Source organism: Leptodactylus fuscus, chromosome 11 (assembly GCF_031893055.1).
Source record: "Leptodactylus fuscus isolate aLepFus1 chromosome 11, aLepFus1.hap2, whole genome shotgun sequence".
Taxonomy (NCBI): Eukaryota; Metazoa; Chordata; class Amphibia; order Anura; family Leptodactylidae; genus Leptodactylus; species Leptodactylus fuscus.
Genome location: NC_134275.1, coordinates 4,945,806 through 5,017,894, shown reverse-complemented (window position 1 = coordinate 5,017,894; position 72,089 = coordinate 4,945,806). Strand labels below are relative to the sequence as shown.

Sequence of the window (72,089 nt, the reverse complement as noted above, 5' to 3'; positions counted from 1 at the left end):
CGTGTATTTTGCGAAAATACACGCGCGTTTACTCCGTGTGAAGGCTCCCAAAAAAGAAAAAAAGTGCTTCATTTATTGTTTGGATTTCTTTGAGGACAGGGCTCCTTCATTGTCGTGATCTATGATACTAGGAGTCCCTGCCACCCCCTGGCTCTATCTAGATTATATACAGTCTAGGCAGAGATATCTATATCATGCATTCAGTCCTGGTCTCATGATAGGGTCCAGGCTGGAAAAACTGGTCAGTGTGCAGATCATGTGTCTGTTTGGGATGCTAAATAATCCTTATGGCAGTTTAGTTTCCAAAGTAGCCTTATTCTAACCCCGTGTAGGCCTGCAGTTTAGCCAAAGAAATGGGGTCCTGTGCTGCCGTTGCCTACACCATTCTTCACTGAAGCCGGGGTGGTACCTGTGCTAGACCTCACACCCATGCACAAGGCGCTGTCTGGGTACGTCCTTGGCTTCATTGAAGAGCTACTCTTACTCCGGAGACAAGGAAGGTGTATGGCTAAATAGGGGAGTGGGCTACACCTGCAATAGCTGTTGGCTGTATGTTCTGACTTTAGAGAGAGGCGAATGTTGCTGGACTTCTCTAGTGCAAAGTTCTCTGCTGGTTTTGAACCTGCAGCAGATCAGTTCCCTTGGTTTCGGATTGATTTTCAACCATTAGAGTTCAAAAGCTAAAAACTGCCGAGCCACGGGGGTAAAACCGGGAGTGAAAATGGCCAATTTTGGCTGCTTGTTGCTGCGGGCGGGTGCACTGCGGGGTTAAGATTGCAGTGAGTCTATTATGTGTGGCCTTTGTTCACTTGAAGAAGAAACTTGTATGGTTTTGAAACGCTTTGTGTGAAAGGCTATTAATAAACGAATATAACAAGAATACAGCTGGTAAGCGCGGATCTATTTGTCCATTGGTAACTTCTATAGAAGGTTTTTCCTTGGATTGGTCTTTATTTGCATATTATGTGTGGCCTTCGCTTATGGCGGTGTCTTATTATGGACAGTTTTTGGGTGAATGAGACAAATCTGAAAAACTTTAGAACAAAAGAGAGTACAGTAAGATAATAAAGTATATTATATAAAGTATAAGATGTTCAGCCAACCCCTTCCTACACAATAGGAAAATAAATCAGCTATTAAAGTTGAGTATTGTCTCCTGGTCTGGACTTCCATGGATGGGCTAAAAATCTGTCAGTGGTTAGCACTGCAGCCTTGCAGTGCTGGAGTCCTGGGTTCAAATCCCACCAGGAACATCATCTGCAAGGAGTTTGTATGTTCTTCCCATGTTTGTGTGGATTTCCTCCCATTCTACAAAGATATACTAATCCCTAAATCTGTCATTGCCCTGACCGCACAGCAGACCAACCTTTGATGGATATGTCTTCGGTCAAGTGAAAAGTGCCATTGGTTTCCAGAAAATGACCTAAGGCCAGGTTCACACCTGCGCCCAGTCTCCACTTTCAGTCTCCATCTTCTGTTGAGAGAAACTGGAAGACGGAAACCTGGCGGTCATTCACTTGAATGGGTTTGCAAAGTGTCCACCCATGAGCATCTTCTGCACCTCTGCGGTGTTTTGGGGTTTTTTTTGTTTTTTTTTTATATTATAACTGGGCACAAAGTCGGACATGCAGGACTTTGTGTCGGTTAAAAAAAAACAAAAAAAAAACTGGTTTTTCTGCGAAGAGTCTCAAGACTTTCACGGGTGGTCACTTTGCAAACCCATTCAAGTGAATTGTTTTGAAAACTGACCACCGGGTTTCCGTCTCCTGTCCAGTTTCTCGGGCAAAAGATGGAAACCCAATAGTGGAGACCGGGCGCAGGCGTGAACCCGCCCTAAATCTGCCTTTTCAGCAGTCCGTAACCTCTACTCTATGGCCAGATTTTCTATTCCCGCTGTTGACTAGCTAAGCTGTCTTTGCTGTTGTGCAGGGTGGGGTTAGGTGAACACTTTTCTAATATACTTTACTATATATTTTACTTCCTTTTAGTAGAAACTGTCTGTATACTTTGACATTTGCTTTGTCTTCTGTCTGGCAATACAAAGTGAATATAGGACAATGCTTATGAGCGCTGGTAGGGAGACTAAGACCCTGTTCTCTACTAAAAGTAAGTAAAATCCAGTATATACATAATAAAGTGTTCACCAAACCCCTCCCTATACAGTAGTGTAATATAAAGACAGGTCAGGAGAGATGAAGAGCCTTGTTTGTTATTCCCCATGTCATGACTATTCTTTTCTGTATGACTCTGCCATTCCTCTGTTGTTCTTCCTGGTAATTTCTGAATACATTTTGGCAGTGGAATGGTAACGCCCAGTTGTCAGAGTAGCTCCTTTATACTCAGTACTAAGCGAGTCATAGCAGAAGGTTTCCAAACTCTGCTCAGCTGATTTGTCATCTGACTTGTGGAAAAACAAACTACATTGAAGACAAATAGGAAATGAACTTGCCGTGCTGTAGATAAGGGCTGTATTCATCATAAGACGTCTCAGGAGAGATGAGGCCGGTCGTCGTTCAAGGGGTTTCCGACCCCCAAATGGCGTTTTCATACTGATGACCTATGTGGAACCCTCACCTGGATTACACATGAGCTGGTCTGGGCGCCGGTGGCTATGGAGCACGTTCAGGCCGTTCACGTAATAGGATCCCCCACTATGCAGTGGACTGAGTGGCCGACTAGGGCCGGGCAATTAATCAAAAAATTACCGGAACTGAACTTGAACCAGGAGGATTTTATTCATGTTGGTTATTTTGGTTTATTACAATATTTGCATTTATGATCGGACAGAACAACCCCGAACCAAAAGTATTATTATACAGTGTGGAGTCTTTACAGCCGGAGTATAATAAACTGAGGGGTCCGGGGAGGTGAACATTAAAAAACACAACTCGCACGACTCCTTGTTGGCTGCCATCATGTGGCGTCTCAGTCCTTGCATCTGTTTTTCACAATGCCACGTGGCACTGAGGCCCAATTATTGGTCCCTGATGTGAACCAGAAGTGCAGGAGAGGTGAGTATTGTGTCTTTTATATTTGCTGATCTGCACTGGCCCCATGTTTAGTATATTTTGGCGTCTCTTCAGACCATATTGTGTATTCTAGGTATGGTGGTCAAGAACCAAGCTCCTAAAATGTGTCAGCGGCCATCTTGGATAGAAAAAACCCATTTGATCGCATTGTGAAGGTTCCTTCCACTTAGAGTAGGGACTTTGCTACAACATTCGTCATCTTGTGTTGTGGTAGAACCGCTGGAATCCTGCAGCCTGTGTAATACTAGGACGATACGGCTACAATACTACTGCGGTTTTACTTGGACTGAAGCTTATGTCGCCGCGGTCTAAAGACGACATCCAGGATTTGTTCAGTGGCGCTCTGCAAAGTACGATGAGATGATTGATTTCATCAGTCGGGGGTCCCATCTCCTTGTCCGGCCGCCGCTGCTATCGATCTCGCAGTAATACTTTCCTCCGTCACGTCTACAGATAAATCTTTTGTTCCCATAGAAAGTATTGAGTGATTGGCAGAGGCGACGGTGGCCAGAATGGCTAATATGGAAGGTCTTAGGAGTGACCCCCACTTCATAACGGCCCGAAATATCTACAAGTGGGGGCTGCAAAACTTATAAAAAGTTAATGAGCATAAAGCTGAAAACTCCATGTAATCGGGTACCTGCCTGTGTGACGCTCGGGCACTGTGGCAGCAACCCCGGTCACCGAACTATTGTCGTATACGATGATTATACGCCATTATAGTAGGTGTTGGGAAGATTTTCTGTGCTACTTGTTTCTAGGCAACAGCCGGATTGTATTCAAGAACCGCCAAGCAGATCACGTCTAATATACTGCTAGATACATGGCCGTGTAATACACGCATCATTACATGTTCTGTACTGCAAAGTAAGGAACAAAATATACAGTCCTATGAAAAAGTTTGGGCACCCCTATTAATCTTAATCATTTTTAGTTCTAAATATTTTGGTGTTTGCAGCAGCCATTTCAGTTTGATATATCTAATAACTGATGGACACAGTAATATTTCAGGATTGAAATGAGGTTTATTGTACTAACAGAAAATGTGCAATATGCATTAAACCAAAATTTGACCGGTGCAAAAGTATGGGAACCCTTATCATTTTATTGATTTGAATTCCCCTAACTACTTTTTACTGACTTACTGAAGCACAAAATTGGTTTTGTAACCTCAGTGAGCTTTGAACTTCATAGCCAGATGTATCCAATCATAAGAAAAGGTATTTAAGGTGGCCAATTGCAAGTTGATCTCCTATTTGAATCTCCTCTGAAGAGCGGCATCATGGGCTACTCAAAACAACTCTCAAATGATCTGAAAACAAAGATTGTTCAACATAGTTGTTCAGGGGAAGGATACAAAAAGTTGTCTCAGAGATTTAACCTGTCAGTTTCCACTGTGAGGAACATAGTAAGGAAATGGAAGAGCACAGGGACAGTTCTTGTTAAGCCCAGAAGTGGCAGGCCAAGAAAAATATCAGAAAGGCAGAGAAGAAGAATGGTGAGAACAGTCAAGGACAATCCACAGACCACCTCCAAAGAGCTGCAGCATCATCTTGCTGCAGATGGTGTCACTGTGCATCGGTCAACTATACAGCGCACTTTGCACAAATAGAAGCTGTATGGGAGAGTGATGAGAAAGAAGCCGTTTCTGCACGTACGCCACAAATAGAGTTGCCTGAGGTATGAAAAAGCACATTTGGACAAGGCAGCTTCATTTTGGAAACAAAAATTGAGTTGTTTGGTTATAAAAAAAAAAAGGCGTTATGCATGGCGTCCAAAAAGAAACAGCATTCCAAGAAAAACACATGCTACCCACTGTAAAATTTGGTGGAGGTTCCATCATGCTTTGGGGCTGTGTGGCCAATGCCGGCATCGGGAATCTTGTTAAAGTTGAGAGTCGCATGGATTCCACTCAGTATCAGCAGATTCTTGAGAATAATGTTCAAGAATCAGTGACGAAGTTGAAGTTACGCCGGGGATGGATATTTCAGCAAGACAATGATCCAAAACACCGCTCCAAATCCTCAGGCATTCATGCAGAGGAACAATTACAATGTTCTGGAATGGCCACCCCAGTCCCCAGACCTGAATATCATTGAACATCTGTGGGATGATTGGAAGCGGGCTGTCCATGCTCGGCGACCATCAAACTTAACTGAACTTGAATTGTTTGTCCAAAATACCTTTATCCAGGAACTGATTAAAAGCTACAGGAAGCGACTAGAGGCTGTTATCTTTGCAAAAGGAGGATCTACTAAATATTAATGTCACTTTTCTGTTGAGGTGCCCATACTTTTGCACCGGTCAAATTTTGGTTTAATGCATATTGCACATTTTCTGTTAGTACAATAAACCTCATTTCAATCCTGAAATATTACTGTGTCCATCAGTTATTAGATATATCAAACTGAAATGTCTGCTGCAAACACCAAAATATTTAGAACTAAAAATGATTAAGATTAATAGGGGCGCCCAAACTTTTTCATAGGACTGTATAATATATTAGTGTATGTATGTATGTGTGTGTGTGTGTATGTGTGTGTGTATATATATATATATATATATATATTATATATAATTTTATTTTTTTTTCTTAGCAGTTATTGCAGCTTTTCTATGATGTGTATTGACCAAGTATCTGTGTACATAGTATTATAAGACTGAAACAATTGCTATGTCTTGCACAGTTATGGTATACGTCAGATCACAATAAATATATATATGGGGTGGGGGGTTGAATATTCACATGATCACCTGCCTCTGTACAATGGCTTAGACCTAACACAAGCAGGGCACCGGTTGCAATCTGTCTGTGCCACAAAGCCCTGGCCGTGTCCCAGTATTACACTGGCACCTCTAGATTTACAGCAGCTTGAGACGTGGCCAAGTCACTGACTGGCAGCAGAATGAATTGGATGATTCAATTTTGAACTACGTGACGGTATTTTTTTATTTGAATAACCAGCTGCTCATCCCGAGCTCCTCTGTACGTCCCTAATCCAATGGCTGGTGATGAATATTCATGAGGGGCTCTGCCCTCCTACATGTTATTTAGCAGTATGGCGTGCCTGCCTACATACTAATGTCAGGGGCTCCTCTTCAGGTAACCATATCCATACAATGACTTGTGACCGTCTTATCAGTCCTGACAGTCTGTCTGTTGTGCCTGCAGGTCTATAGTAACACGTGACATATCATACGGCGATGGTGAATGTCTACTAGTCATCACATCCCTCTCCTGTCTTAGTATTTCATTGTATATTATGCTACAGCAATGAAGGTTTCCTTCTTATATAATAATGCTATTTTCTTGTGCGGAGCATTTACCTACATCTCAAACAAATATAATGGTTTTAGTTATTGTGGAGAAAAAATCTCTTTATTAATGAACATACAAGATGGGGTAGAAGATCCTTGGATTTGCTGTTCACCTCCAAATTGTACTTGGAGTATATTCACACTCTCTTTTGCAGGCTGAAAAAAAAAAAAAAAAAAAAAATCTGCTTCAGGAATTGGGAAATTTTTTTATTTTTTACAAATGCAATTTTTTTTTTTTTTTACTCCAGCACATGGTTTCTGTCTTAAAATCGGCCTGTAAAAAGCTGTATGACCGTACCCTTAGAGGGTCCCATGTTACCCTTTCTAAAATCTTGCATTCAGTATAACACTTGTAGTTGTTTTTCTTTGTCACGATCTAATTTTTTTTTTTTCCTCTCCTACAGACCAGAAGGAACGCCATTTGAAGATGGTGAGTGACTCCAACCCCTGTCCATCTGATGTTTGTGCCATTGCATACCTATAGATTATATTCGGTCTTTTTTACTTTACCAAAATTCCCGTAGAATTACACGCAGGCCATAGTGTTTGCACAGTATGGATGAGGGCCGACTGTCCACTTTGCTGTCCTGCTCTTCTGAAGACGCTTCAGAGGTTTCCAGGGAGCTGTAAAACATACCGTGCGTATAGAGCAGGGGTAGGGAACCTTCGGCTCTCCAGCTGCTGTGAAACTACAACTCCCAGCATGCTCCATTCACTTCCATGGGAGTTCCAAGAACAGAAGAGCAAGTATGCATGCTGGGAGTTGTAGTTTTGCAACAGCTGGAGAGCCGCACGTTCCCTACCCCTGGTATAGAGTATTGATAGGAGATGGAGACTTGTTGGTCTCCGATAGAAAGAAAGGACTCAGAGTTGGTTTTATGGCTTCAGTGATCAGTAGCTTATGGAAAAGAGCAACTAGTTCTGTCTTTGGCATGGTGCAGACACTGCAGAATCGTGTGCACGGTCTGTGCTTAGCATCTGACTTTGCCTCCTCGCTGTGACCCCCGCTGGTCCCTGGCATTCAGTCATGCTAGTAATGCCCTGTGCAGCTTCTGCTCTTTCCAGAGCCATGCATGCATGGATGGACACGGAGTATAACTGATGTTCAATGTCACCAGCAGAGACAAGGTGCATAATGTCAGACCATGTCTTTGTGAGCCTTGCTTTGTGCACAGGGGCGCAGTCTTACTGGAACAGGAAAGGGCCTCCCCCCAAACTGCAGCCAGAGAGATGGAAGCCTGCAAGTGTCTAAAATATCTTCCCCCTTCACAATAATGGCACCTAGCTGACCAGACATTGGCATTAGAGGTTGTGCTCTCTGCAGTAAATAGCGGAATATTATGCGGATGTGAGCAAGAGCCTATATAAAACATGGCGGCCGCATCGTGTTGGTCATTTATAGGAAGCTGTAAGTGTAGACGTATGTACATGTCTGTCTATGGAGGTAATACTGTAACTGAAGGCACATCATATACGCCATTACCAGATACTGCTGGTGACTCTTCTACCCCGAGCCCGTTTATGATGACTCTGTGGATATTTATGGCCATAATAGACGCCATTATCATTATATCCGGACGTATTCTTAGACTAAGAATAGACTTGAGAGTATAATGTCTGCAGCCTGGGCTGTGATGTGCCCGACCACAGAGGCCGTAGACGATAGAGGAAATGTATTAGGACTGTCATGTCCTAACTGAGACTCAGGAAACCTATTACAAACGTTCTGCCTATTTGGCTGTCTGCGCACCACAGAATGAAACCTCTGTAAGCCGGCGCAGAATTGTAACCCTATATATCAGGGGTAGGGAACGTACGGCTCTCCAGCTGTTGCAAAACTACAACTCCCAGCATGCATACTGTCTCTGCTGTTCTGGGAACTCCCATGGAAGTGAATGGAGCATGCTGGGAGTTGTAGTTTCACAGCAGCTGGAGAGCCGAAGGTTCCCTACCCCTGCTATATATTATGTCAAGTAGTGACACAACAGAGTCTATCTGATGCCACAGGAGTCCCGGACTCCTCACTCTGAACATCACCCACTTTAGAAAGGGTCGTAACAAATAATAAAGAGCAAAGTCCTAAACTTTACTGGTTTCATCTCGAAAGCTGAGAATGGGGTAACATGAAAAGATAAAGGGGGGGGGGGGGGAATGATATCTATTAGTGTGTTTTATACTATACATATGTAGATTTACATGATTCTTCTTCTTTTGTAGGAACATTCAAACTGACGATAGAATTCACAGAAGAATATCCAAATAAACCCCCCACAGTGCGATTTGTATCAAAAATGTTTCATCCGAATGGTAAGATGTAACATTGTCCACATCGCGTTTTCTTCAATAGTATCCTTCTAGATTTAGGACAGGTCCACACCTGCGCCCGGTCACCACTTTCGGGTTTCTGTCTTCTGCCCAAGAAACTGGACGGGAGATGGAAACCGACTGTTCATTTGAATGGGTTTGCAAAGTGTCCGCCCTTGAGCGCCGTGAGCATTTTGTAGGCTCGGACGTGCAGGACTTTGTGTCCGGTTTAAAATAAAAATAAAAGTTTCGCTGCAGAGACCAGAAGACGCTCACGGGCGGTCACTGTTGGCCGGGTTTCTGTCTCCTGTCGGCAGAAGACCTGAAAGCGGAGACCAGGGCGCAGATGTGAACCCGCCCTTAGCAGTATTATCTACCTTTATAGTCATGGAAATTAAATTTGCTTTAAAAGAAAAAAATCATCACTGGCCATTTACACATAAATCTGCCACCCAAGGCTGAGCCTAGAGATGAAACACTGCATTGGGATCAAGTCTGTTATGAATCTGCCAAAAGTTTTGGCTTTCACCCTCCCGATGTGACTGTAGCTTGTGGCTTGTAAGTCTTTGCTGCAGCGAACTTGCATTATTTGTTTCTGCATGTTCCCAATTAGAAAACCATCCCATGTGGCCCCAGACAACATGCTTACAATACACGTGGTAGCCCTGACTGTACCCCACTTACTGATCTGCTTGTCTATGTCTCTCCCACAGTATATGCTGATGGCAGTATATGTCTGGACATTCTCCAGAACCGTTGGAGTCCAACATATGATGTATCTTCAATTTTAACCTCTATACAGGTAGGTGCACTCGCTACCAATGAAACGCTTTGCATGTTGCTGCTCGGACACTAAATGTAACTGCTTCTGTTGTTTCTTCTCCTTCCTTTATTAGTCATTGCTGGATGAACCAAATCCAAACAGCCCAGCAAACAGCCAGGCAGCGCAACTGTACCAAGAAAACAAGCGCGAATACGAAAAAAGGGTGTCCGCCATAGTGGAACAGAGTTGGCGTGACTGTTGACACTGGCCCCTGTCTATGAACACTCTGATCAAGAGGAAAAATATATATATATGAAGTGTTTTGAGTGATCTTCCTCTTGCTAGAATCTTTACATTTACATCAACTGCAAAATGGCTGTTGTGCTGTCACTGACTTCCTTAGCCCCAGCTGATGCTTTTCTCCCTCCCCCACCCCCTCCTCGGACACCTGAGAGCATTCGTGTTGAAAACAAATGTACCGTACGTGGGTTACTTGCGAAAGGTTTTTCCTCTCTGATCCAGTCACTGTTGTAGATTATACAGGAGCATCCTCCGCCGTCTGTGTGTCTGCTGAATACGGACTGACATGTCTGCTGACAGACCAGGACATTGGGCTAGTAACACTCTTCATGTGCACACTCAGTCGGTTTTTTTTTTTGTTTTACTTCCGGTTTTATCTTGCATTCTATTTTAAATGACCTCCTTGACGTCCTGGTTTTGCAGGTTGGGTAAAACTTTGTTCTTAATTTAATTCAGTGTCGTTCCTCTGTCTCGTCCCCTCTCCTTTGTAGATCAGGAAGAATAGGTGAAGTTTTTTTTGGTTTTTTTTTTTTCTCTCCCCCCGCCCGTGCACTTTATGTACTGCCTGCTAGCTTGTGTGTAGCTCTCTTGCACCAGGGCCTTAAAGTGCTATCATGGACTTGGTGTAGTTTGGGGTGATCCTAAATTGGTGGAGATCTATCAACCTAGTGCGACTAGAAGGGCGCAGGTGTTACCCGTTGTCTCGTATTGAGCCTGAAATTTGGGTAACCCCCTTCTCTTATCTTGGTGCAGATGAATCTCCGGGGTGTTTTTATAGATGATCTGTTTCCATGCCTTATCTTACAAAGTGTTTCCATGCGGAAGGCACTTTAGTGAGAAATATCTTAAAGGGATATTCTGGGACTTTAATACTTACGGGCCACCCTACCAATAGGCTGGCTGAAGGAGCACTGGTACTCGTGAGAGCCGGGCCAAGAAGACTTCTATAAAATGCCTGATCGGTAGGTATATCTGTATTAGAGTCCCGGAGACCCCCTTTAAGGTCTGACGTCCGTGTGTGAGAGCCCTACAACACTGCAGAGCCACATTGAGCAGATTCACAGATCGTCGTGGACTTTGATGGGAATGTACAGATTACATAGGAAGGGCTTTCAGTTCCTCCATTTTGTTTTTTTTTTGTTTTTTTTTCTATTTGTAATTAACAAGTTTTAGTTCTACGAAGAGCAAATTCTGATGAGTTTTCACTTTGCACAAGTAACCCATGTAAAACTGTACGTCCTAAACTTGTAAATAAAAAAAGAAAAAAGGTAACCTACCAAAGTTTCCTATGTAACATCATATATACTACTCCGGGAAAGGGGATCATCTTTCTGAGCAGTTACTGAGGATTTTGATACCTGTTCACACACCAACCTGTTATTGATATAGTTTGTATCTGACATATGGTGATCAGTGCAGGGGGGAGGACAGATCCGGCAATTACAACAGCAGAAATTTTTAGTACCAAAGAAGCATGAAGTCAGGATACAAGGCTTGTATGTGCATGTATGAGAGTTATGGTCAATGACTGCAGCTCGACCTGGTCTTGTGTTATAAGTGGCGTACCCCAGGGGGTCAGTGCTGGGTCTGCTGGCTTTAAGGGCTAGTTCGCACGGAGGAAGTTGGCAGCGGATTTTGACGTGGAATCTGCCTCAAAATCCACTGCCAAAAATGGCTCCCATTGACTTCAAAGGGAGCCACTTGCTTCTTTTTTCCACTAGCTACCGTGTTTCCCCGAAAATTAGTGTCTTATATTAAATTGTCCTAAATATAGGACCTGTCTTATGACAACCGGCAGTCCCACCAGCACTTCCTTAGTGGAGCACCGGCATGACTGCCGGTTGTAGGTAGGGGAGGGGGGAAGGTATCCTACTTACCGTCCCCATCTTTGGAGCAGTGCTGGTGCTGCTGTTTGTCCCGGCGGCAGTGGTGGGCGGGGCTTAGCGAGGCTTCCAGCGGTTGTACCCGAGAGCCTCACTTCACTTCCATTGCAGGCGGCTGGATACTGTGCTCTGTGTGCACAGGAAAGCCGGCTGCTGCCGCTGGGATGAGCTGGGAGGGTGAACTCCCCGCAGCATATGCACAGCGGCATCTCCCAGCTCATCCTACAGCTGCTCCATGTAAAATCCCTTCGAAAAACAGCCACCGAGGCTTCTTCACTGTAAGGACTGTAGCTCCTGGGTAGGCTATTCCTCAGACACTCACATCTGACTGCTTGGAGGAAAGAAAAAAAAAAACTTTGCCTTTTACAGCAAAATGCCATTGATGGAAATGTCTAGACTACTTATTTCCTTTATTTGTCCCTCTAGTCACGCTGTTCCCCATCCCTCGGTTGGACATAGGCCTAGTTTTCACTGGTAACTCATGGTTGTTGGCAGCCATGATATGGTAATTGTGGAAAATTCCCAGGAATAGCTGTCACTCCAAGTGAAGGTAAGACGCCCTAACTAGGGACAATGTCATGGAGATGTTTAACTTTACAATTCCCACTCTGTCATGGCCGGGTCTGTATTTTGTAAGGCCTGGACCACACACACATTTCCCAATGCAATAACTTCATAAAAGGGAACCCTAACTATTCATGAGCAACAGGACTGGTGATAACATCCCCATGTTCACGCTTATAAAGTATGGAGAACATGAACGTCTACTGCGCACCACATAGGGGCAGATTTATTACAATCCTGCACATTGGGATTACAACTTGTACTAACAATGACGGACTGGCCCAGTGGGGTAGAGGGCCCTGCCCGCGAGGGCTTACAGTCTATGGGGGAAGAGGGTAGAGACAGAAGGTGAGGGGAGACTGTACAGATGGCGGTGCGGTGATAGTGTTATTGGGGGGTGTAGGCCTTCCGGAATAGGGGAGTCTTCAGGGCCTTCTTGAAGCCTGTGATTGTGGGGGTCAGTCTTATGTGTCTTGGTAAGGAGTTCCAGAGTATGGGGGATGCACGGGAGAAATCTTGGAGACGGTTGTGTGAGGAGCGGATGAGAGCGGAGCAGGAGGTCATTGGAGGATCTGAGGTTACGTGTGGGCAGGTAGCGGGAGATGGGGTCAGAGACATATGGAGGGGACAGGTGAGGATGAGGTCAGATATATGGAGGGGACAGGTGAGGTCAGAGATATATGGAGGGGACAGGTGAGGATGAGGTCAGAGATATATGGAGGGGACAGGTGAGCATGAGGTCAGAGATATAAGGAGGGGACAGGTGAGGATGAGGTCAGAGATATATGGAGGGGACAGGTGAGGATGAGGTCAGAGATATATGGAGGGGACAGGTGTGGATGAGGTCAGAGATATATGGAGAGGACAGGGTGTGGATGAGGTCAGAGATATATGGAGGGGACAGGTGAGGATGAGGTCAGAGATATATGGAGGGGACAGGTGTGGATGAGGTCAGAGATATATGGAGAGGACAGGTGAGGTCAGAGATATATGGAGGGGACAGGTGAGGTCAGAGATATATGGAGGGGACAGGTGAGGATGAGGTCAGAGATATATGGAGGGGACAGGTGAGGATGAGGTCAGAGATATATGGAGGGGACAGGTGAGGATGAGGTCAGAGATATATGGAGGGGACAGGTGAGGATGAGGTCAGAGATATATGGAGGGGACAGGTGAGGATGAGGTCAGAGATATAAGGAGAGGACAGGTGAGGTCAGAGATATATGGAGGGGACAGGTGAGGATGAGGTCAGAGATATATGGAGGGGACAGGTGTGGATGAGGTCAGAGATATATGGAGAGGACAGGTGAGGATGAGGTCAGAGATATATGGAGGGGACAGGTGAGGATGAGGTCAGAGATATATGGAGGGGACAGGTGAGGATGAGGTCAGAGATATATGGAGGGGACAGGTGAGGATGAGGTCAGAGATATATGGAGGGGACAGGTGTGGATGAGGTCAGAGATATATGGAGAGGACAGGTGAGGTCAGAGATATATGGAGGGGACAGGTGAGGTCAGAGATATATGGAGGGGACAGGTGAGGATGAGGTCAGAGATATATGGAGGGGACAGGTGAGGATGAGGTCAGAGATATATGGAGGGGACAGGTGAGGATGAGGTCAGAGATATATGGAGGGGACAGGTGAGGATGAGGTCAGAGATATAAGGAGAGGACAGGTGAGGTCAGAGATATATGGAGGGGACAGGTGAGGTCAGAGATATATGGAGGGGACAGGTGTGGATGAGGTCAGAGATATATGGAGGGGACAGGTGAGGATGAGGTCAGAGATATATGGAGGGGACAGGTGAGGTCAGAGATATATGGAGGGGACAGGTGAGGTCAGAGATATATGGAGGGGACAGGTGAGGATGAGGTCAGAGATATAAGGAGAGGACAGGTGAGGTCAGAGATATATGGAGGGGACAGGTGAGGTCAGAGATATATGGAGGGGACAGGTGAGGGTGAGGTCAGAGATATATGGAGGGGACAGGTGTGGATGAGGTCAGAGATATATGGAGGGGACAGGTGAGGTCAGAGATATATGGAGGGGACAGGTGAGGATGAGGTCAGAGATATATGGAGGGGACAGGGTGTGGATGGCTTTGTATGTTAGTGTTAGTAGCTTGACCTCTATTCGCTGGGCTATTGGTAACCAGTGGAGGGACTGGCAGAGGGGAGCAGCCGATGAAGATCGGGGGGTGAGGTGGATTAAGCGAGCAGCGCAGTTTAAGGTGGACTGGAGGGGGGCGAGGGTGTTTGCTGGGAGTCCATGGAGAAGGGTGTTGCAGTAGTCTAAGCGGGAGATTGAGGGCCTGGACGAGCATCTTGGTAGTTTCCTGGGTGAGGAAGGAGCGGATTCAATGGATGTTCTTGAGTTGGAGGCGGCAGGAGGTGTTGAAGGTTTGAATATGTGGCTTGAAGGATAGGTCGGGGTCTAGTGTTACCCCAAGGCATCGGGCCTGTGGGACAGGGGTAATTGTGGTTCCGTTGACTTTGATAGATGGGTCAGGTGCAGGGGCCATACGGGGTGGGGTGAAGATGATAAACTCTGTTTTCTCCATGTTGAGTTTGAGAAAGCGGGAGGAGAGGAAGGAGGCTATGGCCGCTAAACAATCTGGAATTCTGGCCAGCAGGGAGGTCATGTCTGGTCCAGAGATGTAGATTTGGGTGTCATCGGCATAGCAGTGGTACTGAAAGCCGTGAGATTCTATGAGTTGGCCCAGGCCAAGGGTGTAGATGGAGAACAGGAGGGGTCCTAGGACGGAGCCTTGGGGGACACCTACAGAGAGAGGGCGAGGTGAGGAGGTGGTGTGTGAGTGGGAGACGCTGAATGTGCGGTCGGTGAGGTATGAGGAGATCCAGGAATGGGCCAGGTCTGAGATACCAAGGGATGAGAGAATTTCTAACAGGAGGGAGTGGTCAACTGTGTCAAAGGAGAGGAGAGGTCGAGGAGGAGGACAGAGTAATGGCGCTTGGCTTTGGCGGTTAGCAGGTCATTAGTGACTTTTGTTAGGGCAGTTTCAGTGGAGTGCCGGGGTCTGAAGCCTGACTGAAGTCTGTCAGAGGAGGTAGGAGGAGAGTTCGGAGCGGACATGCTGCTCAAGAAGTTTTGAGGCGTACGGGAGCAGTGAGATGGGACGATAGGTGGCAGGAGAGGACGGTTTGTTATATATAGGAGTGACAGTGGCGTGTTTGAAGGCTGAGGAGAAGGATCCATTGGTTAGGGATAGATTGAAGAGATGGATTAGGGCCTGAATAATGACTTCAGTGAGTTTGGGGATGAGATGTGACTGGATCAGGTCAAGCACGCAGGAGGTGAGGTGGGATTTGGAGATTAGGGAGGAGAAACAGGTTAAATATGAAGAGCACTGAGCAGTTGGGTAGAGGGGTAGTCGAGGGTGTAGGCTGAGACGGTCTCTGGTGCCAGTTTTACTTTTAAAATAAGAGGTAAAGTCGTGAGCTGAGATAAGTGTTGTCATAGGGGCAGAGGAGGAGGGAGCTGAAGGTAGTGAATAGCTGTTTGGGGTTGCGGGATAGGGTGGATATGAGTGTGGTGAGGTAGACCTGCTTTGCAGAGGTGAGGGCATTGCTGAATGTGAGAACTGGCTGATGCCAGACTGGAGAGGACGGGGAGGAGCAGGAGGGGGTTGTGAGATTCTGGGGCAGGTCTGTCAGTAACTGTGCAGACAAGGCCGGGGTAGGAAAGTTGGAGAGATAAAGAGTTTCTTACTGACATGGCTGGTTTGGGGGAAAAGTGGATTTTACAAGTATGGGAAGAACAACAGTGATTATAGTGAGAAGCATTTCAGTAAGACAGCAGATACATTAGTGTTACCTTCTGGTCCAATTCTCTCACCACGTTCTGTAACAGGGCAAGGTAAGGGTATTGCTCAGCTGGACAACCCCTGACTGCGTATTCATACACCAGAACACTGGCATAGACGATGTCTGAACTCTACCAATGATCAGCTGCCATCCATCTCCGTGTAGACTCATGGACATCACAGGTTGTGCCTGAATGATAACAAGAGATGAGCGAGTACTATTCAAAACACGCCCATAGGAATGAATGGACGCAGCCAGCACGCAGGGGGTTAAGCAACCAGCCACCGGCAAAGTCTGCATGCTGGCCGCTTCCATTCATTCCTATGGGTGCGTGCTATTCGAAACGGCTGTTTCGAATAGTACTCGCTCATCTCCACAAACAAGGCCTGCACCTCCACGTATCGGGCACAGGAGAGAAGTCTTCATCCTCATTTTTTTTTTTTTTTAACTTCTAAGCCTATAAAGCTTGTTTGATATAGAAAAACAAAACAGGGATTGACCAAAATAAGACCATCAGACCTGAAATGCGCCCCCAAGAAAAAAATAGAATAAAAATAAGTGTCTTGTTGCTGAGAGATCAGTCCGATTCCAGTTCCTATTGCTTTAACCCCTTCCCGCCGATGCCACTTTTTGACTTCCTGACCAAGCTCGATTTTTCAAAACCGCCATGTGTCACTTTATGTGGCAATAACTCTGGAACGCTTTAACTTATCAAAGTGATTTTGAGATTGTTTTTTCGTAACACATTGTACTTCATATTAGTGGTAAATTTTGGTTGATATGTTTTGTGTTTAATTATGAAAAAATAGGAAATTTGGTGGAAATTTTGAAAAATTGCATTTTATAAAGTTTGAAACGATGTGGATTGTATACAGATAGTCAGATCGCCAAAATTATATCCTAAATCTCATGTCTTGGATCTCGGCTTTATGTCGGCATCAAACTTTAATCACCCTTTTATTTTTTACGGACATTAGAAGATTTACAAGTAAAACAACAATATTCAAAATTTTCAAGAAATTTCCCAAACCCATTTTTTAAGGGCCTAATCCAGTTATGAAGGGGTTTTGAAAGACCCCTGTATTAAACCCCCCCATAAATCACCCCATTTTCAAAACTGCACCCCTTAAATAAGCCAAAACAACTTATACCTAGTATTTTAACCCTATAAGTGCTTAACAGGAATTAATACAAAATGGAGGTGAACTTTTCAAATTTGATTTTATTTTACTAATGTTTTCGTTTAGCCCTAGAATTTGCACATTCACAAGAGGTTAAAGGAGAAAACGCCCCCCACAATTTGTTATGCAAGTTCTCCCGACTACCATAGTACCCCACTTGTGGGTGTAAACTAATATATGGACGCACAGCGAGACGCAGGAGGGAAGGCGCGCCAAGGAGAGGGCAGATCTGGCTGTGATCAGTTTCGGGCACCCTGTCGCATTTACAAAGCCCTTGAGGTGTCAAAACAGTGGAAACCTCTAGAAAGTGACCCCCCCATTGTGAGAACCGCACCCCTCAAAGAATTTATCAAGTGATGTAGTAGCATTAGTAACCCAGAAGTGAATGTGTAAGCTGTGCGGAGTAAATTGGGTCACCAAATCCCATTCTATGTTCCCACTAGCTCCTATGACGCGGACAGGGAAGAGGGGCATTCTGGGGGATCAGCGCTGCTGTATTATCTCTCATAAGCTCTAAATATGGGGGGTCCCCTGAAAACACTTGCACAGATTACACATTTCCTTCTAGTCGCAGCCACTTATGTCCTAATGATTTGGCGACTTTTGGGGTTTTTGTCTTCACATTGTACAAGCTAGATTTTTATTTTCTGGCAATATGGCCCTATGAGGGCTCGGTGTTTGCGGTATTAGATGAGCTTCTCAATGCCGCCATTTTGGGGCCTGTAACTTATTGACTACATTTTATTAACTCTTTCTGGGTGGGATGTAAAAGGAAACATCAATTCTGACATTGCTTTTTAGCATTTATTTTTTTTTCCCATGTAGAGTACAGCATAAGTAACATGTTACCTTTATTCTGCGGGTTGGTACGGTTACGGCGTGTAGCGGTCAGTATAAGTAACATGTTACCTTTATTCTGCGGGTCAGTACGGTTACGGCGATACCTCATTTATATGATTTTTTAATGCGTTGCTTTTTGTGCAGAATAAAATTCAATTCAGGGGAAAAAATCAATTATTTTTGCATCGCCATCTTCTGAAAGGCATAACGTTTTTATTTTTCGCTAGACAGAGCTGGTTGAGGGCTTATTTTTTGCGGGATGACCTCTGCTTTTTATTGGTACCATTTTGGTTTTCATCTGACCATTTGATTACTTTTTATTGAACATTTTGTAAGGGAAAGGTGGTGAATAATCATTATTTTGTGCGGTTTTCTACGTTTTTTTTTTACAACGTTCGCCGTTCGGGTTAAATAAAGTTTTAATTTTATTGTTCAGGTTATTACGGACGCGGTGATACCACATATGGAATGTTTTTTTCTCTTTTTCTTTATTTTACATAATAAGACATTTTATATGGGGGAAAAAGGGATTTTTGGGGCTTTATTTATTTATAATTTATTTTAAACTTATTTAAACTTTTTTATTTTTAATTTTTTCTAAGTTTTTTTTTCTGTCCCCATGGGGGATTGAAGCAGTGATCGGCTGATCACTGCTTCAATAGGTATAGGCTGCAATACATGTGTTACACAGTATAGGAAGCGGTCAGCCTGTGTAGACGCACAGGCTGAAAGCTTCCTTTTTGGGCAGGATCAACCAGGTATGTGCAGGGGACGGCATGGGGCAGACCTGGGGTCACTGATCAGACCCTGGGCTGCCCCCTACGAACACCGGCACCCCCGAAACCGGCACCATTTTAAAGCGAAACCCTGGAGATGCCGGCGGTCATGTTGAGCGACGGCATCTCAGGGGTTAACCCCCACGATCGGACCCGACCGCGGGTGTCACGGGGCACTAGAGATGAGCGAATAGTCTTCGAAACTCTAGTTCCGAATACCTCGCTCCATAGGAATGAATGGAAGCGGCCGGGACTTAACCCCTTGGTGTTCGGCCGCTTCCATTCATTCCTATGGGAGCGAGGTATTCGAAACTAGAGTTTGGAAGACTATTCGCTCATCTCTAGTGCTAACCACTGAACCACTGTGTTGCCCCCCAAGTACGGTACAACTCTGACATGTAATATGGCCACGTGGCTGAGGGATCATTGTGAAATGTCTGCGTACAGAGAAAACATCTGGGCACATGATAACCACGACGTTTAACTAAGAAATCAGGTGAGATGAGAAGAGATAACACGTAACGTTTATAGTAGCCATCGTTCTGGAGAATACGGTCTTGGCTTTACCATTGAAAATAAGATTCCACCAACTATAAGAACACATTGGACAAGACATCTGTTCACAAGATATTGCACAACGGTGATAGGAAGTAAAACAAAAGCAAAGCAAAGTGTTCTCATAATTACTCTGTACAGCGGCGAGCATCTCCAGAGACAACAGGCGCATAATGGGTTAAACAAAAGTATTACTACCTCTCCAACCCTAAGACAGTCCTTTTTGGGCACGAGTCCGCTCTGGCATGTGATTGGCGGACCGAGGAGGTTGTAAGGAGACCGGGAGAAGGCGAGTACGTCTATTTTTTAACCTATAATGAACCAGTCACAATTTTTCACCAGTTTTGCATTTTCTATTGAAAACATAGTCTAGTTTATAACGGAGAACGAGGGTGAGAACGCCATTTATTCAGTTGTGCTGGAGACGGATGAGACTTCTCACGGGTCGGGCCGGACCAGAGTGTAGGAGCCGACCTGGCCGTCCTGCCGTAACTGCTGTATGAGGGCCCTCTGGTTCCACTTTCTGCTCACTACCACAAACCTTTCGGTGCCTTTGCCATAAGACTTGTTCTTAAGTTTATATTTCGTCGCTATTTGATGGATGAGCTTCCTTTCTGTTTTGGTCAGTTCTCTAGAAAACTTTAGGTCTTCCGGACTGTTGGACTCTACATAGTTCCTTATAACTTTTTCAATTCCTTTCTTGGTGATTTCCTCGCAACCTTCTGTTAAGCCAAGACCTGCACGATTAAACTTCTCCGTTACAGCCACTGGCTCCGCGATTCCGTCTCCTTCCTTGCCCAAACCTCCACCCGTCCATCCCATCTTCCTCAGGAGTCGGTTTCCAACATTATCCTCTTTGATCGGCTTGTACACCTTTTTCTCACACACCTCTTGCATCTGATCTCGAGAGATGACACCTTCTTCAGGGACCTCCTTCGCGTGGTTAACAACCACTGGATGGGTCTTCTTTAAAGCCTCCACCGCTGCCTTTGCAGCCTTCAGCTTTACTGTTTCCTTAAGGTCAGTGGCTTCCCCTACGAGCTCTTGCTCAATGAAGACTTGACACTTACAATTCTTGCCGGTCACTTTCTCAATGACATATTCTATAGATACTTTGTTAAACTGAGCTGTGATGTTCAGAGTGGAGATCGCGTTTCCTTCGTCCTCATAGATCAGAATGTCTTTGAATGGGGTGACGGCGCATTTCTGCTGATTAGGCTGCGCTTTCTTTAAGATTTGGACGGCCTGTTTGGCTGCAGCGGTTTTGCTGGTCTTCTTACTTCCACAGGCTTCAGCCACGCAATGGTCTTGCACTAATACGCGGCACCGCCATGTGTCATTTGGCAACTTGTCGTACTTATAATCCACCGTCATTCTGTTAATGGCGGCAGAATTGTTCAATATGCATATGGCATTATCGGCATTTTCAGTGATGGTAAACTCGGACCAGGATTTGGTGCTTTTTGGTGGCTGCGGACCTGCCAGGGGACGTTTATTTGCGTAGTAGTCGTCTTGTTTCAGAGCTGGCGAGGATATATTTTGTGGGGAATCGCTATCACACGCCACAAGGTCTTCGCGATAACCGTCGCTAAATTTTCTCTGCACGGATACGACATTGACCTTGGGCTGTGCTAAGAGTTTTACGGCAGACTCTGCTGCTTTGTTTCGAGCCCCGAGTTTCACCGATGAATAAGAGGTAGCCAAGTAAATATTTTGGCATCTGACTTCGCAAGCAAAGCCATTGTATTGACTTTTGGGAAGTTTTGGGAGATCGTTCGGAGGTATGTCCTTCACAGGAACGTAAATATATTCGGGATTTGCTTTACATGCCTGAACAGACTGGTTTAACAAGTTGGCGTAGTGAATGGGCCGGGTACCAAATCCTGCTTGAGATGTTTTTAATTTTGCTTTCACGAAAGCGGAAAGTTGGTTGATAAAGTTGCGTGCGTACAAGACGTGATTTGCGCTCCCCGCAGAACTCGATGCCATTTCCCTTCCGAACTCACCGGGTTTTTTCGGTGCTTTTACAAAGCCGATGCCTTTTCTTCCCTGCTTGTTTATGTCGTTCCATGAATCGAGTACATTGGAACGGAAATCTTTGGACATATTGGAATTATGAGACTCAAACTTTGCGGAGTAATCCTGCTCCATTCTGGTCATGAAGTTACTGCTGTCACTTTTACTTTCCTCATTGGCCATAGGTGGCTCTGGATTTGCTTCCGTCTCTGAGTGGTCATTGACAGTAGATGATGCGTTACAATCAGGATTCGGCTGGGTTTCGCCATGACTGCTTGTGTCACTCTCTGCTTTTTTGTTGACTTGAAACTGCTTGTCGTCCTCCACTGTGCTCACAACAAAATGTACAGGTTCGAAACGTGGCCGCGGACCGAACTTCTTCTTTTGCGGTTGCCCAGCTGCAAGGAAAAAAAAAGTCAATTCAAAGGGGGTGTCCCACAAACAAGATGATGATGATGATGATGGTCCCTCCACTGAACTAGTGGGAGTCCAATGGGGAGGGGGTGATCCACTTATCTTGAAGGGAGAACTTATATGGTTCACATTAGGGAGGGTTCACACCTACGCCACGGTCTCTGCTTTCAGGTTTCCGTCTTCTGCCCGAGAAACTGGACAGGAGACGGAAACCGGCTCACAACAAAAAGTGAGGGGTTTGCAAAGTGTCTGCCCGTCAGCGTCTTCTGCCTCTCCGCGGCGAAACTTTATTTTTATCCGGACACAAAGATGGACATGCAGGACTTTGTGGCCGGTTAAAAAAAAACAAAAAACAAAACGGTTTCGCCGCGGAGACCACAAAACGCTCACGGGCGGACACTGACTGCCAGGTTTCCGTCTCCTGTCAGCAGAAGACGGAAAGCCACAAAGTGGAGACCGGGCGCAGGTGTGAACCCGCCCTTAGCCTCGGCTTTCTGTTATTCTGGTCCATCAGTGGACAGGCGGACCACAAAAAAGCGGTTACATACGGAGCCCAATGACACTAGACTATGGTCCCATCAAGTATCCACCTGAAAGTGATGGAGGAAATAGTCTTGTGTGCAGGACTTTTTCATCTGATGATTTCAGGCAGACATTGTGATGGAGTCTTCTAAGGAGACTCTGATGCAAATGTGAACGTGGCCTAAAACCTTTTCACTTTGCACAGAGACTGAGCTGAATACGGAGCTAAAAGGTCGGTGACACTTGTTATTCTTATCTCACTAGGTCGCCTATTGGTAGAGGATATACAAATGTACTTAAAGAGGACCTTTCATGGTCCGGGGCACAGGCAGTTCTATATACTGCTGGAAAGCCGACAGTGCACTCTCCCAATCTGTGCCCTGGGTAAAGAGCTAGCGGTCCCGTAGCGCTTTACTGTCAGAAGGGCGTTCCTGACAGTCAGTCAGGTACGTCCTTCTCCACAGCAGCGCCTATAGCACTATACAGTGTGAGCGGGGAGGAACGCCCCCTCCCTCCGCTCACACAGCTCGTCCATAGACCAGTATTATCAGGAGGGGAGGGGGCGTTCCTCCCCGCTCACACTGTACATTGCTATAGGCGCTGCTGTGCAGAAGGGCATTCCTGACTGACAGGAACGTCCTTCTGACAGTAAAGAGCTACGGTACCGGGACCGCTAGCCCTTTACCCGGGGCACAGATCGGGAAAGCCGACACTGAATTCAGCCGTATATAGAACTGCCTGTGTCCCCGACCATGACAGGTCCTCTTTAAGCCTTTTCTTCACTGATCTGTTCCTGCCTTCAATGTCTGTATGGATAGGAGACAGATCTGAAAATATTCAGGTACAAATCTGGATCATTTCTGTGACCCACAATCAATAACCCTTTCCTCTGGCGCCTCATCCCAATATAATATAATGTCTGACCACTTCCACCCACTGCTGGATTACAACCTGTTATTTATGACAATAGCACATCCAGGGCTCCTACACAATGAACACGTTTGTTTTTATAGTTTATTGGATGAAACTTATTTATGTCACAATTTTTGCCTAATTTTGAGGTAAAGAGTAAATAACCTTATAGGAAACCCTTTGCATGCCATAATGACACGTCAGAAGTTTTGATCAGAGGAGCCAAAACCCCCCTCCCCCTTAATGATTCGAATTAAGGGACTGGCATGCTCAGCGGAGTACTGTGCCCTTTTGGCTTCCCTTGGAGAGCTGAATGTGCGGCCTATGGGTTCTGCTCTCCTAGGATAGCCAATACAAGCGGAGAGGATCAGGACTTACACCCATTTGTTTTGATGAGCGATGGGGTGTAGGGATGTCTTACCATCAGGACCTCCAAAAATCAAAACTTCGGACATAGCGATGGTTTTATATAAGTTTACTTAGCAACCACAACAGGTGCAGTAACAAGATTTGTCAGTGGAGACTTACCGGCATGCTCAGTGGCAGGTCTCTTTGTTGCCTTGGCCCCAGGCACAAGCTCATATGATGGCATCTCACCAATGTCGATCCCCTCACCCATCTGGTGAACCTTCTCTGTTACCTGCGGGCTGTACCTAAGAGCACAAACATTGGAACCGTAAGTGAGTTATAGGCTGGACTTAGTGCACACATATATACAGGTCCTGTTCTATACATTGCAATGGTGGCCATACACTAAGTAGCCGTCTAAGCCATTCCTCATGATGCTACCAAAAACTATTATTTCAGTAACGTAGAGAGGAACAAGGAGTCTGACAGCCGGTTATCTTCTGCATAATAAAGATCTGGGCAGTCTGAAGTCTAGTATACTAAATCATTCCTGACTTCTGCCGCCGGGGGGAGAGTCCGGAGAACCCCATAGGCCCCGTTCACACGAGGAGCGGCTTGGCGGATTTTGGTCCTCAGAGTGACGCGCCACAATAGGGCTAAGATGTGCCTGCCATGACAGTCGCGGCTTCCCCCTCCGGAGTAGGCTCAAATGAATGGGCCCAGTCTGGAGGGTGCTGCCGCGAGGCGGACGGCGGGGCCGAATCAGCTGCAGAGTCCACCTGAAGAAACAGCCGGTCCCCGTACGAAGAAACAGCCGGTCCCCGTACGAAGAAACAGCCGGTCCCCGTACGAAGAAACAGCCGGTCCCCGTACGAAGAAACAGCCGGTCCCCGTACGAAGAAACAGCCGGTCCCCGTACGAAGAAACAGCCGGTCCCCGTACGAAGAAACAGCCGGTCCCCGTACGAAGAAACAGCCGGTCCCCGTACGAAGAAACAGCCGGTCCCCGTACGAAGAAACAGCCGGTCCCCGTACGAAGAAACAGCCGGCCTCCGTAGACCTCCATTGTGAGGGGCGGGTTATGACGTGGATTCAGCACCATAATCCGCCCCCTCTTGCCCCGTGTGAACGGTTATGGACGACTCCATTTCTTCCTCTAATTTTATCGATTCCCTCTCTTAAAGGTTTGCTTCACCAAAGCTGATCACAGGTTAAGATCTGATTCACATCTGCACACTGGTTTACGTTCAGGGAGTCTGCTGGGGGACCCCCAAATGGAGACCTAATCCACATTAAAAAAAGCGGTTCTCTAAGGAAACCCACAGACCCCCATGGACTACAATGAGGTCAATGTGGTTTCTGCACGAAAAATAAGGAGAAAAAAATAAGAGCTGCTGCATTTTTCAGGGGAACAGAATGGCCCGAGTGCAGGTGTGAACCAGGCCTAAGAGTGGCATTGCATCTCACCCCTATTCACTACAATGGAGCTGCAGTACCAGAGACACCCTCAGGACAAGTGTGGCGCTGTTCCTGAGAGTAGCCATGTCTCCCTTCTAGCCTCGGTGCATCTATACATGAGGCAGGAGACATGGCGGCCCCTCCGCCCCAGCACAGCGCTCAGGCCGAGCTCGTCCTCACCGGTTCCCTATGAAGACCATGTTGCTCCACACCACAGACAGGGAGATGAGCTGGTCCATCTTGCGGCCGGGATACTCATGAAGGTGACGTGCCAGGAACTCTCGGCGGCTGGCCCAATGTCGGTCGTTCTCCTGGTACAGGCGGTAATCGTCTAGCGACACCGACGTCTCCTCTCCGGTCTCCATGGCCACTCGTTTTGTCCGCGGCATGGCAGAATATAAAGGTGCGGAACTGCAGCGCCCCCACTAGGACAGGCCCCGACCGCTCAATGCAATGCACGGGAGTCCGCACAGCGAGGTAATGAGGCCCCCTGATGGAGCCGGAACCATAGAGAGGCCTCGGTACAGAGCGCCGGCACCATAGACACGCCGTGTCACACTGTCTCGTGTGTGCTGTGACGCTGCAGCGACACCTAGTGTCCCTCCCTCCATGATGCTTCCTTACTCTGCCTGCAGGTGGCAGCACATGCACTGCGACTGTCACCAGGACTGAGGCAATGGAAGCACTTTAACCCCTTAACCACCTCAGTACCCGCCAATTTGGGCTCCAGGACCAGACACATTTTAGGATTATTTTGTATCTGCAGTTTAGAGGCTGTAACATTTATTTATTTTTTGTTATGTAGATTGTGAGCCCCACATAGGACTCACAATGTACATTTTTTCCCCTATCAGGATGTCTTTGGAGTATGGGGATGGAAATCCATGCAAACATGGGGAGAACATACAAACTGCAGATGTTCTTTTGCCCTTGGCGGGATTCAAACCCAGGACTCCAGCGCAGCACTTTTTTTCTTTTTGTATTGGATTTCTCCTATAACTGGGGCTGCTACATTTAGCCTCCTGCACGCTGTATACACCGTATACAGAGCTGATCTGGTTCCTGTAGGACCCAGCAGCTCTTGTAAGACACTGACACCAGTGGATCACGTGACTGCCGGGTCAGAGGGCGGCCCCATCATGGCGGCGCGCATAGTTTTGTATACAGCGCTCATTGAGTGCTGTATACACAGCAATCGAGAAGGCAGGGAAGGTAATAAACCTTCCCTGCCATCTCTCTGGGAGCTCTGACAGAAGTTACAGCCGGCTCCCGGTATCAGCAGCTGCACGATCTCCGTGCAGCTACTGTGTTCTGATTGGATGTACCGACACGTCCTGTCAGAACAAGGCAACCACTATCCGGACGTTTATAGTCTATGGGCCGTCTGGAAGTGGTTAAGGACCAGGACCATTTTCACTTTTGCATTTCTGTTTTTTCCTCTTCACATTCCAAGAGCCATCTTTTTTTTTTTTTCAATTCAGGGTCTCATGTTGGCTGCAAACTTCTAGGCCTGGGGCAAAGCCGACTGTGCATGCCCCCCCCCGGCCACAAGAAAATGGCTGCTTATACAGTAGTGTAAGCGGCCATTTTCTTGTGGCTGGCGGGCATGCCCAGTCAGCTGCCCGAGGCCTAGAAGTTTGAAGCCAGCGCTGGAAGAAGATCCGTTCCTGAAGAAGATGGAGAGTTCTCTCGTAGCATTGGAGACGCCCCCAGTGCTGCAAGAGAACTTATTTGCATACTGACAAAAAACAGATTATATACTGAACGGAGAAGACATCTTAGGAGAAGAATAGACTTTCTTAAGGCTATTCCTATGTGGTAGGCAGAATAAATTGCGGTTTAATCACAGGATCTCTTTACAAACACTGATCAAGTATAGTATATGAATAGAGACCGGGGCTGCATACCTGGAGTGTACCGCACTGCGCTTCTGCTCCTGTAGGAGACGTGTAGGCCGATCCTCCATGACGGGCGGCCTCACATCACACGTTGTGCTCTTCATAGATCTTCTAGTGCAGCCCTGAATGAAATCCTGATCAGCGCGCGGCCTGATGGACTCAGGAGGGAAAGAAAACATTTAACAAGGTTCTTCACACGTCCCATTTGTAATGTCTGTTTATGGGATTACATAAGAGTTGCTCAGCCTGAGACACCAAATATAGGCTCATATCTTTCATATGGTCATCTGCATAGGATATAGTCTCTCTTCACACAAAGCAGCACAGAGTATTACAGGGGTATGATCATCTCAACCACAAATGTCTGATGGCTTTGGGATCCACCTCTGGGACCTGCACCTATGTTAAGAACGGGGTTTTCGGTCTCATGACACAGGCTATGTGGGTGAAGGAGTCGTCACGTGTCGCTCGTTTCTGTGGCAGTTCTAGGGAACGTACGGCTCTCCAGCTGTTGCAAGACTACAACTCCCAGCATGCATACTTGCTCTGCTGTTCTTGGAACTCCCATGGAAGTGAATGGAGCATGCTGGGAGTTGTAGTTTCACAGCAGCTGGAGAGTGAAGGGTTCCCTACCCCTGTGAGATACACTGCTTTGCATCAACCTTAACCCCATTCACCTACATTACTTGCGATGCTGCAGGGCAATATATAGCATTAAGATACTCCATTAACCATGCAGTCATGGCTGCCCAGGTGTCAGTGGAAGTCTATAGAAGATCTCTCAAGCTGCAGATTTGGTTGAGTAACATTTGGGTAGTACGAGACCTCCAACAGGAACTCATATTGGCCACAAGTGGACGGGTCTTCAGTAGCGTAGACTTGCCAGGGAATAATGTTGCCCGACTTAGCAAGTATCTCCCAAGGTCATCATGTATTTGCAATCCTTCTGTTCTGTAGCGTTGTAGACACTTTGGTGCGTCCACATGGCGTACTTGATCGCCACCATTTGGGGTCCCATAGCATCCCTTTGTCAGTCTGTATCCTTGTATATACCCCAAAGCTTAGATGGATAAGTAAAAAAAAAAAAATAGGAAGACACAAATCTCATTGATTTTATTTTATTGAAAATGTACAGAAAGTGAGATAGTGTTGGTCCAAAAGTAAATCTGTATACAGTGCATTCCCATCCACACATTGTCATACAGAGCAGGCTTAGGCACCGTATGGAACTATTACTCCGAGCATAAAGGGTTAACTGGAAGTAGGGGATGCTGGGAATAGTAGTTCTGCAATAGCACATCATCCTAAGGTTTCCAGCCAGGACCTAACAAAGGAGCAGAATAAACACTGGCGGGGAAGTTCAGAGGAGACCTGGATAGATACAGATGAATATATATTGTCTATGGGCTTTCTATAGAACATGGAGCGACGATCCTAGGAAGCCGATCAGTCCTGAATGTGTCCACCAATGTGCACTTACACTTGTCTCAGTATCTACTACTTTCTTCCCCCCAAGGGAAAACTTGCAAAGTACCTAAAGAAAGGAGAAGAAGAATCGTCTTCCTGCATAATATTACTCTCTTAGGCTCAGGCCCCACGTTGCAGAAACGCAGATTTGTTTGCTGCAGATTTTGCTGGGGTTTTTTTGAGCCGAGGCCAGGAGTGGGTGGAGCAGAAAGGAGACGTAGAAGAACTTTCTATAGATTTCCCATTCCTTTTGTAGTCAGTCTTAGGTTTGCAAAATCTGCAACAACAAAAAATGCATTTCTGCAACGCGGGGCCTCAGGCTTAGGAAGCGGTCAGAGGTTTTTTGCTCACCTATTATGAGGTATTTTTGGTTGAATTTTTCCAGTGTGCCTTTTTAAGCAACCATATTAAATAGAATTATAGCGGCTATTAACCTGAAATCTATCAGTAAAAATGAAGAAAAAACACAAAAAACCACAGTGTTTAGGTTTGGTCAAAAAATTTAGTTCTAGTTCAAGATGCCATAAATAATGTGAGTTACTTTACCTGCTATTAGGTCGGGGCTGTCTGACAATCTTGGTGCACAACGTGGAATATCACAAGTAGTAGAAAGTGAATGGGGTGACATTGCGACCCCCGGGTTGCGGTGATGGTGACATTTGATCTGTACTCCATCTTTTTGTGAGATACACGGCTTTGCATCAACCTCAACCCCATTCATCTGCATTACTTGCAACGTTGCAGGGCAATATAGGATCATTTGGGACTCATCGGTCACAAGTGTCCTGGCCAAAATCTGAGTAGCCCCCGACTAAATGATATACAGTACACAGCCCCTGCTGAAGGTACAAGGAGCTAAAGATCATGGATCCACACTTGCTAAATTTAGAATAGTGAATGTGTCCATAGCAAGGCTGTAGAGTCAGAGTTGGGGAGTCGGAGTGTCGGTCAGTTTTGGGTAGAGCTGGAGTTAGTAGGAATGTACAAGCTCTAGCCCCTATTAACTATCATATTATTAGAACTATCACTTTCAGAATCATTAGACAAGTTATTACTATATATTGGAGGTTTGGCTTCCAGACTCCCCCGCTCGGGATCCTAGAGGACCAGCCAACAATTGTACAATTAAAGCTTTTTTGTGCTAAATATTGAACCTAAAGAACCAGTGACTTGTGCCCATCGACAGAAGCGATCCGCTAACAATAGAGCCATGACCTGTGTGCTTTCAATAAAAAATGCCGCCGTGGTGCGACAGAGGCACTTCAAACTTAAGAAGCGTTCTAGCAAGGGTTAATGGTCAGGGGTGCTAAAAGCAGGCAACTTCCAGCTCCTGAACCAAAGACTTGGGGTAGGGGGTGTATTGTATATATTTGTAGGGTTTTGCTGTATTGCAGTCACTAGGAGAGTACACAATGGTTTGGATCGATTGCGCACAGTGGACAGACATGGATGTCCCCACACTATAAGGCTGGAGCCACACGGGATAGTCCTGGTGCTAATTTTTCATCACTTTGTGTTGCTTTTAGTCTCATCCACCATGATGCCACTATAGACAATGCGTCACCTATAGAAATAACCTGCAAAGTCCATTCTGGAAGCTGTATAATGGAAGCTACTAGAAAGCCTTTATGTGCATCCTATAAATCCTCCCGTTTAAAGTGACTCTGTCCCATGACCTTTGCACTTCAATCCAAAGTTAAGCATAGGTTCCTTGGACACCATTTTACTATTTCACGTTGGTCAGACGCCCACTTATCCAAATACATCACTAATGTGAATCAAGACAATCTATTTAAGGTTGGATTCACAACAGCGATCCAACTCTGTTCAGGATTTCCATCGCCAAATCTCCTTGAAACCTCAAGGATCCCATTATAGTCTAAGGCAGGGGTAGGGAACCGTCGGCTCTCCAGCTGTTGCAAAACTACAACTCCCAGCATGCATACTGGCTCTGCTGTTCTTGGAAGTGAATGGAGCATGCTGGGAGTTGTAGTTTCACAGCAGCTGGAGAGCCAAGGGTTCCCTATTCCTGATCTAAGGGGTCCGTGGTTTTCCACAGGTATCTGATTTTCAAGCGGATCAGGTTTCCGTTTTTTGGGTCCCCAAGCAGATCTGAAGAACAGAAGGCTGAACGCTAGTGGCGTGTTCTCCTTACACAGGGAGGTGTAAACTATACGGGATGAGCTATAGACTTGGGTTTAAATTGGGCAGTGTGACCAGCCCTAAGACAAGCGACCGTTCAAGAGAACGTATTGGCAAAAATCCCTTATAAATTAGTGTTCAGTGAACCAGTTATTATAATTTATTTTCAATCGTCGCAATAAAATAATCTCTGCCGAGACCCGTCACTTTTCAGAGTATTCTCACAAAACCCAGAACGACTTTAAAAATGGCTTTCTCAACGTTAACCTGAGCAACGCTCTGTGGGTACGTAATATGGCAATACACATGAGCCAGGATCCCTAGCAGAAAGGCAAGTCTATATATATCTATGGATATAGGTACTCTGTTACTGATGGACATTGACATGGACTTGTGTTAGCCAGATGTTGCAGGAACCTTCGTATGTTGGAACGGTTTTCTATACCATGCAAGTTACAGAAGAACACCGCTCAAGGTATTGTCAGCAATGGTTAGGGGGGTTAGTGGTTCTTTTAGAATCTACGTTCCTTTGCCATTTCCAGATACAATAGGACCTTTCTATCTTCTACAAAGAGCAGTCTTCTCCTTTAGACAGATGCTGAGATAGATTAAAAGAAGCTAGAGAGAGAAAAAAGGAGAGAAAAAAGGTGTAATTATCAAGAAAGAGGGATAAGAAGAGAAATACGCTGCAGTCAATGCAAAGCAAATATCATTAGTGTTAAAGGGGTGGGGATTTGTAAAAATGCCAAGGTGCAATCCACACAGCGCTATAGTGATGATGTCCTGTCCACTCCCTATAGGACTACTGCGGTCAGTCATTGGCTAGCATCACGTCTGGGGCCAGCGATGGCCTGCAGTGGTCACGGTCATGTATGGAAAACAAGGAGCAGCAATGGCCACTGGAGCAGCAGTTATAAAGTTTATTTCTCATTTTTGCAAAATTTTGCAAACACCGACTATTAGAATGGCAGCACAAGGATTGCAGATTTATAACTTTCACATCAAATGATATGCCAATTTTTTTTTTCATTTAAAGAATACAAATAGGAAAAAAAACAATGTTCTTAGACCTCATGTGCAGGACCATTATGGAGCCTTTGCAGTCAGAGCTCCTTCATGTTGCAGACTTGTGCAGTGCCGAGGATGCTTAGATCCCGGGACCTTATTAGCAAGCGCCTCTTTAAACTCAGACAGCCCCTGTATTGGTAAGCTTCAGGTACAAAATGCTAAGATATGCAAAGTTCAAACTAGTATTTGGGTCCCGTCCTTTGGCTCTGCATGAGGACCCGGACAAAGGATGGTACAGTGGCAAGCAAGGCATGGCATTCAGTATTCTGTACTAGGTGAAGATCCCTTACGTTATTTTAGGTCTAGCTCGACTGTTCAGCTACTGCAGCTGTAACGGACGGAAGGATTCCAGCAATGTCTCATATTCTGCCCCATATAGAAATAAATGGCGTGTGCGGCCTGCAAGGTAACAAAGCGACCAAACAGCAGAGCGCGCTTCATTTATCATTGGAAACGGATTATGAACTTTACAAACTCAAGTGAATATCCTAAGACTTAATTAAGTGGATCACAGAATGTAGTCTGTAAGGCTGAGGCCCCACGTTGCGGAAACGCAGATTTTTTTGTTGCAGATTTTGTTGCGGTTTTTTGAGCCAAAGCCAATAATGACTACAAAAGAAAAGGGAAATCTATAGGAAATTCTTATACTTCTACCTTCTGCTCGATCCACTCCTGGCTTTGGCTCAAAAAAAACGCTGCGGTTGATTCAGCTGGATTTGCCAATAAAGGTCTGCAGATAAATATCTTATGTGTATGGGCAGCTTCATAGAGGTTGGAAAGCTGGAACTTCATTTTTTACGTTACTTGCAGCACACGCGATTAAAATGACGGCATGAATAACATTTGGGTGTATTTATGAGGTTCTAGGACCGGTAACACCAGCGAAACCTGAACGTCATCAATTTACTGATCCCATTACACAAAGGGAATGTGCTGTAAGGAAATGAACCATCCTATAACCTCCTTATTATATTAATCCCATGGTGCTGTACATTATTATATTAATCCCATGGTGCTCTGTACATTATTATATTAATCCCATGGTGCTCTGTACATTATTATATTAATCCCATGGTGCTCTGTACATTATTATATTAATCCCATGGTGCTGTACATTATTATATTAATCCCATGGTGCTGTACATTATTATATTACTCCCATGGTGCTCTGTACATTATTATATTAATCCCATGGTGCTGTACATTATTATATTAATCCCATGGTGCTCTGTACATTATTATATTAATCCCATGGTGCTCTGTACATTATTATATTAATCCCATGGTCCTGGACATTATTATATTAATCCCATGGTGCTCTGTACATTATTATATTAATCCCATGGTGCTCTGTACATTATTATATTAATCCCATGGTGCTCTGTACATTATTATATTAATCCCATGGTGCTCTGTACATTATTATATTAATCCCATGGTGCTGTACATTATTATATTAATCCCATGGTGCTGTATATTATTATATTAATCCCATGGTGCTCTGTACATTATTATATTACTCCCATGGTGCTCTGTACATTATTATATTACTCCCATGGTGCTCTGTACATTATTATATTAATTCTATGGTGCTGTATATTATTATATTAATCCCATGGTGCTCTGTACATTATTATATTAATCCCATGGTCCTGGACATTATTATATTAATCCCATGGTGCTCTGTACATTATTATATTAATCCCATGGTGCTCTGTACATTATTATATTAATCCCATGGTGCTCTGTACATTATTATATTAATCCCATGGTGCTCTGTACATTATTATATTAATCCCATGGTGCTGTACATTATTATATTAATCCCATGGTGCTGTATATTATTATATTAATCCCATGGTGCTCTGTACATTATTATATTACTCCCATGGTGCTCTGTACATTATTATATTACTCCCATGGTGCTCTGTACATTATTATATTAATTCTATGGTGCTGTATATTATTATATTAATCCCATGGTGCTCTGTACATTATTATACTAATTCCATGGTGCTCTGTATATTATTATATTAATTCTATGGTGCTGTACATTATTATATTAATCCCATGGTGCTCTGTACATTATTATATTAATTCTATGGTGCTGTATATTATTATATTAATCCCATGGTGCGCTGTACATTATTATATTAATCCCATGGTGCTCTGTACATTATTATATTAATTCTATGGTGCTGTACATTATTATATTAATCCCATGGTGCTCTGTACATTATTATACTAATTCCATGGTGCTCTGTATATTATTATATTAATCCCATGGTGCTCTGTACATTATTATATTAATCCCATGGTGCTTTACATTTGGGGGTTACATACAATACACAGAATATACAGGTAGATATAATACTAACAATGACGGACTGGCCCAGTGGGGTAGAGGGCCCTGCCTGCGAGGGCTTACAATCTATGGGGGAAGGGGGGTAGAGACAGAAGGAGAGGGGGAGACTGTACAGATGGCGGTGCGGTGATAGTGTTATTGGGGGGGTGTAGGCCTTCCTGAATAGGGGAGTCTTCAGGGCCTTCTTGAATCCTGTGATTGTGGGGGTCAGTCTTATGTGTCGTGGTAAGGAGTTCCAGAGTATGGGGGATGCACGAGAGAAATCTTGGAGACGGTTGTGTGAGGAGCGGATGAGAGCAGAGCGGAGCAGGAGGTCATTGGAGGATCTGAGGTTACATGTGGGCAGGTAGTGGGAGATGAGGTCAGAGATATATGGAGGGGACAGGTGAGGTCAGAGATATACGGAGGGGACAGGTGTGGATGAGGTCAGAGATATATGGAGGGGACAGGTGAGGTCAGAGATATATGGAGGGGACAGGTGTGGATGAGGTCAGAGATATATGGAGGGGACAGGTGAGGTCAGAGATATACGGAGGGGACAGGTGAGGATGAGGTCAGAGATATATGGAGGGGACAGGTGAGGTCAGAGATATACGGAGGGGACAGGTGTGGATGAGGTCAGAGATATATGGAGGGGACAGGTGAGGTCAGAGATATACGGAGGGGACAGGTGAGGATGAGGTCAGAGATATATGGAGGGGACAGGTGAGGTCAGAGATATATGGAGGGGACAGGTGAGGTCAGAGATATATGGAGGGGACAGGTGAGGATGAGGTCAGAGATATATGGAGGGGACAGGGTGTGGATGGCTTTGTATGTTAGTGTTAGTAGCTTGACCTCTATTCGCTGGGCTATAGGTAGCCAGTGGAGGGACTGGCAGAGGGGAGCAGCCGATGAAGATCGGGGGGTGAGGTGGATTAAGCGAGCAGCGCAGTTTAGGGTGGACTGGAGGGGGGCGAGGGTGTTTGCTGGGAGTCCATGGAGAAGGGTGTTGCAGTAGTCTAGGTGGGAGATTATGAGGGCCTGGACGAGCATCTTGGTAGTTTCCTGGGTGAGGAAGGAGCGAATTCGGTGGATGTTCTTGAGCTGGAGGCGGCAGGAGGTGTTGAGGGTTTGAATGTGCAACTTGAAGGATAGTTCAGAGTCCAGGGTTACCCCAAGGCATCGGGCCTGTGGGACAGGGGTAATTGTGGTTCCATTAACTTTGATAGATGGGTCAGGTGGAGGGGCCATACAGGGTGGGGTGAAGATGATAAACTCTGTTTTCTCCATATTGAGTTTGAGAAAGCGGGAGGAGAGGAAGGAGGCTACGGCCGCTAAACAATCTGGAACTCTGGCCAACAGGGAGGTCATGTCTGGTCCAGAGATGTAGATTTGGGTGTCATCGGCATAGCAGTGGTACTGAAAGCCGTGAGATTCTATGAGTTGGCCCAGGCCAAGGGTGTAGATGGAGAACAGGAGGGGTCCTAGGACGGAGCCTTGGGGGACACCTACAGAGAGAGGGCAAGGTGAGGAGGTGGTGTGCGAGTGGGAGACGCTGAATGTGCGGTCGGTGAGGTATGAGGAGATCCAGGAATGGGCCAGGTCTGAGATACCAAGGGATGAGAGAATTTCTAACAGGAGGGAGTGGTCAACTGTGTCAAAGACAGAGGAGAGGAGGAGGAGGAGGACAGAGTAATGGCGCTTGGCTTTGGCGGTTAGCAGGTCATTAGTGACTTTTGTTAGGGCAGTTTCAGTGGAGTGCCGGGGTCTGAAGCCTGACTGAAGTCTGTCAGAGGAGGTAGGAGGAGAGATAGGAGGAGAGTTCTGAGTGGACGTGTTGCTCAAGCAGTTTTGAGGTGTACGGAAGGAGTGAGATGGGACGATAGTTGGCAGGAGAGGACGGGGCGAGGGACGGTTTCTTAAGTATAGGAGTGACAGTGGCGTGTTTGAAGGCTGAGGGGAAGGATCCATTGGTTAGGGATAGGGTGAAGAGAATAAAGTTCTGGGTGACCCTTTCAGTATATTTTGTAAGACATTACTTATTCATATCAGATCTTTTAAAATGGTTTTCACTTTGGCCTCTAAGGGTACATTCACACTGAGTATACGCTGAGCTGATTCTGAACGTAAAACACGTTCAGAATCAGCGCATACAAAGCAGATCCCATTCATTTCAATGGGAGACAGCTCTACGCGCGCTCCCATTGAAGTGAATGGGAAGTGTTTAGAAGCACTCGCGTGTACGGCTCGGAATGAGCCGAGCGCTTACGCCGTGTGAAGGGGCCTGAAACCAATAGGGAAAAAAGCAGCCCATTAATTTCAATGGGGAGCGCACGTATGCTGGCTTCCATTGAAATGCATGGGATCTGCTTTGTATGCGCTGATTCTGAACGTGTTTTACATTCAGAATCAGCTCAGCATATACTTAGTGTGAATGCACCCTAAGTCTATAAATAAGCCGATCTGTTCTGTACAATCATGTTACACCGCACATAGGTAACAGTATATAGATAAACATAAGACCCCGCCATACACGATAGATACTGGGCACAGCCACTAGCAGATATGCAACATGAACGCCTTAATTATAAAAATCGCCGTTTCTTCCTTACAGATTACATTTGCCCTGTTCATTTGTTCTAGTCATTCACGTTACATAGGTCCTCCGCACGCCTCCCATGCTGTTCATTCACAACCACCAATTAGCGCTCTGTCGTGTGCAAGCGGCTTAACACCTCATGCGTACAACCGCGTGCTATCCTGGTCTTTTTCTGACCCATTCATTTCAATGGGCCCTTGCACACGACTGTGTTCTCTTTGTGTGGACTGAGTCTGTGCCACAAAACTCAGCCTGTCCTATTCTGCTCCATGTTTGCAGCACAGACTAGTCCATAGAAGCCTATGGGACACTTAAAACAACAGGTGCGATCTGTATGTAATATGTTCGGGGAGTCCACATGGGGACCTTGAACAGACTACTGAACACATTTGCAAACAGTGTGCAGTGAAAGCACACGGAACTCCATAGACTATAATGGGGTCCATGTGCTTGCTGCGAGATCTCTGCACGAGTCATGAGGGCAGGAAAGTAGATTGTGAAGTACATTCCTGTCTGCATGTTCCCTGTGGAGATCTCACGGCAAGCACACGGACCCCATTATAGTCTATGGGTTCCGTGTGCTTTCACTGCACACAAATGTGTTCAGTAGTCTGTTCGGGGGTCCCCATGTGGACTCAGATTACCAATGCAGATGTGAACCAGGCCTTATCCAATTTCTAACATTGACGGTCTGTCCTTAGATACTCAGAGTGGCTCTTACAGCCTCATTAAAATTTAAGGGGTAGCGTTGTGTTAGAAACCCGGATAACCCCTTTAAGCACAGCCAGGCCGTGCATTGGAGGGGAAATATATGATAGTTCCAGATGTCTTGTGTAAAATATAATCTGTCCGCCCTGCCATGACCTCTTTTCCAAGGCGCAGAAGCAAAAAGTCAATTTTCTGTGCAAACCAATGAACCAGGAAACTGATGTACAAGGCGCAATAAATCTGCCCCAACATGTGTCTGCATCGTGTAACCTCCGCCCAGATTGTATTTCACTATACGTAGTTACTCTTGAAGTTACTCATTTCAATAAATGCAATAAACAGTAATATTATTTCGTACATAATAATGGGACTAACCCAACCTCGCTGATCTGAAGAGATTTTTTTATTTTTCAGAAGGCTCAGACACGAGCGGTGACATAACATGACATACAAAAGATACAAAGACACTTATAAAGAGACTTTACGACAGTGACAAGTAACGAAGACCAGAGAAACGTCTGGTGACTAAACATAACGCGAGGTCACACCTTACAAAGACGTGTTCACTGGACGGATACTGGATAACAAGGCAAGTGATAGAAAGATCATTGAGTTATTAGAAAGGACAGTACATTGCTATGTCAGTACATTGCTATGTCTGTATGAGTGTTCTGCAGCCAAGACCCAGATTTGGTTTTTTTGCCTTAAAGATTTAGGCTATGGCCGCTCCTAGTGGGTTGACGTATCCCACAGCGGACCTGCCCGTGGTAAAAAAACAAGGCTGCATTGCAATGGTTGAATCTGCAACGCAAGACAATGGGATTTGTTCCATCACTACACTAGTATTGTATATCACAGCAGGTTATCTAGATCTAGGATTCCACTGGTGTCTAACCTGCTGCAACTATGGTCACACATAAGACAACTCCTTTCTGTATGCCCCATTAGGGATCAGGTATATCAGGGGTAGGGAACCTTCGGCTCTCCAGCTGTTGCAAAACTACAACTCCCAGCATGCATACTGGCTCTGCTGTTCTTGGAACTCCCATGGAAGTGACTGGAGCATGCTGGGAGTTGTAGTTTCACAGCAGCTGGAGAGCCGAGGTTCCCTACCCCTGAGGTATATGGTTGGCTGCAGCTTCCCTTTGGTCCCCAGAGTTCCTGATGCCGACCCTGTGTTGTCCGGAGTAGCGGGACTGGGATTTACCAGCCCATTCAATGTTAAATAAACGCAGCTGCCTTCATTTGCTTTTTAAAGGACATTTACACATAAAATCTATACACACACCAACATAAAAGAGAGAAACATTTACAACTGTAACATAAATATCTTAATTTATATAAAAAGAAAAAAGTGCCAAAATACACAGTGCATATAAAGAGAAGTTGTCCGGGGACAGAAAAGGGGGATTTTTATTTTTTAAAGAAGCAGTATTCACCACACACAACACCCACTACTCCGGTTGTGACACCTACAGAGTCCCTGCTGGTCTCTACTTTCTGGTCCTGTCTTAACAATCAGGAAATCTCAACCATATTAGTTACCGGCTTCAGCATGTGATGGGCCAAGCGGGATGAACTGTATGCAGAGATGGGACCAGGGATTAGACTACATTCACATGACTGAGGGGCAAAATGGCCATGAAAAACACCCATCTTGTACCCGAGGAGCACTCGTTTCTACAGATCCCGATACATTTGAGAATATAGAAGGTCAAAAATAGAGCACGACCTGCACTGTCTACCAGTAAGTATTTGGACACATCTGCGGTCATGATGGACGTCGCTCCTTCCGCCGTTAGATAGGAAACAGCATTGGCATTAGTCACATGTAAGATGCCACAAAGTGCAGAGGCATCCAATTTTGAGAATTGTGTGGTACCACAGAAATGGTCAATCCTTAAGGGACACGGCAAGCGAACTGAATTACCCAAAATCAGTGACCTATGTGATTATGAAGTGGAAGGTGAACGGTGATTGTTGGAATGTGCCCCGAATCAGCCGACCCCCGAAACTGGGAGATAGAGAGCGACGAGTGCTGGCCAGAGAAACCGCACCCAACCGATGGCTGACATACACCAGGAGCGTCACCGGGCATCCGGGAGTATTGTGTCGCTCAATCCCATCCGTAAGGAGCGTCTGCTGGGGGCTACTGACTATGGAATATTCTACCGCAGGTGTCCAAATACTTATTGATAGACTGTCTATATTGTGATTGTTCATTCACTTGGACTGAATATAATGGTGCCATGTAACGTCTATGTGACTATAGTGTAAGAGTCTGAACAGGAGCAGAGGCGTCTCAGTGAGGAGAATACAGATTTTCTAATTGGTCCAACCCGGGACAAAACCTCTTAAGGAATCCTCCTATTTTTTATTTACAAATTCTAACTGGAATCCAACTAAAGAGCTGGACTCCTCCTTTAATAGTGTTATGACTTGAGCATGTCCATAGTTTACAGCAAACCATCGGTCTAAAAAATAAAAAAGCAAACGAAATAACACAACTTTTCCGAAACAGAAAACTGGAGAACCAATTACAAGTCCAATTACTCAAACAATTATCTGCACGAGAAGTGACAACTAATGACGTCTATGGCATACTACTCTGAATGGGATTCATAAGACAGAGACATAGGAAGGTATCTTCTGTCAGAGTAGGGATATTACTCAGTGCACAGCCAGGGGTTACTGGAAAGAAGAAAAAAAACGTAAAAGGAATAAAATTGTATAAAACACAATCTAGGAGCAAAATCTAAACGACAGACACAAAGCACCTAGAAATGTTCATTGTAATCGATCAGACGCGGTATAAGATTGGACGGGTTACAGTAAAGCAAAGGTAAAAAATAAATAAATAAATAAAATATAATGATAAATTATCCAGGCATAGGTCATTTCAGAAAACAGAAAAAAAAAATGCACCAACTATAAAACCAGTACTTACCTCTCCAATGTTTTGCTGGTCCCTCATCGATGACGTGCCATACAAACGGCTGCCGTGGCCAATCAGTGGCCGCAGAAGTCACAGGACATATTTATTGCCATCACAGAGACATTGCCAACCACTGAGACCACGAACAGGACAATACCATCAGCGGGTAACACAAAGACGACAACTGGAGTCTTGTATTTCTTTCCCTTCAGTTTCTGATCAGCAGAATGTCACGATTAGAGATGAGCGAATAGTCTTCTATAGTTTCGAATACGTCGCTCCATAGGAATGAATGGAAGCGGCCGGCGCTTAACTCCTTTCATTCCTATGGGAGCGAGGTCTTCGATACTATGTTTCCAATACTATTCAAATCAACTAGTCACAATGTGTTGTGTTGTCGATCATGTAATAGGTTATTACTCCATGTAAATCCCAGACAAACCAGATGTTTGGTCTATCAACACGATCATCGAAACTTCCATAGTCCAATGTCTGTCCTTACTTCAGTTGTAGCCGATAAATTGGTAGAGAATAACATTGGAAGGGAATAATGGGGCTGGATACAAATGTCCTAACCCTACAACCATAGAAGAAGATCTGCTGGAGGATTGGACAAGTTTCATTGTTCTACATAGTGACATAGTAGATGAGGTTGGATGGAGACATCAGTTCATCAAGTCCAACCTCTAACCCTACAGTCCCCTAATGATGGGTGTAAGGCTTTAGAAGGGATAGTTACCGTACATTACTTACCCATAACCATTACTATCACATCGGTGCGGGTGCAGCACCCTGTATTACAGTAACCCGGACGTCTGATTTTGGCTCTGTCCACTGTATAGCGCCAGGGGCTGCTGAGAACAGCTGATAGGTGGGGGTGCCAAGTGTCGCCCCCACACTGACCCAATATTCATGACCTATCCTAAGGATAAGCTGTCAATATGAAAAAGCCTGGCAAATGGAGAGGAGTAAGATAAGACTTCTGATGGAGACTACGTATTTGGCCTGACGAGGAGTTACATATACTTTATAAAACTGTTCATAGATTTTCATATTTACACAGTACGATATAAAAATGGTGGACAAGCAGCGAATGCCTTGATAATAATGGACGCACCAGTACATGAGATTCGCTAGGAAATTATTTTTTATGTAGATTGTGAGCCCCATAGAGGGATATAGGATACAGGGATCAGAATGTACATTTTTTCCCTATCAGTCTGTCTTTGTAGTATGGGAGGAGAACATACAAACTCCTTGCAGATGTTGTTCCTGGCAGGATTCGAACCCAGGACTCCAGCGCTGCAAGACTGCAGTGCTAACCGCTGAGCCACCATGTTGACTGGTTTCTGAGTGACACAGTGAAGCAGGAGACATACAATAATCAGGTTTATTTATTGGAAAACATGGAACTTGCACATAATGGAAACGCACACAAAAATATTCTGGACACTTTCTAGACGACGACTACTATTCTAATCACCGATCAAGATAGAAATTCTAGAAAACAATTGCAAATCTCTCTGAGATCAGTCTAGAATAATGGAACAATTCTGGACTCTCTATACATCTATGGTAGACGCCTAACAACACGGAGAGGAGCAGTCCTCCAGGTCTGGGTGTCAGTGGAGCAGAATGAAGGTGAGTTTATTAGCAGGACATGCAGAAAAGCAAAATAATGAGTGGAAATAATATATGCATCATTGCCAGTCCTTGTACGACTCATGAAGTCTTCTACAAGCTGCCAAGAATTCAGGCTTTCATGCAAAGAAAGATGGTGATGGGAGCAGATGATATGGTAAAGGGGGGGGGGGGGGGATCAATGCAAGGTGCCAAGGGGGGGGGGGGGAGGGTGCATTACAGGAAACCAGAACTGTGAACAAAACAGAAATAACAAAAATGGATTAATGATGTCAGGAGCAAAACAAATGCAAATGCACAGAAAGCATGCAGGTTACAAGGAGGTTTCATTGGATATTGTTACAAAAAATAAAATTTATTCTAGATGAGAATTCCAGTATCACATGTTCTACACAAATCTACCAGAACCAACACACTTTCCTAGCAATAAGCAACAATCCTAAACTATCAGGCTGTGAGCTGCGGGCCCGGCGTGAATAATAAACATTTTCCAATTTCCCGTAATATTCCGTTTTACTGCACTTAGAGCTTATTTTCTTTTTGAAGTTTCCTTCCTCCCTTTTGCTTGGGACAATACGGTATTGTGCCCGAGACATTTCCAACACAGGCAGTAAGAGGAAGCTTTACATAGACATTCGGCTCCCTGTAGCATGTTCTGCAGGAAAAAACACGTATAGGCGTCTGGTGGAAAGGGAAAAGCGACATCAATAGAGATGAGCGAGTACTGTTGGGATCAGCCGATCCGAACAGCACGCTCGCATAGAAATGAATGGACATAGCCGGCACGCAGGGGGTTAAGCGGCCGGCCACCGGCAAAGCGGAAGTACCAGGTGCATCCATTCATTTCTATGGAGCGTGCTGTTCGGATCGGCTGATCCAAACAGTATTTGCTCATCTCTAGACATCAACGAGGAGAATCCCAGCGATCGTCTGCTGTGCAAGGGAGTGAGAAGGCTGCTGGACTAAAGGGGACCGGCAATCTAAGGCCTCCTTCACATCTGTGTTGGGAATCCGTCCAGGGGAATCTGCATGAGGAGCCCCTTGAACGGAATACCAAACGCAACTGCAAACGGTGTGCCAGTGAAAGCACACGGACCCCATAGACTATAATGGGTCCATGTGCTTGCCGCCAGATCTCCAAGCTTTCCTATGAAGTTTGTACCTCCTGAGAAGGCTCCGATGTATACCACTGTATAGCCATACGTCTCCAAATGTAAATAAATGTATACTGTACAGTTAAGGGAGACCTTTCACCCCCCACTAACTCCAGGGCTAAACAACATTTGCCCGAATTCATGAGTAAAAAGTCACAAATGTCAAAAGTATCGGACTCTTCTGCCAAAAAAACTGGAGCGGGCAAATAAATCGGTCCCGATGGCCACATTTCATAAATGAATAGTACAAGTGAAAATAAGAAACTTTGTAACAAGTCTTATGAAAGAGATATATTAATATATGAAAAAAGGAAGGGGGTTAGAAAAGACACTCAAATAATCGCTACTGTTACACTCTGCTATTCCTTAATTTTTTTTATTTTTTTTTTTAAACACTGCTAGGTTGTAGAGAAGAGGCTGCTGGTGCACAGAATGAATCAATAATCCAATTAACCTGCCGGCAAGAGAATCCTGCTCCATCCCACTCTTCTCCATCCAGCTCTATGTGTGAGGCTGAATACACAGACCAATCTTATAAAGATAAGAAGAAGGAGAGGAGCTTAATAAGTGGCGAATGAAACAGATCTCCTTAATAAGATCTCTTACAAAGTTTCTTATCTCTAAACTCCCCACTTATTTATAGTTTATAACTGGAAGCTTTCATGTTCAGTAGTTTACACAGCACCGATACACAATTCCCTCCTCTCTATTTTATCAGTATTACACTGCAAAAAATTCGCCAAAAAATTGAGGCCAATTGCAAAATCCCTGAAGAATGTAAATAAATAGCAAAAACCAAGAGCAGATAAGAAAGGACAATCAGTATTAATCTAATGGTGGTGTAACATAAGACGTCAGACACCCCGCCATCAGCTTACCAGAGCCATGCGCCATGCAGCCAACGGACGAATTAACTGTAAAAACAGCACGAATGGGAGTGTGAAATGTTAAATGGGCACAAAATATAGTTCTATGAACAAACAAAACAGACAACTGCAGACACCGGACTGTTACAACTGAGGGACAGTCACAAGAGAGAGAGCGACAGTGGAAAGAAGTCGGCTCCGCTCGGGACTCAAAAACATCAGCAACTTCCATCGCCTTCAATGTTTGTGAAATCGATGATGAGCAGATGAAACAATTCTGTATAGTGACATCTACTGCAGATAGAAACGTAGACACAATCTCACATCTAAGATGTTCTGGAATACTTCTGGGTCTTGAATTGTTCCATAGAATTAAATCTCCTATACCCCTAGGTATTAATGATGACCTTTCACCCAATCTTAGGATCTGAGAATAGCTGCCGCTCCAGAGATTCCAGCACAGTTGGACTTTCTTCTCTAGCCCCCGCCGTTCTTGAGAAATCAATTCATTCTGCAGTTAGTGGGTGTTTGATATGTTATTTAGGCTCTGTACTGTGAGGAGGTTGATGATTCGGCGTTCTGGCAAGGTCCACCTGTGATTGGAGTTTTTAAAACACACCCCCTGCCAGCACCCACCCAAACCAACTGCATTTATTGCTCAGGAATGATGGGAACTAGAGGAAAAAATTCCACCTGTGCTGGAATCAGTGGAGCCGAAAACTATTAAAAAATGCTAAAAACTGGAGCTGGAGGAAGTGGTTAAAGGTCCTCTAAGTGTGTATGTCAGTGAAGAGGTTAAAGGTCCTCTAAGTGTGTATGTCAGTGAAGAGGTAAAGGACCTCTTTTAGTGTGTATGTCAGTGAAGAGGTTAAAGGTCCTCTAAGTGTGTATGTCAGTGAAGAGGTTAAAGGTCCTCTAAGTGTGTATGTCAGTGAAGAGGTTAAAGGTCCTATTAGTGTGTATGTCAGTGAAGAGGTTAAAGGTCCTCTTAGTGTGTATGTCAGTGAAGAGGTTAAAGGTCCTCTAAGTGTGTATGTCAGTGAAGAGGTTAAAGGTCCTCTAAGTGTGTATGTCAGTAGGTTAAAGGTCCTCTAAGTGTGTATGTCAGTGAAGTGAGGTAAAAACTGTTCACTAGGATCCAGCTCAGACCTGTAAATCTATTACCCATCTCTCCAAGCCAAAAGACCTTGCGAGGGTCCAGAAATTGATCTTTTAACCCACACTGTGCTGGATAAAAGCTAGAACACCAGAACATATTGCACACCCTGCCCTACAGAGCTGTATCCATCTTTGCTGCATCTCTATAGTGACTGCCCCTCAGTATATTCTGAATATTCACAGTATTGCAGTAGGTTAGTGTGTAACAAAATAAAAACGTACAATAGAATGGAAAAAAACAAACCAGAATGGATAATGTGAGACATGAGAGCCTACTTGGACTACAATACATATATACTGTAAGTATCATTAGTACACAGTGTGTTATATCAGCAGGAGTAATAGCAGCCGTACATATATACAAGTACTTGTCTAACGTTTCGGTTTTCTAGCAGTTGGTAACACATGTCTGGCATAACCGGACGCTATTTTAAGGTTTCATGTACACAACCAAGTGCGCAATCCATTTTTTTTTGGTAAGGGATGGCAGAAAGTATTGCAACGTTCTTGGATATTAAGTATTATTCCAGATATTTAGTGTCATCCCATTTGCCTGAAAGCAGCAGCAGCAGATGTGAAGCCTGGGCACTGCCCATACACAGCCCAGGTGTAGATATTACAAGTCAAGAATGGGATGGCAAGGAGGGGAGATTATGTGCCACAATTCTGCAATGAGCCAGAACCTGGTGCCTGGTAGATTACTCACCTCCTCGGGCCCCTGCACCAGACAAAACTGGTCCTCAGGTAGGATAACAGAGGCTGAATGCAAGGATCATGCCATACAGATGGCCTGAGCGGTCAAGGACAGGTGTGCACTAACAGCAATACAGCATAGATTGTACACACATCCGTATACAGCATATACACATATGCAGACATATACCCACACAGATTCATGTGCGCCATTCTTGCTTACTATTTAGAAAATAGAATTTTTTTGGTGATATTTCCTCTGACAGATTATAAAACACCATTATTGCGCCCAATTACTTACAGCCAATCGATGGTTAATGGCCACAATATTTTCTCGGTGGACATGCGGCCTTTACTACTCATTCCCATAATAACAGTCGGGCCAATAACAATTAGAGACCCCGGTGTTAATGATAAGATTACGGAACCTAATAGAGACGCCAGAGCAGAGCCCAAAAGGAACAAAAATACAAACCTCAGACCGAAACCCCCAAATAAATACAGACCCCACATAGAGCAGTGTAGAGAGTAAGAATGACACCAGCATACAGGTGAGAAGCGATGATAGTGTGCACGGTCTATAGGTAGGACAAGAGCGGACATTGCACACAAGGAACAGCCACATTCCAAGAGTCTTCTTCTCCTGTTCGGAGTCTTGATGTTGCCGTGACTGGAGGACGTTTTGGTCGTGTGATGTGCTCTGCAATGGCCCCCCAGTCACAAGAACAAAAAGACAATGGACCAGAGACTCCGGCATAGGTTAGTGGGGATCGATATACGTTCTGGCTTTGTCCACACATATACAGATGTATATAGGGCTGTACAAGAGTCTAAAAGTTCCGTCATTGATGGTAAGAGCTGGTCTACACCTGCGCCCGGTCTACACTTTCGGGTTTCCTGGACAGGAGACGGAAACCCGGCGGTCAGTTTGCAAACCCATTCACTTAAATGGGATTGCAGAGAGTCCGCCTGTGAGCGTCTTCTGGTCTCTGCGGTGAAACCGTTGTTTTAAACCAGACACAAAGTCGGACATGCAGGACTTTGTGTCTGGTAAAAAAAAGCAGTTTCGCCGCAGAGAGGCAGACGACGGTCACGGGCGGTCAGTTTGCAAACCCATTCAAGTGAATGGCTATGAAAACTGACCGCCGGGTTTTTGTCATCTGTCCAGTTTCTCTTGGCAGAAGATGGAAACCCGAAAGCAGAGACCGGGCGCAGGTGTGAACCCGCATTAAGCCATTGACTTAACCCCCTTTTACTTGCTGCAAAGTAGCCTGTTCAGGGTTATCCTACCCCTGCCTATCCCTTAGTGATGGCAAATACCGGCAACACACCATGACTATCAGATAGGGGTAAGTTTCTAAACCCGTCTATTTCTAGTATAATGTATTGGGGCATAACCCTCTTGTGCCAATGATATACCAAACCCCTTGTTCTGTGCCTCACATGACACGTTTTACAAAACCAGACAGAACGCTGACGGTCAGGGACGCCTCGGCCTGGCAGATGTATTATACCTCACACCAGAGATCTGTGCTAGTTTCGGATGGATGTAGTGTACCAATCTGGTGCACGGGAGGGAACCTGATATATTTATAGGCCAGTAAATCTGGAGCGCCTCACCCCCGGTGCCGACATTATCCAGACTGTCATAGTCTAACAGGGTTCACATATGACTGACAGACTAATGACCTACAAATCTGATGCATCGCAATGTCCAGTCTATGGCGGACACGGGATCGTTCCCCTCTGACATGTAAGGTTATACACACCGCACGCTTACTTACAATCTATGGCAGACACGGGATCGTTCCCCTCTGACATGTAAGGTTATACACACCGCACGCTTACTTACAATCTATGGCAGACACGGGATCGTTCCCCTCTGACATGTAAGGTTATACACACCGCACGCTTACTTACAATCTATGGCAGACACGGGATCGTTCCCCTCTGACATGTAAGGTTATACAACCGCACGCTTACTTACAATCTATGGCAGACACGGGATCGTTCCCCTCTGACATGTAAGGTTATACACACCGCACGCTTACTTACAATCTATGGCAGACACGGGATCGTTCCCCTCTGACATGTAAGGTTATACACACCGCACGCTTACTTACAATCTATGGCAGACACGGGATCGTTCCCCTCTGACATGTAAGGTTATACACACCGCACGCTTACTTACAATCTATGGCAGACACGGGATCGTTCCCCTCTGACATGTAAGGTTATACACATTGCACGCCTACTTACTTTTTTCTTTCCTTTTCTCGCTTTAAGGTCTGTGATCCCCCCGCTTGCTGTGCCTGGGATTGGAGCAGTTCTGTCGCAGTCTTCCGTTTCTTAAATTCATTTACTTCGTCCTCTAAGCTTTTCTTTTTGTCTTCCAGCTTCTTCTTCTCGTCTTGATGTAGTTTTTTCAGACGGTCAAACTTCTCATGAAGCTTCAAGAAAACCGAAGACAAGACGTATAAACATTTATAATCATCTACAAGATCCCTCCGCCTTTACGTGTCCGCTGCTGGACAAAGTGAGTGATAGAAAATACAAGAAGGAAATACAAAGGATTTTGCACCTCTTTTTCAGCCTCCTTTAGCTCGGCCTCTTTTTCTTTAACCCTTTGCACAAACATCTGTCTCATTTCTTCCTCTTTCTTCTGTAGCTCCCCCAGAAATTCGTTCCTTTTTGCTTCGTACGTCTCCTGCAAACTAAATCAGCAGCAAGAATGATTTTTAGGGACGTTCCTATGGGTTGGAATAAAGCGCACAAGACTGATTTCATGCATGTATTTTCCTTCCATCCCTGTTCATCATAGTCTTGCACCCTCACAGTCTTGCACCCTCACAGTCTTGCACCCTCACAGTCTTGCACCCTCACAGTCTTGCACCCTCACAGTCTTGCACCCTTCGTGTGAGGTTTTCTCAGCAGATTTCCACTGACTTCTGAGGTTTTCAGACTCCTTAGAAATTCTCCAATTAATTGAATCTGCTTCAGTGTCCTTTTACATCAACTCTAATCCTAGCACAAGATGAAGTTTTCCAACTAAATGAACAAAACTGGAATTGAGCAATGAATCCTAAGAGCAATGTCGTGTCTCAGTCCCAATGATGCAGGAACAAAGGATTAGAGATACTTAAAGGGATCCTAGCATTAAAACTTAATTTTTTCTCACTACCACGTAGGAATAGCCTTAAGAAAAGCTATTCTTCTCCTACCTTTAGATGTCTTCTCCAGGCCACTGTTCATTATATAATCCGGTTTTCATCGGTATGCAAATGAGTTCTCTCGCAGAACTGGGGGGCGTCCCCCAATGCTGCAAGAGAACTCTCCAGCGACAACTCCATCTTCTTCAGGAATGGGTCTTTTTCCAGCAGCGTCTTCTTACCTACAGGTCTTGGGCCTAGGGCAAAGCCGACTGCGCATGCCTGCCGGCCACAAGAAAATGGCTGCTTACACAGTATTGTAAGTGGCCATTTTCTTGTAGCTGGCAGGCATGCGCAGTCGGCTGACCGAGGTCCAAGACCTAGAAGTTTGAAGCCACCGCCAGAAGAAGATCTGTTCCTGAAGAAGATGGAGGCGTTGCTGAAGAGTTCTCTCGCAGCACTGGGGACGCCCCCAGTGCTGCGAGAGAACTCATATGCCAGAAGAAGACGTGATAAAGACCCGTTCCTGAAGAAGATGGAGGCGGCGCTGGAGAGTTCTCTCGCACAATTGGGGACGCCCCCAGTGCTGTTTGAGCACTGAGGACCGCCCCCATTGCTGCTAGAGAACTCATTTGCATACAGATGAAAACTGGGATTTCTACCGAACAGCGGCGCGGAGAAGACATCTAAAGGTAGGAGAAGAATAGCCTTTCTTAAGGCTATTCCTATGTGTTAGTCAGAAAAGTTTTAATGATAGAATCCCTTTAAATGGAAATTCTCCAAAAAAGAAGTGATGTTAATGCAAGTGTGAACCTAGTCTAGTAGCTTACACCGTGCGGCCCCGACCTGCCTACTACTAAGAAAATAACTGGCAAATCAATTATCACTTGCAAATAAACATCAATCCAAAGATCATCCGCACCATCACAGCAACAAATTTAGATACATTGTTTTTTATACTGTGCTACTTTTTCATTTAGCGCCATCATCACGTTAACCTGCGCCGTTACCTGAAGGGTTTGCTGTCGGGGTCTGTGTCCTTGAATCCCATTTCCTCTAACTTGCACCTTCGGTATAACTCGTAGTGACGCGTGTGCGTTTGTTCCCGTAAATCCTCCATGTTTACCCGTATAAGCATTTCTCTCAACTTGACGAAATCACAATGCGTCTCATTCTCAACTAGAAAAAAAAAAATTATAATCAGAAAACCTTACATTGTGTCTATATTACAAGGATAGTAAAGTATCAAGTTTGGTTTGTGCAGGGCTCCAATGTATAGGAAAGTGCAGTTGGGAAAGGTGGCCTAATATATGGAATGGATGTGGCAGGAGAATGAATGAATGAAGGAATGCATCGGAAGGAAATACCTTGCACGGTCCCCCATGGGTACTGCCGAACCTTCATCATTTTATTCCCTATTTTGGCTTCCTCTGTGCTTCCAACAACTGCAAATGGTAAGTGAGCCTGTCAAAGAAAATACATAGGATAGCGAATTATAACCCAAAGGGTTAAAGAGGTTTTTAGGATCTTTGTCATCTTCTAAAGTTAAACCTATTGCAGGGAATGTAGACACAATGCTCTCGGTATCCACAATATGTGACCCATCCTGCACAACTGCCGGCACTTCACGACCTGTACGCCGCACAGTTTGGGTGCCTTCTTCTGGTCCATTGCAAGAACAGATCAGGTCAGTATAACGATGGACAATAATGGATCCCAAGGCACCCCAATGACCATGAAGGAGTCCGTCGGGTGCCCGTTCGTTGCCAGATGATAACGTTGGGCTTGCAGGACTTTCATCCAGGATTTCTCATTGACTTAATAACAGACATTAAAGGGGTATTCCCATAACTCTTGTTCTGCAGCCTGCAGGGCTCTGTGCTCTCTTCACATCCTGCATTTCTCGGCACATTGGTGGGCGGGGTTTCACTTGCTCTGCTATCTGCTATGTTTGCAGTCAGTAATGAGGGATTGGTAGTAAATGCATTACCATAGTATGAAGCTGATGTAGAGACTGATGTAGCAGAGCTGGATATGAGTCAGCTTGCATTACATACAGAGGTAACGGACTCCTTATCTCAGCCCTTATCAGCCAAATTCAATTAAACCGGCTGATAAGTGGAAAAGCTGAAGATAGACAGCACAGTAATCCCGGAGCTCTCACCTCCCCCCTCCCATATCTGAGGAGCTCCGTTGCTTGTCAGCCCCTCCCTCCCCCCCTGAGAGCAGGCAGCTGCATCACTTGGGAAATGAGCAGATAATTCCAAGGGCCAGTGTCAACAATGAAGTGAATAAATTAAGATAGCGGCCAAACAAAGCAGTTTTGATAAAGCAATGTATATAGGAAACATCTTATATCCACATAAACCAGCAGTATAGATAGGATGCTTGTTATGGGACAACCACTTTAACATTTAGCAGCATTTACGTAACATATGACGACGACTTACATTCATTGTGCCGTTTATTTCTGCCACGGTTTCATCATCTGTTGGAAACTGATAGATCTGGACGCCATTGCTGACCAGCTCACTGGTGATTTTAATCTTGAATTTTGTCAGCTCGCTCTTTGAAATGGCGTCGGACTTTGCAATAATTGGAATAATATTGACCTACAGGAAGGAAAAAATACAATTCTCAGAAAATCAAATAAGACTGTTTAGGAATAAGTGCGGCTCAGGGATCAGCGGTGACGTCTTGGAGTTCTGGGTGTCATTTTTATTGACCTCCTTGAAAACAACACTGCCATGATAAGAAGAATCCGGCGCCTAAATAATCCTGCGTATCGCTACAAGATGAAACAAGTTAGTTTTTAGCATGACCATAAAGATAAGCACGTCCTCCCGCTGGTCACAGGTCACATGGGACTCGGATTAATCATTGATGGACGTCTAGCTATGGCAGTGCGCACTGTAATGACAAGATACCCCAGACACCAACCTTACTGTCCAGTTTCTTCATAGTCACCAGGTCCAGAGACTTCAAGGAGTGTCCGGTAGGGGCGATGAAGTAGAGACAAGCGTGTATACGAGAGTCGTGGTAATTATGGAGAACTCTCTTGATCTTGAGCTCTTCTTGTAGGTACGCCTCAAACTGGGAGTCAATGAAGTCCACGATGGGCTTGTAACTTTAACAAAACAGACATGACTGGTTACTCTACAGTAGAAAACAAGAGACCTCAAACAATACAAACTGATTCTTTTTGATACTGTATCTATATAACGGAATGGTAACTACACTCTATGTAATAAAGCGCCAAACAATAATGTCTTATGTATCGGACTATGATTGTAGAATCCATCGCCAGTTATTGTAATAACACCAATCTCCTATTACCTGTCTTCTTTATTAATCTGATCTCCAAAGCCTGCCGAGCTGACAATGGTCATTTTCAGGCGGACATTGCTTTCTGTCAGATCGTAGGTGCTCGATTTCAGCTGAACCCCGGGCTGTGAATGAGACGTTTGTTCCCCTTCAAACTTTGTATTAAATAAGGTGTCCATAAGAGTCGACTTCCCAAGACCCGTCTCGCCTGAAAAAGGACAAAAACGGGTTACAAAGCAAATGTGCATGTAAGGTGAAAGACATAGACACAAATACCATTATGGGTCCTGTCTAACTCTCCCCATTGATACAGTAACAGAGGTCTCGCATGCCTCACATGACTATGATCAGTTACTATGTATCCACTAAATTTGTTGGACGACCCCCTTCATATAAAATCTTCTTTGCTTTCCGTTTTTTAACATTAAACCTTCTGGATTGTTCAACTTTTTTCCGAAACTGACTAATGTTTCCAAGGAGATTGGCCAAGAGCGCGGCGAGGAATGGTGTAACATCTACGCGGGCAAGTCACTAACACAGAGAACAAATCCCACAATTACATCAGTACCACCAAAATAGTGGATGGAAAGAACAGATTTCCTCTCCGAAGTAAAGACGGATTCCACAACATGTGTAAAACAGGTTAACAGCGGCAGAAACACACTGGAAAGTCAAACTACCAAAATAACAAAAACTATATTTAGCCGGCTCAGCTCCCTCAAGTATATCACCGGCTAGGAAACTGGAACAGCGAATGGGGAGAAGAGAAAGGCGGAAGGTCTCGAAACGTAAAATGTCCCATAGCTGGAGAAAGAGAATAGAATAGAAATCCCCCAAACTACAGATGTTATATAGGAGGTCGTCTGTTCTCGCTGAAAGGGGTTTTCTGGGCAAAAAATTATTTTGCATAAAGGTCTGTTAGTGCTCTTAATGGGTTAATAAGTGCAACCAAATCTCTGTAGCAGTGTCCTGGGATTCTCTGAGAGCTCCTGGCATCCTCTACATTTGTTTACAGGGTTCGGATTCCTGGTTTGTTTTCCTATAACTACCATGACGGCTTGTACTCCCCTCCCCCTTCTCAATCACACCCCCTCCCTGTTTCCCGAGCTAGCCCGCCCACTTCCTCCTAACTAACTTATCTTCCCCTTACCCCATCTTATTTACATCATCTCCTCCGCCCGGGACTTCACTTCTTCTGGTCGGCCAGCACCGCCTCCTCTTCACGTCTGCCGACCACCCATGCCGGTGTAATAGAGGCAGCGTGCCGGCATGTGCAGGAAAACAGGCAAGTATGATGGGGAGGAGGGCAGGGGTAAGTACTGGTGACATTCTGTCTCCAAGGGCCCAAAAAATGTGCCTGGGGCGATCACGTGACTGCCCTGGCCATCTGTGGAAATATAGATTTTTGGCAGCGCAAGTACTTTAGAAGGTAGGCGGGGGATGGGGGGGTTACTTGGGGTAGCTAAGATTAGAAAAAACTTTTTATCCCGGACAATCCCTTTAAGTAAATAAGTCTCTGTTCACATTTGCCCAATTCTGCTTCGGTTTGTAACGTGCAATAAACCAATCGGACTCCATCAATTACAATGGGATCCAGCTGGGAGGGTCGAGAAGCCGTTGCAGTAATGCAGAAAGCTTGAGACAATTCTATGTATAAATGTATCCGCTCATTCACTATACCTCATCATATCCATTAGTATTAGAGTAATTCTGTTAGTGCGGCACCTGGCTGTCTGGCACGACAATAGTCTAATACAAATGCAACAAATAAGACCCAGGACCAGAAGCAGAAACATTTATAAGACCTGACCAAGATGCTGCTGTTTTCATGAATCCAAAGCGAACCATCCACATTAGATTTGTGTCGGCTGGCTGACTTTGGCAGGTTCGGCTAACCTTTTATTGTGTATGGGGTTCTGCTGACTCTCCCCTGAAGGCAGATGTCAGGGAAGATCATGGTTGGGGAGATGAATTTCCACTGCTAAATCCTTTTCTTCAAGGAGAGATAAGGCTCCAGCAGCGGCTTCCATCCCTCTCCAATGCACCTGCACTACACGGTATATCCAAGAATGTACAGGGGAGTCGGTATATCCCAGAATGCATGTGTACAGGGGAGTCGGTATATCCCAGAATGCATGTGTACAGGGGAGTCGGTATATCCCAGAATGCATGTGTACAGGGGAGTCGGTATATCTGAGAATGCATGTGTACAGGGGAGTCGGTATATCCCAGAATGCATGTGTACAGGGGAGTCGGTATATCCCAGAATGCATGTGTACAGGGGAGTCGGTATATCAGAGTATGCATGTGTACAGGGAAGTCGGTATATCTGAGAATGCATGTGTACAGGGGAGTCGGTATATCAGAGTATGCATGTGTACAGGGAAGTCGGTATATCCCAGAATGCATGTGTACAGGGGAGTCGGTATATCCCAGAATGCATGTGTACAGGGGAGTCGGTATATCCCAGAATGCATGTGTACAGGGGAGTCGGTATATCAGAGTATGCATGTGTACAGGGGAGTCGGTATATCAGAGTATGCATGTGTACAGGGGAGTCGGTATATCCCAGAATGCATGTGTACAGGGGAGTCGGTATATCCCAGAATGCATGTGTACAGGGGAGTCGGTATATCAGAGTATGCATGTGTACAGGGGAGTCGGTATATCCCAGAATGCATGTGTACAGGGGAGTCGGTATATCCCAGAATGCATGTGTACAGGGGAGTCGGTATATCCCAGAATGCATGTGTACAGGGGAGTCGGTATATCCCAGAATGCATGTGTACAGGGGAGTCGGTATATCCCAGAATGCATGTGTACAGGGGAGTCGGTATATCCCAGAATGCATGTGTACAGGGGAGTCGGTATATCCCAGAATGCATGTGTACAGGGGAGTCGGTATATCCCAGAATGCATGTGTACAGGGGAGTCGGTATATCCCAGAATGCATGTGTACAGGGGAGTCGGTATATCCCAGAATGCATGTGTACAGGGGAGTCGGTATATCCCAGAATGCATGTGTACAGGGGAGTCGGTATATCCCAGAATGCATGTGTACAGGGGAGTCGGTATATCCCAGAATGCATGTGTACAGGGGAGTCGGTATATCTGAGAATGCATGTGTACAGGGGAGTCGGTATATCAGAGTATGCATGTGTACAGGGGAGTCGGTATATCCCAGAATGCATGTGTACAGGGGAGTCGGTATATCCCAGAATGCATGTGTACAGGGGAGTCGGTATATCCCAGAATGCATGTGTACAGGGGAGTCGGTATATCCCAGAATGCATGTGTACAGGGGAGTCGGTATATCCCAGAATGCATGTGTACAGGGGAGTCGGTATATCCCAGAATGCATGTGTACAGGGGAGTCGGTATATCCCAGAATGCATGTGTACAGGGGAGTCGGTATATCAGAGTATGCATGTGTACAGGGGAGTCGGTATATCCGAGAATGCATGTGTACAGGGGAGTCGGTATATCCGAGAATGCATGTGTACAGGGGAGTCGGTATATCCGAGAATGCATGTGTACAGGGGAGTCGGTATATCTGAGAATGCATGTTTACAGGGAGTCAGACCAGATAGCAGAAAGGCACTTGGTCATTACTTGTGTACAGTCAGCTTATAATTCTCCATAGACTTTGCATTGTTAGGGAATACTCTTCACAAATTGGACCATCCAGTTCCCTTCACCCTGGGCATATACATTACATATACATATACACTAGGCGTGGGCATATACATTAGATGAGTTGTCAGCCAAAATTTGTTGCTAGCAAATCCTGGCACAGCTTTCACTTCTCAATGTGTTCTTAAAAAATGGATTGCTTGTTATGGGCAATAAGACACCTAGTGTCCAGCACCCGCTACCTTGTCATGTGCATTGCAACATCCTCTCTGCTGTGCACTTCTGCACATCTCACTTACATGTAGAGCAAATGTATAGGAGGGCTTAGAGTCCCCATTATGGGGAACTATAAAACAACAGGAGGCAAAGTACCCTGCACTTAAATACCATCAATACGGCACATGGCTACTGCATTACCTATTATGTCTTATCTTATAAAGGGACATCTGCATTGACATTACAGCACAACTACCAGGCACCTATATATGCAAGTAAAGAGTTCTCTACCACAAATATACAAGTCCACAAATAAGCCTCAAATCTCAGGAAATGGTGAAGAGGTGGACAGAAAACCAAACCGAACAGTAATCTGAAAACACTGTTTGTAAATATTCAGGATTTCCTTTTCCTAAAGCTATGCGCAGCCTTCATGCACATTACTGGGTACAAGTAGGGACAACGCGGTGGCTCAGTGGTTAGCACTGCTTTATAGGAGTCATTGCTGTCCGGAGAAGATATAGCCGAGAACCTAGAAAACGGTCTCTATAGTGCAAATGTATCTCATGTGTCAGACAGAAAACATCCAAGTACAGCAAGGTCTCCATCAACCTCAGACACTGAATACAAAGTGTATACTTGTGACACAGTACATGACACAACGCTCAGCATCTCTGCTCTTACAGCTTTATTTCTACATGACTTATCAAATGCAGATCTGTCTATCAAATGCAATGACTCCGATGGTGACATGAAGCTTGTGCTCGACTTGTTACCATGCACCATGTAGCTGGCAGTAAACAAGTCCTGCACACAATACACTGTATTCATCTGTATCCGGCCATTCAATGCTCTCATTTTCAGCACAGTTCCAGAAATCTTGCTCCTCTTGTGCTATTCATACAACAAGCATTGGATCCCGGCCTCTCCTAACAAAGTCTGTAAATACTCACCCACACAGAGGATATTGAAACAAAAGCCATGGTTAATTGATTTGTTAACCAGTTGATCTGGAAGGCTGTCAAACCCCACATGTCCAGAGAGAGGGAGCGTACGGGACCCTTCACCCTAAGAAAAGACAAATATGAGAGATTGGATGTGTTATTCGGCATATAATTCAATGATCACATTAACTATTCCCCTATCGTAGTGACAAGGCACCAGCCGCGGACACCAACAATGACACTGGGAAATAAACAGGACGCTTAGTTATTGGGCTCAGGGGACGGATCTGTACAGAGGTGCTTAGTGCCGCATACAAAACAGGTGTCCTCTGTGCGGGAGACATGAGCTGGAACAAACGGAGACTAAGTAAGCGGCAGGAATCATTCATGGGAGCCGCTAAAGTCTCCAAAGGCTGCGAGACAAACACTTGAGCCGAGAGGCGCAGGAACTGGAACCCCCGGATAACACAATGGGAACAATTCGTTAGGAGTGGCCAATGTTGGATAATGTAGAAACACTTAAGATCTTATTCTGTCACAAATGAGTTTCAGTCGCTACATAATATCACGTCACTTCCAGATCATACATTGCTGCATTTCCCAGACTGAGCCTAGGACTCCTTGTATCTTAGGGACCTGATACTAGTCCCTATACAATACAGGACCGCAGAGCCATGGGGGAGGAAGGTGCGCCTCTCATCATAGGCTCCGGCTTGTCAAATCAGGTCAATGTAAAGTAAGGTGCAAAAGTTTCAGGCAAGGGCTGCAAAGCAAGAATGCTTTAAGGGTTAACAAAATGAATGAATGAACAAGAACCAATCAATCAAGGACTTCAATATTTGCTGTGACCTTTGGCCGCCAAAAACAGAATCAATTCTTCTGGGTAAAATCGGACACAGTTTTTACAAGACCTCGGCAGGGAGATTGTTTCCGCCATCTTGATCTTCTGTGGATGTAAGCTTGCTCCAATCCTTCTCTCTCGTCCCAGACAGACTGGATGAATCTTAGATCAGGGATCTGAGGTTGTTATATCATCCATTCTCTTCAGCGAGGTCACTGCAAATATTGATGCGATTTAGATTTCTCTTTTGTTCGTTCATGTTGCATTTTGTTGACTTCTATTGCTGAAAGCATTCTTACTTTGCAGCATTTTTTCCTCGTCTGCCTAAAACTTTTGCACACCACTATACGGACTGGATTTTCAATCTTGTGCCCCAACCTATAGTCAGCCCCCATAGAAAATAAAAGGTCAGAAGGGGCAAGATCTGGTTCCAATCATATGACTAGGGGGACAAGGCAACCATTGGGGCATCATGATACATCTACTGGATGAATTAAAATAAAGTTAACTCCTTGAACGACCCATAGACATAGATAACATGGTTTTAGAGAATAAAAAACAGGTCTTTTTAAAATAACAGTAATAAAAAAAATTGCTAATCATTATATAGAGGTGGTCCAGTCCATCCCTTACCCCTGACCTGATATCGGGCCTGGAATCATTGTATGAAATAATGGAAACGTGTCATTGTTCCTGGCGAGGGTTGGGCAATGCATGCTGGGTGGGAAGTCGGACTCTGCAACTCTGCCAGCAACAGGCGATCCCATCCTCATCCTCCTCTGAACAACAAATTTTACCATTTTTGCAAAAAAATTATGTGCGACGCAGTAAACGCCAATCTCTCGTCTTCCAGAGAATCGCACACACGCCTTTGTAGAAAGCCGCAGCCATTTGTTACTGTATAAGGATTGCGGCGAACAGCAAAGCATTAACACGAAATCCGAGCGGCTGAAGATGAAAAACCTTCTGTGTGATCTGGAAGTGGCGGCAGGAACTCTCCATGGTGATAAGAGAAGTTTATTATACTAAATATTTATACTGGGGCTGATACATCTGGATGACAATGCAACGCGGCCGCCACGTAGCACAGAGCCGTCACCACTATAAACACTGGAGAGAGCGCCAAGAGTGGCCGAAACACTAATGGAGCAGACGAAAAACCGGAGTGAATTATTATCACAGATAAAGGTGCGAGGACAGGGCTCATGGCGTCTAGGGTTGTTACCCATTGTATTTGCATGAATGTCGCCTACAGACGTCCACTGCTTCACATATAATAATAATAATAATAATACATTTTATTTATATAGCGCCAACATATTCCGCAGCGCTGTACAATTTGTAGGGTTCAGATACAGACATACATAACAAAGAACGTCATTTCACACAATGGGACTGAGGGCCCTGCTCAAAAGAGCTTACAATCTATGAGGTAGAGAGGGTGACACAAGAGGTAGCAGGGGCGGCATTGCTTATACAGTGTTCAGACAATTTTGTGCATTAGGAATTGTGATAGGCTTGTCACATACACTGATATTCTGGGTTATCGTTGTATTAAAAAAAAAATGTTTAAGGGTATGTTCACACTGCCAGCAGACTGTCCATTGCTCTGATCTGTCAGTTGCGTGCTGTTATTTTTTCCATCGGCGCAGAGCAGATAAGAGGACCTTTTGTTAATTAAATTAATGAGGACGTGTACGGGGGGAAAGTCTTCCTTTTGTATCATTAGGACGGGGACGCTTTTCCAGCTGACATTTCACATGGGCGTAACTAGCAGGGCAGCGGACAGAGCCGCACTACAGGTCCAAGAACTAGGGGGAGATTATAACGCCTGCCTGTCACATCTATAGAATTATTCTCTTTATATGTTCTGATGTCACCACGTATATAGTGATCTTTTTGTATGTGCATTATTGCTGTGCTATGATGTCATATTGGGCATGATCATACTCCTGTGACCTCACTATGGGCACTATCCCGCTCCTGTGACCTCACTGTGGGCGCTATCCCGCTATTATGACCTCACTGTGGGCACTATCCCGCTCCTGCGACCTCACTGTGACCTCTGTCCCGCTCCTGTGACCTCACTGTGGGCGCTATCCCGCTATTATGACCTCACTATGGGCACTATCCCGCTCCTGTGACCTCACTGTAGTCGCTATCCCGCTCCTGTGACCTCACTGTGGGCACTATCCCGCTCCTGCGACCTCACTGTGACCTCTGTCCCGCTCCTGTGACCTCACTGTGGGCGCTATCCCGCTCCTGTGACCTCACTGTGACCTCTGTCCCGCTCCTGTGACCTCACTGTAGTCGCTATCCCGCTCCTGTGACCTCACTGTGACCTCTGTCCCGCTCCTGTGACCTCACTGTAGTCGCTATCCCGCTCCTGTGACCTCACTGTGACCTCTATCCCGTTCCTGTGACCTCACTGTGACCTCTATCCCATTCCTATGACCTCACTGTGGGCACTATACTGATCCTGTGACCTCACTGTGACCTCTGTCCCGCTCCTGTGACCTCACTGTGACCTCTATCCCGCTCCTGTGACCTCTGTCCCACTCCTGTGACCTCACTGTGACCTCTATTACGCTCCTGTGACCTCTATCCCGCTCCTGTGACCTCACTGAGACCTCTATCCCACTCCTGACCTCACTGTGACCTCTGTCCCGCTCCTGTGACCTCACTGTGACCTCTGTCCCGCTCCTGTGACCTCACTGTGACCTCTGTCCCACTCCCGTGACCTCTCTGTGACCTCTATCCCGCTCCCGTGACCTCACTGTGACCTCTATCCCGCTCCTGTGACCTCTATCCCGCTCCTGTGACCTCTATCCCGCTCCTGTGACCTCACTCTGTTATTCCTGTATGTAAAGGAGACAATCTTATATTATCTTATATAACGTGCTGACCAACATGGTGGCTCTTGTGGGACGTTTCGGTCAGGATCTCTTCGGACACAGCTGGTAAACATGAAGGAACAGAACAGATTTTTTTGTGTTATCCTATTTTTGACAATTCTGTTGGGTCGGGACTTCACCAGGTACCGGGACAAATGAGCAATGACATCAGTTCTGGGCAAAGCAATATCTTATTGTATTTTTTAGCTGCCCCTGGAGAGTCTCAGACACTCAGTGCGTCTGGTACAGATTCTGCAATGGGCCTTACTTGGAATAAAGGCTTTCCAGTCCTGTTATTTGCTCGTATTTGTTCATATGGGATGTAAGCAATGCTAGCTCAGGAGACAAGGCGCCTGAGCATGCGGCCACTAACAAAGACAGATGTCAGAGCAGGACAATGGAAAGGCAGCACATGTACGACCGCCGTCTGTCCTGACGTCACGCTCTTGTACCGCCAGTGTGCACACTCACCGATAGATCCATAGACCTCAGCAGGAATATCAGTCTCCGATACATTTCCCTAACCAGCAATGAAAAACCACCTACTATCCTGCAGCGCTAGAAACCTCAGACGACCTAGAATGTGCGGGATCCTCATAGACATGCAGATAAAAGGAGTATCAGATTCTCTAGTATTAATCAGTATTAGGATAGCAAAGGATAGCACAGACTCAAATAGGGACACTAGCTGGAGGTACCGACACAATCGCCTCATCTAGTCCAAGACTGTGTAAGATTAAGATCTGAGGACTGTAACAGCCAAGGAAGTCCTGCTTAAAGGGGTTGTCCAGGCAAAAATGGACGCCCTTTGTATGCAAATAACCTTGTGGAAACAGTTTCAGAAATGGCCTTTTATGTTCCAGCAGGGCTGTGCCCCAGCGCACAAAGCAAGAGCCATAGAGCCATGGACAACATAACTGGGCAACACAGAGCCCGGACCTCAAGCCCACCTTTGGCATGAACTAGAATGGAGATTGTGAGCCAGACCCAACACCAGTCTCTGACCTCACACAAGCTCTTCTGAGCGAACTGGTAAAAATGTCCAAAAACAATCTCCGAAAGACTGGAAGTTGTTTCTGGTAATTTGGTGTAGCTTTTCATGGCTTCCTAATCCAGTCAATAAAGGGTTTTTCCAAAACCACTTATCTGAATCACGCCCCTTGCATGACGGAATCCGCGTCAAAATCCTGCTAAAAAAAAAACGCCTCCCGTGTGTTCCCATGTGAACCCGGCCTAAGGTTACATTCACTGGCTGTCAGAGGTTTGCTATAATACCGCATAGTCATGGAGCCTGACGGACTTTACTGACTATAATGGAGTCCAACAGGTGCCCTTTGCTTTTATACTGAAAGCAGATGAAAGTCGTGTTCAGGACTGCGACACAGATGTGAACTCAGGTAATGCAGCATACGGCCCACACCAGAGAAACGGATCCAAAGCAAGAAAAACCTAGTGATCATGAACAAATCCTAGGCTCTTAGCACGACCATAACCTGCAGAGTTCAGACAAGTAAAAAAATCTTCACATCTTCGCGATTTCCTGTTCTAAGCGGGAAACTGTGGTTGTGACAAAGTATCGCTGCACCTCACATCCGTCCTAGATTATAGACTACACAGGTTATAGAAAGCTCCATTGTGCACAAAAATGCCACGCAGAAATATCTCATAGCTAAAAGGTGTATACTGGAACCACCGGGCGAAGCACTGACTTCAAAGGTTAAAAAATATCAGTGGTCATTCCATAGTAGAAAAACATCGGAGGCCATTATAACTAGTTACACATTCAATACAACAGAAAGCAGGAGGATCAATAACCTGATCGACCCCCCCATAGTCACTATGGGGCATAATACTGTGTGCAGGGGTCACTATGGGACATAATACTGTGTGCAGGGGCTACTATGGGACATAATACTGTGTGGAGGGGGCCACTATGGGGCATAATACTGTGTGCAGGGGCCACTATGGGACATAATACTGTGTGCAGGGGCCACTATGGGGACATAATACTGTGTGCAGGGGCCACTATGGGACATAATACTGTGTGCAGGGGCCACTATGGGACATAATACTGTGTGCAGGGACCACTATGGGGCATAATACTGTGTGCAGGGGTCACTATGGGACATAATACTGTGTGCAGGGGCCACTATGGGACATAATACTGTGTGCAGGGGCTACTATGGGACATAATACTGTGTGCAGGGGCCACTATGGGACATAATACTGTGTGCAGGGGCCACTATGGGGCATAATACTGTGTGCAGGGGCCACTATGGGACATAATACTGTGTGCAGGGGCCACTATGGGGCATAATACTGTGTGGAGGGGACACTATGGGACATAATACTGTGTGCAGGGGCCACTATGGGGCATAATACTGTGTGCAGGGGCCACTATGGGACATAATACTGTGTGCAGGGGCCACTATGGGACATAATACTGTGTGGAGGGGACACTATGGGACATAATACTGTGTGCAGGGGCCACTATGGGGCATAATACTGTGTGCAGGGGCCACTATGGGACATAATACTGTGTGCAGGGGCCACTATGGGGCATAATACTGTGTGCAGGGGCCACTATGAGGTTAGTAGTGCAGTTCATCTTACAGAGTGCTTTATTAGTGACATTTCCATCCTTCTCTCTACCACACAACTCTCCGAATCGTATAACAATGTATTTTCATAAACTAGAGTAACCATTGAAGATTGCGCCAATCTTATGTTGGGTTTTTCAGCTGTATCCCTGACACAATTTGCTCACGGCCTTAAAGCAAATAAAAATCTAATTATTATGTAATATGTGAATACGGGAGCTGCGGAGTTCTCTCGCATGTCATCTGGGAAACTCCTAAATCCAATTATATTGCAGTTATTTTAGTCGTGGTTGAGGCCAGAACACTGAGCAGGATGTGCAGGATCTCGGTAATACATCCACATTTATATTCCTGTGGTTTATGTAGGTGGTAAAAATACTAGGACTAATCCTAACCGAGATTTCTTCCCCAATGCACTGAACTGTAAGGAAAATAACTACAACAGAAAGATCTCCCTGCATTTTATATGTAACACGCAACGTGTGACAGAATACAATTCACTACAAGCCATTTCTACACGTCAGATCTAATGCTTTGCAAAATCCATATTCTACCCAAAGGCAATACAACTATTTAGTGCGAAGTCCTCCTCCCTGAACTAATTGAAAAGGACAGCAAGGTCGCTGCGGCAGTGCAACAGCAAGGGTATACCCCTGGAATACAAATCACGTTCCACACGCTGAAGAGCACTGGGGCGGCCGCTTACAAATCTGCAACTTTATTGTCACAACTAGTCCAGTCTGAAGCCGTTTAATACAAGTTTACAACTAGTCCATCCATCAAACACTCGTACATGGACCGTGTAATGCAGCATAAGATCAGAACTGCTGCATTTATAAGCAGAAGAGCTGCAAAGAATTCGAGTTGGGCGCAGTGCATATTGTGTTTCAGTCCTACTTTTGGTTCATCGTGCATATATATCATATGTACCCCTAGGGATTCAGCGTCCTGATAGGGGCCAAAAACTGTGTCCCCTCGGCTTCTACCGGGGTAATGTGCAGTGACGTAACTATTTTACTGAACAGGAACGCTTATATTACTTACATACCCCGAGGCACCTGTGCGAATAAAGCCGCAGTGTGAATGAGACCCAAGTCCTATAGATGCGAATACAACAGTGGTCACATGCTCTGTGACATTTGTGATAACCCGGTTTCTCATTGTCAATGGATCTCAGAGGATAAACCCCCCAATGATCAGACACATCCATTTTGCTATAGGAAACCCAATTTCAAGGCTCCCTTATGATGGGACAGGTGATAATCTGTACCCCTTTCTTTTGGTAATATTGTTGCATTCAGGCTCTTAGTTATTTTGTGTTGCATATAAAAAGACAGACAATTAGACTTCCAAAACACAGAAGCAGAAGCCCGGAGCCCGGCTGTCATCTGCGATCATCATGGCCAGTTTCCATTACACAGTTCCGTTGCTCCGGTCACTGCCAGCTTTCTAATAAGACTGCTGACGGACAGACACTACCGGGCGGCTCAGAACGCCACGACTGCCTCCTACGGCAGGGAAAGTGCCAATGATGGGATCAGAGCCTGTCCTTGGATAAATCCCATCCTTGCCTCTAAAAATACACAAAACAGTAAGAAAGCCGTGAGCAGGGGCGTCCCTGGAAAGGCTCTCCTAGCTGTAATCACTACTAATTTTTGGGAACAAACACATTTAGGGCACTAACCCTTTAAGAGTGTTGCTTTTCACAAAAAATCTCAGTAATTGGCACCAAGCTAATCTGCTGGCAGCACAGTACCAATCCAGATACAAGGGGGTGGCCACTTTGGAAATCTAGTTCTGGGAAAAATGGCCACAAGGTGTTCTCGTGCTGGGACTCGGGAGCGAGCGCTCAGTCAGATCACACATGTGAGGAGCTGATTCTCCTCACAGCATGACTGCAAATTGCTCTGTGCAAAGGACAGAGGATTCTGCAAATCTCACAGCTTACAATGTAAGAAAGTCTTCCATGAACTTGTACCTACTTCTTGCTGCTTTTGTGGTTAGAGCTAAGATATTATTCACAAACAGCAAGCAAGATTACTGACTGTTTTTTTCCAGTGACAGGAATCTCTGTAGCGGCAGGGATCATCCCTATATTTATAGTCCAGTCTTCCTGGATCTCCTTTATTATGGTCATTTGGGCTTTTATCAGCTATGTGTTTGCCATTGTACAGTGACTCCTGGCAGAATTACACATAAACAAATCAAACTAGTTAGTGGATAGGGAAGGACTGCTCCTTATTGTACATGCTCCTTGTTTCAGAGACAAATGAAAAATGTGCTGCAGCCATGATATGATTACAAGCAGCAGAAAAACGGATAGGACGCCATATATAAATGCTTATACAGTCATAGAACGGACAGTAACACCTTACATATATTTCAACATTTCATGAAAACTCAGATACCCCTTAATGATCTTCTTTCACCACCTCCAACAATTGAAGTTCTTAGCTAGTTGGAATATTCTCTCTAGCCCCCACCATTCCTGAGCAACAAGTACAGTTAGTCTGATGAGCTATTTCAGCTCTGTAATGTCAGGTGGGCGGTGTCAGGCAGGGGGCGTGATTCAGAGCTCCAATCAGAGGCAGCCAGTGTCAGAATCACACCCCCTTGTCACCGCCCTCCTGACAGTACAGAGACTAAACAGCATATCAGGGACCAAAACTAGCAACAGTGATTGCTCAGGAATGGTGTGGGCTAGAGAAAATATTCCAACTGTGCCAGAATCAGTATTAAATGGTTGTAATAAATTGGACTTGTTGGAGGCAGTGAAAGATCCTTTTTAAGGTGGATAAGAGGCAAAGTTGGTATGATGACACTGCTATAGTCTGAAACAGATGGTGCATATAAAATGCTTACACTATATGTACCAATGGGTTCAATGGGAATCCACTCCTTTAGTGTATATGGCGGATTTTATTCCACATTACAATATTTTCTCCTTAGAGTAACCGCAAATGTTCAGCTCTGAAGCAGGATTACCGCCGCTGCTGTCCGTACAACTACCAAATAATACTCACTATTACCGCTAATGCAACATTTGTCATTCAATTCAAGCGGTTTTAGGAATAACCAACCAATAAAGATAATCAATGCAGAATATCCAGACAAGACGGACAGTCAGATAAGCCGTACGGCGGGTTAGCATCACGCATAAGCGCGGGATCCATCATAAGACGGACAACAGCACCTGATGGATCCCACTGACTGTAACAGGGTTTCTGGTGCAAGGGGTGAAATGTGAACACAGACGTAGGCAAGGACATGTAGTGGGACTGGACATGGGGACCAAGGGAGAAAACCCCTCTAAATGACAAAATAAAGGGACTGACAAGTGGTGGCCAATGAGTGCAATGTGCTAGCCCGTCCATAGCAAAGAGTATTGTGGCTACATGATGGAGCCTGGCATCACAGCAGCACCTGCCATCCCTCCTCCCATGCCATGCAGCCTGTACATTGCCAACGCCCTGCTTGGCAGCCGGGCTGGTGCAGCAGAGCCGCTATACGGTGCACATAACGGGGGAGTCTGCGCCCCACAAGCGCTATGGAGGAAGAGGCGCTGACGGTGCAGGCACAGCTAGCTGTATACCCCTCTATATACCCCTCTATATACCCCCATGCACGACCCCCGCCCCGCACTCACCATCTGCCGCGCTATCTCAGTGGCCGCCATGGTCGCCCCCTCAAAGAAACTGAGCAGGAAAGCTACAAAGAGAAACTGTTACAATGTGGGCGCTACCAAGTGCCGGCGGAGGGGAGGCGCCCGACACACACCCGATGTCACTGTGTAATAGGAGCAGGTGGAGGAGAAGGGCTAACAGCGAGGACAAAGCCCTGACACGGAGAGGAAACCCACTGCTGTCTGTGCTGTCCTCTCATAGCCTAAGAGGCTGGGGAATAAAAGCAGCAATAATGGCCGCCTATCTGGAGTCAGTGGACTCGTCCTCTTTTCATTGAAATGTCATTTTAGATTTGCCTAGTGTGAATGTGGAGCAGTAAGGTGCGGAAAAAGCATGGATGGAGGAGGCGGCTTGTGGTGTCACTGCTTATAGGCCACTACTAGGCTGGGAGGTCAAGAGGACCTGGGTGGCTAGTCAACTGGGTGTCACCTATTGGCCCAAAATGGCCTCATTGGTTCAGAAATTATCTTCATTTTCATGCGTTTGCCACATAATTTTATTTCATGTGAAGTTACAGTAGGTTCACACCAGCGCCCGGACTCCGTTTTCAGGTTTGCAGAAGACAGAAAGCGGTCAGATCGGGTCCAGCGTTTTATGCTCTCCGCCGCTAAACTGGTTTTTTAAAACCAGACACAGAGTACTGCAGGTCCAACTTTGTGTCTGATTGGTTTGGAGGCGGAGAGCATAAAACACTGACCAGCGCTCACGGCCGGACATCTTTCAAACCCATTCATATGAAAGAGTCGTGCAGGTTTCCGTCTCCTCAGTTTTGTGCAGGAAACGGAAACCTGCAGAACGGAGACCGGGCGCAGATGTGAACGAGCCCTGAGCAAGAACACTTTGCAAATGCTACCCAAGGGTGTATGTTCACACTGCTAAAGTCTGAGGCAGAAAAATCTAAGGCAGGGTTCACACGGGGATTTTTGGACCGGATTTTCTGCCTCAAAATCCGGTGCAAATAAACGCATCCCATTGACTTCAGTGGGAGCTGTTCACTTCTTGAGTCGACCTGCCCCTTCTTGCCGCAGATTCCACAGCAAAATCCGCCACAGCATCCGCGGCACAACACCTCCCTCCCGACTAAGCCCATACATTTAGGCCTAATCCAGAGCGGAATGCCGCCACTAGCCATTTTTTGAGGCGGCCTCCGCATCAAAATCCGGCCCAAAAAACCCATGTGAGCCTAGCCTAAGGCCCCTCATGACGTCCCACAGCAAAAAAGCGCTGCGAGAAAAACTGCAGCGGCAACACATGGCGGGTCTTACCACAGCATTTACACAGAAAGTTGGCCGAGGTTTCTGTTTCGATTATAACTATGGGGAAACCACCGGCATTTCCGTACATATAATGGACATGCTGTGATTCCCAAAAACGCGCCAGTTTTGTAAATCATTGCATGTTCGCAGTGGTTTTTAGCGCCAAGTGGACATGGGATTCACTAGGACCCCATCCGTTTTGCCCTGACTGTAAAATGTTGCAATCTTTTCTGTGGCGCTTCCAATGCAGGCAAATTGTGGCGTTTTCACCATGTGGACCCCCGGCCTAAAGCTGATGCCATGCAGAGCCCATCTATAAATCCAGAGTTATTAAAGTCAGAGCTGTCTTATGCCAGGTTCACACTAGTGTTCGGGTCCGCAGGGTCCTGTCTACTTAAAAAGCAGTTCCCTCCAGACCCCATAGACCAGGGGTAGGGAACGTACGGCTCTCCAGCTGTTGCAAAACTACAACTCCCAGCATGCATACTTGCTCTGCTGTTCTTGGAACTCCCATGGAAGTGAATGAAGCATGATGGGAGTTGTAGTTTCACAGCAGCTGGAGAGCCAAAGGTTCCCTACCCCTGCCATAGACTATAATGGGGACCGCCGCGTTTTGATGGTTTTATACTGAAACTGGCGTTGAGAAGTCATCCTTGCAGGACTTTCCTTTCTGCCAATTGTAGGTGGAGACTCCAGCACCTGAACCTAACCTTAGGCTACATTCACACTTGTGTCCAACTCCATTGCAATTCCTGCCTACAATCAGTAGTCTTTTTTAGCCACCCCTTTTAGACACCTGATAGACCCCATTATAGTCCACCTGTCTGTTGTTAAAGGTCCACTAAGGAACCAGTACAATGAATGGCCAACGCTAGTGTGAACCTAATGTAGTTGCCCTCAGCAACCAATCACAGCGCAGCTTTCATTTTGTATCCCGCTCCTGAAAAAGAAAGCTGCGCTGTGATTGGTTGCTGTGGGCACCGAAGCCAGTTTTGCTTTTAGACTAGATTAGTAAATCCGCCCCAGGGAGTCTTCCATGCCCATTATATGGAGATTTTATGACACATATGAGACACATTCAGTGTGGTTTTTGGGACTCTTGACAGCCAGAGCAACTTTATTTCTTTCAAGCACTGCAAAAACATCCGTATCCTATGATCTGAAGGACTCGCTGAAATCAATGACTGGCCGAATACAAACATTTTCCATGGCAATTACGACACCAGTCAAAGTGGAAAATAAGACCTTATTCACACCACTATGAAGCAAATCGGCTGTGAAAAACGTCTCTAACATTCCCAGACCGGAGTCTATTGACTGATACGTGAAAGCGCCGACAAACAGGACACAAAGTCTAATGGAAAAGAATGGAATAGTTCCATAGGATTGCATAGATTCTAATGCAGCCGTATAACACATATCACACGGACAAATCTCACATATTTCTGAACAGAGCCATTGCTGTATACAGTATATGTACGTTTTCAAATTTTTCAACAAGCCAGAGTCAGCAGGTATTAGCCACTAGCCCCAGTTCCTGGAGGGTAGGCCCGGTTTTGCATTGCACCCACAGAAATCCATGCAGAGATTTTCACAGGCGCGTGGAAACCCCATTGACATGTTTTAGCTCGCTGAAGATCGGCGTCCTGCTCTATCATCAGGCCATGGAAACTAATCGGAAACCGCAAAAGATGCTGATATGTGGTTTTTGTTTATTTTTAGAACCAAAATCTAAGGCAGAGTTATTCATCTGGGCCTAAGCAGTCGCATCGGTATTCACGTCGGGAAGTCAGCGGCCGGAAATTCAGGTGGATTCAGCCGCAGACGACCCCTCGCGACACTCCCTCCCACTAGGCCATTCGTTTGGACCTAATCTGCCGCGACGGGATGCTGATGCACTGTATGCACTGCAGCGGCACCTAGTCGTGGCTAACCGTTTTTTGGACTGTATTCTGAGGCGTCACTGCATCAAAATCCGCCCCCAACAAAAACGTGTGAACCCAGCCTCCATGGCAGAATTTGTACAAGCTGTAAAATTCAGCTTCAGGAATTAGAGGCTATGTACACATGCCAGAAAATTAGGGTAAATTCACACGGGGTTTTTTGGTCAGGATTTCTAGGCCGTATCTGCCTCAAAATCCTGACCAAAAAGACGTCTCCCATTGAAATCAATGGGAACCAATCAGTTCTTTTTTTTGGGAGCCGTTTGTTTCGGCTACAGGAAAAAAGAAGTGAGATGCTGATTATTTCAGGTGGAGTCGCCTCGCAACATTTGCCTAAAGACACTCCCTCCCAACTAGGACCATTCATTTGGGCCTAATCCGGAGCGGAGTGCGCGGCTGCACTGGCATCCAGTCGCAGCTACCTGTATTTTGGACCGGAACCTGAGGCGACCTTGTAATTCACAGTCAAGTGTAGGGGCCTATAGAAGTGAATCGGTCAATGTGCTATCTAGGAAAAATCCAAATAGCACACTCACCATTCATACGGTTGTCTGCAAGGGGGCTAAATCGGCCACAGAATCCACAGCAAGATCTTGCAGGATGCTTATTTGTCATCCATCACCCAGCACCACTGATGGCACGCCTAGACTTTTTGTAGCACAACTGATTTTATCTATTGAGTGACCCCTGCGGTGCACAAGTTTGCATACACATGAATTTACTTCTTTGGACTGTCACTTTATAGCTAAAATCAGTTAGCAGTGCTACAAAAGTCATAAATCCCTGACCAGCAAAATAACACCATAACGGAAACCCCACTCATGTCCGTCACATACTGCATTCTGGCACTATGTGACTTTTTTCATTTTACTGTACTTTCAATGGAACAGAAACATGGAAAAAACAACACAGATGTGAACAGAGGCCGGCTTGTTCCTGTCTCTAAAGATCCCTCTAGAGGGAAATGTCAGCATGTAGCGCCCCATTCATAAATGGGATCACAACCATCATATTGTGTCTGGAAAGTTCTGCAGCATGTCAGGTTGTGTCCATGATGAATTAAGTGGAGATGATCCAGTACAGAAAACTGCAGCTGTGAATCCAAGTCTACAAGTAAAAATCCTCTAGTAAGGCTAAGACCTGTCATAGCAAGCAGGAGCCAAAAAACGCTGCGGAAAAGACCACGAAAAAACGCGCCATAAGGGTGCATGCACACTGAGTAACGCCGGGCGTGTATGAGAGCCGTACACGCCGGCATTACAGCAGACTGCCGAACACTTCCCATTCACTTCAATGGGAGCGCTCGTAACAGCGGCGTTTACGAGCGCTCCCATTGAAGTGAATGGGAAGTGCTCGGCAGCCCTGCTGTAACGCCGGCGTGTACGGCTCTCATACACGCCCGGCGTTACGTAGTGTGCATGCACCCTTAAGTTAGGAGCGATCTCATCCCCTCCATGCACCATAAACTGAAATGGAATTTGACACGGAGGCCGCCTCAGGTTCCGGTCCACAATACGGGTAGCTACAACTGTTTGCTGATGCATTGCACCATCATCCAGTCGCACATTCCGCTCTGGATTAGGCACACATGAAGGAGGGAGTGTCTTCAGGCAGTTGTTGCGAGGCGAATCTGCCTGAAAAAGGAGCATGTTGATTCTTTTTTTTGGGAGGCGGAACAAACAGCTCCCGGAAAAAAAGAACTGCCCGGCTCCCATTGATTTCAATGGGAACCATCATTTTGGTCAGGATTTTGAGGCCGAATTCAAAATTCCCCATGTGAACTCACGGGAGCCATCACACGGAGTAAACGCACGTGTATTTTTGCAAAATACACGTGTAAAAATAAGACTCCCATTGACTTCAATGATATTTGACACATGTAAAAATATGCCTGTAAAATGTCAATGGGAGTCTTATTTT

At 45.5% G+C, this 72,089-nt stretch overlaps 3 protein-coding genes across 6 annotated transcripts in view; 1 reads left to right on the top strand and 2 right to left on the bottom strand.

Moving 5' to 3' along the window:
* UBE2A (ubiquitin conjugating enzyme E2 A) overlaps window positions 1-10,983 on the top strand; it is a 14,237-nt gene extending 3,254 nt beyond the window's left edge. Inside the window, exons 3-6 of the mRNA XM_075259465.1 lie at window positions 6,752-6,777; window positions 8,565-8,654; window positions 9,365-9,453; window positions 9,548-10,983. Coding sequence (XP_075115566.1) covers window positions 6,752-6,777; window positions 8,565-8,654; window positions 9,365-9,453; window positions 9,548-9,676 — 334 coding nt within the window. The 3' untranslated portion in view covers window positions 9,677-10,983. The remainder of the gene's footprint in view (window positions 1-6,751; window positions 6,778-8,564; window positions 8,655-9,364; window positions 9,454-9,547) is intronic.
* An 8,305-nt stretch (window positions 10,984-19,288) lies between these two features.
* Window positions 19,289-25,498, bottom strand: NKRF (NFKB repressing factor). The gene is made up of 3 exons (XM_075259079.1): window positions 25,191-25,498; window positions 23,734-23,858; window positions 19,289-21,755 (listed from the first exon to the last, which is right to left on the bottom strand). Exons 1-3 carry the CDS (start codon window positions 25,397-25,399, stop codon window positions 19,780-19,782), a joined length of 2,310 nt encoding a protein of 769 aa, XP_075115180.1. The 5' UTR covers window positions 25,400-25,498; the 3' UTR covers window positions 19,289-19,779.
* Window positions 25,499-30,724: 5,226 nt separating this feature from the next.
* Window positions 30,725-66,999, bottom strand: SEPTIN6 (septin 6). Of its 4 annotated transcripts, none has more exons than XM_075260020.1 (10): window positions 66,934-66,999; window positions 56,962-57,076; window positions 52,172-52,367; window positions 51,776-51,962; window positions 51,286-51,447; window positions 50,203-50,299; window positions 49,846-50,014; window positions 48,268-48,400; window positions 47,946-48,136; window positions 30,725-31,135 (listed from the first exon to the last, which is right to left on the bottom strand). In XM_075260020.1, the coding sequence occupies exons 1-10, from the start codon at window positions 66,961-66,963 to the stop codon at window positions 31,126-31,128; spliced, it is 1,290 nt and encodes a 429-aa protein (XP_075116121.1). In that variant the 5' UTR covers window positions 66,964-66,999; the 3' UTR covers window positions 30,725-31,125. The 4 variants fall into 4 exon arrangements, with proteins under 4 accessions (XP_075116121.1, XP_075116118.1, XP_075116120.1 ...); XM_075260017.1 differs by lacking the exon at window positions 30,725-31,135 and adding an exon at window positions 39,811-39,930; XM_075260019.1 differs by lacking the exon at window positions 30,725-31,135 and adding an exon at window positions 41,721-42,047.
* Between the last annotated feature and the right edge of the window lie 5,090 nt (window positions 67,000-72,089).

Excerpts from the sequence above, each read along its gene's own strand:
- SEPTIN6 (XM_075260017.1), bottom strand. The coding sequence starts at position 66,963 with ATGGCGGCCACTGAGATAGCGCGGCAGATG. Across the intron at positions 52,368-56,961 it reads TTTCAATATCCTCTGTGTGG|GCGAGACGGGTCTTGGGAAG; the intron begins GTGAGTATTTAC and ends GTCCTTTTTCAG. Across the intron at positions 48,137-48,267 it reads TAAAGGAGGCTGAAAAAGAG|CTTCATGAGAAGTTTGACCG; the intron begins GTGCAAAATCCT and ends GTTTTCTTGAAG.
- NKRF (XM_075259079.1), bottom strand. The coding sequence starts at position 25,399 with ATGCCGCGGACAAAACGAGTGGCCATGGAGACCGGAGAGGAGACGTCG. Across the intron at positions 23,859-25,190 it reads ATGGTCTTCATAGGGAACCG|GTACAGCCCGCAGGTAACAG; the intron begins GTGAGGACGAGC and ends TTGTGCTCTTAG. Across the intron at positions 21,756-23,733 it reads ACCTGCCACTGAGCATGCCG|CTGGGCAACCGCAAAAGAAG; the intron begins GTAAGTCTCCAC and ends TTTTCCTTGCAG.